Source organism: Ranitomeya variabilis, chromosome 1 (assembly GCF_051348905.1).
Source record: "Ranitomeya variabilis isolate aRanVar5 chromosome 1, aRanVar5.hap1, whole genome shotgun sequence".
NCBI classification, from domain to species: Eukaryota; Metazoa; Chordata; class Amphibia; order Anura; family Dendrobatidae; genus Ranitomeya; species Ranitomeya variabilis.
The window spans coordinates 1,046,506,490-1,046,578,578 of record NC_135232.1 but is presented as its reverse complement, the minus strand read 5'-3'; the positions used below and the strand labels follow the sequence as shown (position 1 = coordinate 1,046,578,578).

Genomic DNA, 72,089 nt, shown 5'->3' with positions numbered 1-72,089 from the left:
ACCCAGACAGTGAAAAGTATCAATTCATTTATTGTTATAGATAGATCAGGTAGGAAAGGTGTGCGAGATGGAGGAAAGATAATTAGTTCAGATTTGTCCATATTGAGTTTGAGGAAGAGAGAGGAGAAAAAGGAGGATATGGCTGATAGACACTCTGGGATTCTGGAGAGCAGAGAGGTGACATCTGGGCCAGAGAGATAGATCTGAGTGTCATCGGCATATGGTATGGTATGGTACTGGATGGTACTGGAAGCCATAGGACTTTATGAGTTGTCCCAGGGCAAGGGTATAGATTGAGATAGAGAAGGGATCCCAGGACAGAGCCTTGAGGGACACCAACAGAGAGGAGGTGAGATGAAAAGGTAGTATGGGAGTAGGAAACTCTAAACGTGTGGCTTGTAAGGTATGAGGAGATCCAGAATAGGGCAAGTTCTTTGACACCAAACGAAGAGAGGATCTGTAGTAGGAGGGAGTGGTCAACTGTGTCGAAGGCAGAGGAAAGGTCTAGAAGGAGGAGTATAGAGAATTGTCTGTTAGCTTTGGCTGTAAGTCATTCGTAAGTTTGGTAAGGGCAGTCTCATGAAGCCAGATTGTAGGTTGTCGAAGACAGAGTTAGATGCAAGATGAGAGGAAAGTTCAACGTGGACGTGCTGCTCAAGTAGTTTGGAAGCTTTGGGAGCAAAGATATGGGGCGGTAGCTGGACATAGCGCTCAGGTCAAGGGATGACTTTTTGAGGATGGGTGTGATTGTGACATGTTTGAAAGCAGTGGGGAAGGTACCAGAAGTTAGTGATAGATTGAAGAGATGGGTTAGGGATGGGATTAATGTAGTGGTAAGGTTGGGGAGGAGGTGGGATGGGATGGGGTCGAATGCACAAGTGGTGAGGTGTGATTTGGAGAGAAGATGAGCAATCTGCCCTTCAGTGATTTTGGAGAGGGAAGTTTTTTGGGTTAGGGCATTGGTCTGGCATACAAAGGGGTTGTGGTGGTAGGACAACAAAAACTTGCCTTGGTTGGTCTATCTTATTTTTGAAGTGTGTGGCAAAGTCCTTGGCAGAGATTAGGGAAATCGGAGGGGGCAGTGGTGGGCAAAGGAGGGAGTTAAAAACGTTGAACAACTGTTTGGGGTTGTGGGATAGAGAAGATACAGGGGATGTAAAGTAGGCCTGTTTAGCAGAGGTGAGAGCTGATTTGAATGTGAGTGTTGCTTGTTTGAGTGCAGTTAAAGGGTTAAAGGTACAGTTAGAAGAAAGGAGAAGGTCCACACCTCCACCATGTCTGTTGCCAGGGCGAGGAGTGTGGGTGCAGTGGAAGCCGCCATAACATAGCGCAGCAGGGGAGGCTGAGTCAGAGGGTGTCAGCCATGTTTTGGTGAGGCCCAGGAAGGAAAGATTATGAGAGGTAAAGAGGTCGTGAATCATGTGGAGTTTATTGCAGACGGAGCGGGCAGTGATCCAGAGAGAGGGACCAGGGTGGTGGGCATCAAGAGCACGGATTTGAGGTGGGCAAGATTTCGGGTGTTTATTTTTGGTTGGGAGCGATAGGAGGGGGTAATGGAAGGTATGAGATGTGAAGGTCCAGGATTGGGAGATATGTCACCAGCAGTGAGGAGAAGCAAAGAGAGACAGAGCAAGTGGGAGAAAGAAGGTGGGTGGCTTGTTTTTTGTTTTATTAGGAGAGATCTGAGGTTGAGGAGCAAGTCAGCGGAGGATGTCAGGTGGGGAGGCAGGAGGGAAGGAGAGATTATTACTTGGTTAGAGGGTGCTGGGATTTGAGGATAGCGAAGGAAAGTGAGGAGTAATGGAGCCAAAACTATTAGAGCGTATGTCAGCATGATTAGAGTAAGTGTGGTGGAAAGGGAAAGAAATATATTAGATTTATTAACAGTAGTTAGCCTTACCTTCTGTTCACTTCTGGCTCTTTTCTGGCATATTTCTGCTGTTATCCTTTTAGAGCCATCCTTATACAGAGAGACCATGGTCAAGACAGACCTGTGACTCGGAATTTATAACAGGCTATGTGCACATGAAATGGGCCAGGTGTGATCAGGAGGGAGGAGCAGCAGGGAGACTAATCACAGACACAGGAGGGGAGAAATTTGAAGTCAGAAGGGAAAATGCAAAAGGAGGAAATAGTCAGAATCAAATGGAAAGAAAGCCAACTGTGGTGGGAAAACATGCAGGAAGGAAAAAAACCCCGAAAAAAACAGTAATAGCAGCCAGTGGACATACCAGGAATAGTAGATGGATACAGGGTGAGAGGGATCAGGAAAGTTGGGTGATGGTGATGGGATTGGGATTGCAGCCAGAGGACATACCAGGAAGAGCAGATGGATACAGGATGAAAAGGATCAGGAAAGTTGGGTGATGGTGATGGGATTGGAGGCAGAGGACATACCTGAGGATGAAGCAGATCGATTGTCAGATTGATAGCAATAATGAAGCATAGTATTATTAATAATAATAATAATAATAATAATAATAATAATAATAAAGCATCTTATAGCAGGGGGTTATTTTTCTTGCCTATTTCTGCTGTTATCCTTTTAGAGCCATCGTTATAGAGACAGACCATGGTCAAGACTCAAGACAGACTATAAGTTTGGATTTATTTCTATTTTATATGTTGGACAGTAAATCCATTTAAGATCTACTGCCTGTGAGATTATCCTTCTGTTCTCATCTGCAAAATATTTAAAAAGGAAAAATGGCACATTTTTGGTTGGCCTTCAGAAATATATTATCTGAACATTTTAAATCTATTTTCCTTGTGATTTTAAGATATTTCTTTTTATTTAAACTAAACAAAATCAAATTAACTAAACTTTTGATCTGATATTGACTCAAAACCATGATCAATCAGTGCATCTAAGATGTGTAATCAATGAGGCATGACTAAATATGTGACCTATGTGTGATTCAATGATTACAGTGGAAATCTGAGCCAAAGGGCCAAGGAAGTAACCTCTGCAGTAAGTGACATTAACAATGTTTTATAGGCCCTGGCATTTTGAGGTCAACATTGTAGAAACAGATGTAGTGATGGATGCACTGAATGTCTCACTTGCTGGGCAGAGACTTATTTTTTGCTAAATATACTAATATTATTCACTGGTTGTCCATCTTTTTCTGCAATGCATGGATAAACTTAACTAATGGCCTGGTATGACTGCGAGAAAGGACCAACCTCCAATTTTGTTAAGGGTGCCCCAACATTGCATTTTGTCACACTTTCCTTATGTCCGAACTTCCCCGCAAAAGTGGATTCAGATGTAGGCGCAGACAGGGCTTTAGACTATAATAGTGTCAACAAAGTGAATGTGTGCTCTGTCGTGCACCATTTTCGGGCATCTACGCCTACTGGAGATGGACATTGAGACATAGTAGGCTGTATTTGGACGGTGCATAGCTGCCCAAACTTGTGAGGTGGCCAGAATGGTAGTCATGGCGAGGGGTTCCTCAGGTTGCAGGGTCCTGGTTCCTGATGTTACCACACATTGACTGACACACTCCTAGTACATTTTTAACATCAACTTTACTCCACAAGTTCAGTTCAGTCATAGATACTGCACAGAAATTCTCACTGACCACAGTTACTTCCAGCTATGTTATCCCTTGGTCTCCTGGTAATCTTTGTCCCTGAAACGTACCATCCAGTACCGCAGCTTCCTGACTTCCCGATATAGTTCCTGCTTGGAGAATACCACCCAGTTACTCCTCTGAAGGTGAAATAAAGGATGGCTCTTCCATACCTTTTCCAGACCGTAGGCCTCAGATGCTCCAGGATATCCCACTGAACCTAACCACTGCCATTCTCATGCTGCTCCTGTTTCCTCGTACCCTCGTGACTTTCAGCCCTATGGTCCTGAACTGGTTCTTCCTTGAACTCGTTTCTGGATCAACTTCATAGATCTCCATCTAACTCTCTAACTGCACTAAACTAGGAAGTGTCCCAACTATATCAATTCCTACCCCTCCTAACTGTGAAATTCTCTAAAGCCTTAACTATTTCTGCACTGAACTTACCTAAGTTCCTAAACTACAGTGCCCTCCACTGTACTAAACCCAATTCTAACCATTCTTACCACTCTAACTAAATCCTGCACTTATGCTACACTTACTTAACTTTGTCCCTAGCCTTATAAAAATACACAACTATGCATTACACAAATGTCATCACATAATGAACCAAGTTACACTTAAAATTCACCTGTTTTACTAGGAAGGGATGCAGGGTATGACATTACCCCAACACACCCTAGCAAACTAATAAAATATAATCTTATTAAAAAAGAAAATGATCTCACTGTACTGAAGTATTGCATGACTGTTAGATCCCACAGAGTGCCATATCCAAAAAGCTGCTGACCCACAGAGAAGTCCACGAATATGTAATATTTATTCCATATGGCGAATGCCTGAAAAAATCGAAATTTGAGGACCACTATTTTTTTTTAATCACTTCGCCATAAAAGGGATAAAAGGAAAGTCACATAGACTAAATAGTATGAAAACTCAGTATAAAATAACACTATAAATAGTAAAAAAAAACTCAGCCATGATACTAAGTGAGAGGCTGAAGGATGCATCATACAGAGTGATGGTTGTGGGGGCATCATGCTAAGTTGTTGTAAGTCAGGGTCATCATACAAAGTGAGAGGCTGTGGAGGCCATCATACTAAGTGAGGGGATGGGCTGTAGGGTCATCACACTGAATAGAGGACTTTGGGGGCCATCATACTAACTGAGAGACTTTGGGGTGCATCAGACTGAATGAGTGACTGTGAGGGCAACATAATAAGTGAGGGGCTTTGGGTACATAGAAGTAAATGGTAGGCTGCTGGTGCTATCATACTGAATTAGGGTTGTGGTGTCATTATAGTAAGAGGGGGCTGTGGGGTGCATCAAACTGAATGAGGAGTCGTGAAGGGTGGCTATGGTGGCCGTAACACTGGATGAGGGTTTGTGGAGGCTGGTTATAGGATGTTTCGCCCCCAGCAGTTCGTCCCGGGTACATCCTGTTCATGACGCCAAGTTGAGTCGCCCGCCAGGGCAGTGGGGTACTCGTACCGGGTCTGGTACTTGAAGGGGACGTCACGGTGGCTGCGACCCGGTCCGTGACACTGGGCACTCAAATAAAAGGGAAAAGTCTTTTAAGGGTTTGGTGAATAAAGTTTGTGTTCGTGATGCCACCTGTGGTATTCGGTCAGTAGGGACTGACGCTGCTTAAAGGGATCCTCTGGGGTGATGGTATGACAGCTGGATGGTATAAATTCCCACAGGTGAAGTAAATGTACCCGGGGGCGAACTGATGGGGGCGGACTGCTGGGGGCGAAACATTACAATCCCATGGAGGCTATCATACTAAATGGGAATTTTACTAAATGAGCTACTGTGGAGCATCATAGTTAGTGAAGGACTGTGGGGGCCATCATACTAAGTGTGGGGCTGTGGAGGGCTGCGAGCTAGACATTACATTTAAATAGCTTCCCATTTGCTGTGTGTCCATGTTCAGGACCTGGTCCTGCGCAGCCCTTATTCACACACAAGTCACTATGATGCGTTGTAAGGTTTTAATACTATAGGTTAGGACCATCTCGAATTTGGGTACACTATGATGCTGGTAGGATGGCTTTTACGCTTTTTTTTGTTTACTAAGTACTCACTGCTATTTAATTGCACTATTGCTTTTACTTATTTACTTGCAGTATTATATGTGTTTATTTTGTTTCTGTCTTAGATTTTTTTCATTGGGGGCTGTGGAGGCATCATATTGAGTGGAGTGCTGTGGATGCATCATACTGAAGGGACATCATACTGTGTAGGGGCCATGATACTTATGTGGAGGTCAGTGAGGCTACATATTCCACAGAACTTATAAATTCAGCATCATTCTCTATAATGGCCATGAAAGGGGTATGATGGGCTTCAATAGTGTCTGTGTATTACTGCAATTACTGCGCACAGTGTGTGCCATGCTCCTTTTTGTGTTTAGAAATGTTGGTAGATATGACTTTGACAAATATTTTTTGGGAGGAGGGTGGGGCAAATACAACTTTTTCAATGTGGCCCTGTGATTTCTAAGTAAGCGCCTAGCTGTGGATCATTTTTGAGTTGAGTCTGGCATATGCAGCTCAATATAAGCATTTAAACAATCTTTGAAGATATTCGCTGAGTCCCATTCTTTACACTTATTTTAGCACTTATACAGTGATGCTAGTACAGGACTGTTGGGCGGTTCTGAGTAACATCCACCAGATGCGCAATAAATCAGAAATCAGCTGCTTCAATGTGCACCTACCTAAGGGCAAAATGTGGTTAGTATTAACAGGGGCATTGTCACAGGGTTACCGCAACAGAAAGGAGCCAGAAGACTGCAGCATCTGATTGCTCCTACCCCTGCTCTGAAAAGAAGCTCTTCTTATTTTTAAATGGTGTTTATTTCTGTTGGCCAAACAGGGGTTAATAGGCCATATTGGAAACTCTGGGAGTATGAGCTCTCAGCTGAGCTTAGTTAGCCACTCCCATCCCCTTTATAATCTGGGTCCTGATTCAAACCCATGTCAGAGCTAACTTTTTCTGAATGGATTTGAGGAGAGGTGTTTATATGAGAAGGAGTTTGGAGGTGTTATCTGTGACTGTTGGTAAGTGGTTTGCAAGTATGATAATTCCCTTCCTTCATCTTACTTTGTTTTTTTCTCCATTCTCCACTCCCCGGTTCATTCCTCTGTTATATGTGAGTGAATATTTGTATGCTTGATATTTTCAGTTTACCCTTGCTTGTGTTGCCTTGTTCGTCAGGTTGGTGTACTGTGGTGCACAGTAGCGCCCCTCTTCCCTGGGTGGGGGAAGAGAACAGATGGAGGGTTAACATAGGAGATTAGGCAAGGGTGGCGGCCCTGGCATCTTCAGAAGTATCCTGGGTAGTGTTGAGCATTCCGATACTGCAAGTATCGGGTATCGGCCGATACTTGCTGTATCGGAATTCCGATACCGAGATCCGATATTTTTGTGATATCGGGTATCGGTATCGAAACAACATTAATGTAAAAATGTGTAAAAGAGAGAATTAAAATAAAAAATATTGCTATACTCACCTCTCCGACGCAGCCTGCACCTTACCGAGGGAAGCGGCAGCGTTCTTTGTTTAAAATTCGCGCTTTTCTTTCCTTTACGTGAGTCCCGGCTTGTGATTGGTTGCGTGCCGCCCATGTGACCGGGACGCAACCAATCACAGCAAGCCGTGACGTAATTTCAGGTCCTTCAGGATTTTAAAATTACGTTCCGGCGTTGTGATTGGTTGCGTCGCAGTCACATGGGCGACGCAACCAATCACAGCAAGCCGTGACGTAATTTCAGGTCCTTAAGGATTTTAAAATTACGTCCCGGCTTTGTGATTGGTTGCATCGCAGTCACATGGGAGACGCAACCAATCACAAGCCGTGACGTCACGGGAGGCTGGACACGCGCGCATTTTAAAATGGGCGCGTGTCCAGCCTCCCGTGACGTCCCGGCTTGTGATTGGTTGCGCCGCGATCAACCAATCACAAGCCGGGAGGCTGGACACGCGCGCATTTTAAAATTTTAAAATGCGTGCGTGTCCAGCCTCCCGGCTTGTGATTGGTTGACCGCGGCGCAACCAATCACAAGCCGGGACGTCACGGGAGGCTGGACACGCGCCCATTTTAAAATTTTAAAATGCGCGCGTGTCCAGCCTCCCGGCTTGTGATTGGTTGACCGCGGCGCACAAAATGAGTGAGGATGAACTAAACCAAACAAGGGGAAACTGCCAATGTTGTCAAAACATCAATTATTGCATAATAAGTTTGGTCGAATTTGCAGGATGTCTCACATTCCCATGTATCACGTCTCAGCTGATGTATTATACAAGCCTCCCGGCTTGTGATTGGTTGACTGCGGCGCAACCAATCACAAGCCGGACGTCACGGGAGGCTGGACACGCACCCATTTTAAAAAGCGCGCGTGTCCAGCCTCCCGTGACGTCACGGCTTGTGATTGGTTAATGGCGGCCATGTTGCCGGGACGCGGACCAATCACAGCAAGCCGTGACGTAATTTCGTCACGGCTTGCTGTGATTGGTCCGCGTCCCGGCAACATGGCGCCGTGACCAATCATAAGCCGGGACGTCACTGGAGGCTGGACACGCGCGCTTTTTAAAAAGCGCGCGTGTCCAGCCTCCCGTGACGTCACGGCTTGTGATTGGTTAATGGCGGCCATGTTGCCGGGACGCGGACCAATCACAGCAAGCCGTGACGTAATTTCGTCACGGCTTGCTGTGATTGGTCCGCGTCCCGGCAACATGGCCGCCCTGACCAATCACAAGCCGGGACTTCACGTAACCAAGTAAAAGCGCGAATTTTAAACAAACAACGCTGCCGGTTCCCTCGCTGAGGTCCAGGCTGCGTCGGACAGGTGAGTATAGCGATATTTTTTATTTTAATTCTTTCTTTTACACATTTATATGGATCCCAGGGCCTGAAGGAGAGTTTCCTCTCCTTCAGACCCTGGGAACCATCAGGAATACCGTCCGATACTTGAGTCCCATTGACTTGTATTGGTATCGGGTATCGGTATCGGATTGGATCCGATACTTTGCCGGTATCGGCCGATACTTTCCGATACCGATACTTTCAAGTATCGGACGGTATCGCTCAACACTAATCCTGGGGAATAAGGTAAGCTAGGGCACCCCTAGTGGTAGGGACAGGGAAGGTGTCCCTGGTCCCTGGTCACCCGACAGCTGAGTTGTGACAGGCATTATGATTAGCACATTTTGGCTAATGTGGCTGGGCCTTACGGGAGCAATAGAGCTTAAACTTAAGGGACAAAATGGCTTGCACCTATAGGGGCATGTTCTTAGTTTTCATGGATGGTGATCTGATTGACAATGACTGGGGTAATTAATATTAATAACCCAAATATGTAATTGCCTAGGTACCGTAGTTTGGCACTTCCAGTGAATAAACACATCAGACAAAGAGAACAAGGAAGTCATATGCCGTAAAAATTCAAAATGTTATCAATGTACATTAAAAAGATCATTAGATTAAAATCAATGGGGAAAAAAAGTGCAAAAGAAAAGTGCTGCAAGCAAACAGTGGCAGGTAAGTATATATGCTAATTGCACAAGATGACCCAAAATGTATAGCTCAAACGGGAGCCAAGAGAAAAGAGGGTGGACAGTTATAACATATGTATCATATCAATCAAAAGAAGCAAATGGAGTGCCCCCTAAGTAGGGCAGTGGGGTACTCTGTACCGGGTCCCTTCTGTCTCAGTTCTGGGGATGTCACGGGGGCCCGACCCGGTCAGTGGCCCTGCTAAGGGGTGCCCAATTAAAGGTGTAGGTAGTTGTTTGTACGGTGTTTGTGACGCCACCTGTGGTATTCGGTCAGGATGACCGACGCTGCTGAGGGGTCCGCTGGGGTGATGTTATGGCAGCTAGATGGTATACCTTCCCACAGGTGAATTATGTCCCCAGGGCTTCCCAGTAAGGTAGATGATGATGGTGTAGGTCGCAGTAAATAACGAGGACACAGGGTTGCAGTCTCTTTACCTTTTACTGTAGACTTCAGTGTCCACAATCCAGAGCACTGCTAACAGGGCTGACTGAATCCGGCCGGTCCGAAGGCACATCCAGAGTTCCCTTTGCAGGTGGAAATCTGTAGCCTTCCTACTTGTGCCTGTGTGTTGTAGTACCTCCCTGCTGAGCACCACGTGATAGTAGTCACAACTGTCGTGTATGTTTCTGATATTCTCTTTCTACGTCCCCCAGATGATATGGATAGGACGACCCGTATGATGGGGTAGGCCTGGAGCTATTTTATAGGGACCCTAGAGACGCCCCTCTCCCACAATTTGCCTCCGTTGTCTTCATTAGGTATTAAGGTCGGGCAGCCAACTTGGAATTAACTGTCCTGCCGTAGTTTGAAGTAATGTGTAGAGCCTATTACTCCCTCGGTGTTCTGGCCACCGGCTACGTGCCTCAGAAGGATGTTGCCGATCTTAAGGCAGAACTCCTCCCGGTGTTATCTCCTTGTGCTCTGCTCTCGTTTCTCACTTCTCCACAATATACTCCGCTTCTTTGTCCTTCCTTAAGATGCTGCCGCAATGAGGTGCAGGCGCAGCTCCGTAACATTCTATCTCTCGCTCAGTCTCTGCCAGGATCCCACCTCTGACAGGGACCTCTGTCTGCAGCTCAGATGTTCCTCCTTCTCTCCCTGTCTGCCTGACAGGTCTTTCCTGGGTCTCACCCAGTAGCGTTCTCTCTAACTTCCTATCCAACCCCCAGTTTTACCCAAGTGTGAGGAGTGGCCTAATACATAGAACCCTTTGCTCCCTCTGGTGGCCGGAGTGTGAAGTGTAGTGTGTGACTGTGATACCTGGTCAGGTGAACTCCTTTAGTGCCATCAGACGTACCATCACTCCCCCTGGTGGAAGAGCGACAATACTGCAACGACCAGGACTCTGGGGCGCTGCACAAAATCCATGCTTTCAAAGATTTGTTTGCTATAGCTGTGCCCCTAGTGTTTATATGGATAGCTGAGGGGCAAAAAGAAAAGTAGGTGTTTCAAAAAAAGCCCCCTTGGCCAAAGTAAGTATCATCAATAGTTTATGATGCAGATCACCATAATGGCAGAGAGAGTAACAAGCCTAAAGTAAATGTTAGTCTGGCAAATATCTGGGACCATGTACCTTTAAGCGGTGCTTTAACCCCTGAGTTGTGACAGGCATTATGATTAGCACATTTTGGCTAATGTGGCTGGCCCTTATGGGGGCAATAGAGCTTAAACTTAAGGGACACAATGGCTTGCACCTATAGGGGCATACATGCTCTTAGTTTTCATGGATGGTGATGTGATTGACACTGACTTGGGTAATTAGTACAAGTAAAACATATAGTGACACTTTTACTTTACACCAGCACTGCGATTGATACAATTCTGTTTCCTGATACAGTCCGTAAATGCCTGATGAAGGTCTGAGGAGGGCTAAAACATTAAAATTTAATGGTCTGTTTTAGATAATAAAATAATCACTTTTTTATCACGTATCCCTCTGAGTGGCGAGTTTTATTACTACTGCTGATTGGTACCCTACACAGGCACCTGTCCTATTATATCCCAGAGGGCAAAATATTTTCATTTACTCACCGAGGTAATGTGTCCTACATTTATAGAGTGATGCAGCTAGCATTCCTAGGATATACCTTGTGCCCCAATGGGGTACGTGGTAATGTTGGAGAGACATTTTGTGCCGTAACATAATTATTGTATTAAGGTATCTTCGACTGCACTTGGGCTTTTTGGGGGTTTTCCAAGGGGGTATTTTATGTCACATAGTAGTATTTGTTTAGTGCTGCTGGAGGGGAGTTCTGCGACACTGTTGTGTTTGTTTTGGCTCAGTTGGTGAATTAGAAGTTGGTCTATTCTGATCTTCACTTCAGTATTTGACTGCGCTTGGGAGGAGTCTTGTGCTGCTCTAAAGTATTTGCTTGGTGAACTGGACTTCAAAATGTCATGATCTATCATAATTAGAGATGATTTTTCCCACAAAATGTATTTTACAGTGACGGTGAGGAGCATATAGGCCTGAGAGGTGAGCGGTGACCATAAGGATTTCTTCTTATGATGACACTTTAAGGTTCAGAAAAATGGGAGAACTATGGATGCGATTTTGCTAAGTTTCCACCGGAGCAAATTAATTTTAAAAATCTGCATTTTTGCTAATGCCAAATATTGTAAAATTCTAGTAGAATGCAAGTTTACTCAAATATATTCACTCATCTTAAAAAGGCAGTTTCTATACATCTTAAGGCTATGTCTCCACGGTCCGTCTGGGGGCCGGTATCGGCGCAGCGGCGAAGCCGCTCGGCGATAAGCCCCGCCCCCTTAATGGGACGCGATGGTGCCGGATGTGTACAGTACACATCCGGGATCATCGCACCCCTCCCCATGGGGCCCTGTGATATGCCTTGCGGGGACGCTGCGTCCCCGCAAGGTGTACGGACATGCTGCGTTCTGAAAAGACGCGCAGCATGTCCGGAGTCGCAGGGCCGCCGCGTGCGGGTTTCCACGCATAGTGGAGACGGGATTTCATAAAATCCCCTCCACTATGCTGGAACATCTGGACGCTGCTTGTTTGACGCTGCAGCGTCAAACAAGCAGCGTTTACTGACCGTGGAAACATACCCTAAGGGTTTTCTGCGAGTCTTGCCGTTTGCTTTTCGGATATGATCTTACATTATAAATATAACATTCAAAATAATGCAAATGTATAGTATCTATAATTAGTATTCATTTTAACAGTTGTGTACATAAACTAAATAGGAATAATTTTGTTTAGATTATTTAAAATAAATATTGCAGAAAAAAACAACTGTTATCTTTCTCACTACGTGATATGAAGCCCCTTAATCTTAGGATTCTGCACTGTGCCACTCCTGTGTTATTCTTTTTTATCCCTTGTCTATGGGGCGCGTCCCTACATAGTCTGCCATTGTCTAATCAATACAAACAGTGAAATATTGTAGGTTGCTAGTAACACCCAGTTTACAATTTATTCATGTAATTCCAGGGAGAATTTCTAAGAGAATATTCCAAAACTGGTATTTTAAGGGGATTACTATACCAGTCCTATAAGTAGAGACATTAATGATTTATCAAATTAAAATGAACTCTGCTTTTTTGCATATAGCAACCAATCTCCTCATTATATTAATTTCTGATATTGTTTTTGAAAAATGAAAGTTGCCCAGTGATTTGCTGCTATTGACAACAGACATTTTTTTTGTAGAAGGTCTACATAGGCCGCCTCATTGTTTTTAAACTCTTTTTGTCGGCTCGCACTAAATATAGGAACTGCCCTTATTTACAGCATTGTAATATCATGTCTAGAGCTGTAAGTGCTCCAGAATAAATCAATAGCAGATTTGGAGACAAATGAAAACCCCAAAACAATAGACAAAAAGGTGCTAAATTCAAAAATAGATTGGGAGGATCTGATTTTTTATTAGACTTCCGTGTGAACCAAATACCGAGAATCCCTGGTAAAGCTTCACATCCCAAGTGACCGATCACTTCCTATTTTGTTGCATGGAGACCAGCATATCAGAGCATGACAGACTAGGAAATTCTGAAGATTAATGAGCTGCAGCCTGCAGTCATTGTTAGTTCAGAGGCATCCACCAAGTTCAGCTTTTCTCAGACTCACCTACAGGAATACCAAACCAAACAGTCTGTGAGATACCTTCCCCTCACTCATCCAGACCACCAACTAACATCAAACTGTTCAAATTGGGACAATATTAGTGTAGTTGAAAGTAATAAATTTATATGTGTTACATGATATACAGGATATAAAACAATATGACACAAGATGGATATTGTTGTGTGTAGGCGACGAGCGACCATAGAATATCCCATTTTTGCTTTTCTCTCCAAATACTTCTGAAAAAGTGCTTTAATGATTTCTGTGTAATTGGTGTTCTTTCGATTTTTTTTTTGTTGCTTTACCACCAATTTGCCTCTAGGATAGTTCAGAAGACCTTAGTGTCTCTTGACCTATTTCTTGAACAAAAAATGTAGTTGAATACATTGTAACAATCTCATACAGTGGGGGAAATAAGTATTTGATCCCTTGCTGATTTTGTAATTTTGCTCACTGACAAAGACATGAGCAGTCTATAATTTTAAAGGTAGGTTAATTTTAACATTGAGAGATAGAATATCAAAAATAAAATCCAGAAAATCACATTGTATAAATTATACAAATTTATTTGCATTTGCAGTGAGAAATAAGTATTTGATCCCTCTGGCAAGCAAGACTTAATACTTGGTGTAAAACCCTTGTTGGCAAGCGGAGCAGTCAGATGTTTTTTGTAGTTGCTGATAAGGTTTGCGCGCATATCAAGAGGAATTTTGGTCCACTCCTCTTTGCAGATCATCTCTAAATCATTAATATTTTGAGGCTGTTGCTTGGCAACTCGGAGTTTTAACTCTCTCCATAACTTTTCTATGGGATTAAGGTCTGGAGACTGGCTAGGCCACTCCATGACATTAATGTGCTTCTTTTTGAGCCACTCCTTTGTTGCCTTGGCTGTATGTTTTGGGTCATTGTCTTGCTGGAAGACAAAGCCATGACCCATTTTTAATGTCCTGGGAAGGAGGCTGTCGCTCAGGATTTTACGGTACATGGCTCCATCCATTCTCCCATTGATGCGGTGAAGTAGTCTTGTGCCCTTAGCAGAGAAACACCCCAAAACATAATGTTTCCACCTCCATGTTTGACAGTAGGGATGGTGTTCTTTGGGTCATACGCAGCATTTCTCTTCCTCCAAACATGGCGAGTTGAGTTAATGCCAAAGATACTTTTTTTTACATTTGAAATCCCTGCTTGTAGTTCAACTGGGCGATCATTTAGAGTCTTGTCTGGGGGCATGCGCTATCCAAATTGCCTCATAGGTGCTGCCAATCACAGCTCAGTAGCATCTTAGGGTGCTAGATTGCTAGATCAGCTGCTGAGCTATGATTGCCAGTGCATCGGAGGGAGGGGTGAAAGCACTTATCATGGAGATCTGTAGTGGAGAGGAAAGAAAGTATCTCAGGGAGCGCGCAGACTACAGATAAGGAGGAAAGTACATGGGGATGGACAAAAGAAAATAAGTAGAGTATTGGATTTGTGCTCATACAAAAAAAGCAAGTGAAGGCAACACCTCCCTGGATGCACACAAATTTCACATCTAGCCTTTATTGCTGTAAGAAACACTCCCAAAAGAGAGAAGTCTGAAACTTAGATCTGGATGCAAACTGCATATCAGAGTTCTGAAAATGAATGAAAGAAAGTTGATTGCAGACTGAAACTGAATTTTATTAGTTATGGGTAAGCACTAATAAATGTAACAATTATTTTCCATATCAAATGTGTCCATATATCGAAGAGAGATAACCTTTGGCACTCAAATAGTTCACAATAGGCTCACTTTGAAGAGGTACTTTTTATTCTTAACACTCAGCCGGTATTAATGAACAGCAGACATCGAAGTATTCCGACATTTCAGCAAGTTCTGCCTTTTTCAAGGAAGTCTGTACGAAGTACTAATGCGTAAGGTATATCAATAGCCTTCAGGCTAACAGGTGCAATAGTGCTGTAGCGGTGTAACCGACCGGCATGCGTCCAGTGGTCCCAGGAGGTAGTGTGTCCATAGTTTTCAAATAGTGATGAGCCGAACTTGACTCCAAACCCCATATAAGTCAATGGGGACTCAAATGTCAGTGCTGTAAAATGGCTGTAAAATGGTTGGTGTAAGGGCTAGCGGGCTGCAAAATGATGAAAAATGGTGGTAAGAGCAGGACAATTGCCCTGCAAACATATATGGATAGTGAAATGACTTCAAGGGGTTCAGTTACCATAGCAATCATGTTAAAATAGGAAGTAAATGAAAATTATAAACATTTTAACAGTGCCTTCACAAAGACTGAGGCTTGCTACCGCCAGTCTATTTAAAAACTTCCCCCACAGAGCATGTTTTTACATTTCCCCCACAGAAGCTGGTAACAAATTTTACTCACAGAGCATGTTTTCACATTTTCCCTACAGAAGCTGGTAACAAATTTCACCCACAGAGTACATTTTCACATTTCCCCCAGAAAAGCTGATTAAATAATTCTCACCCAGACAATGGGGCACAGTACACCCACAAGCAGAGTTGCAGAGTACACACAGTGGTTTCAAGGAACAGTATTTTCACATAATGGGTTAAAGAATACACAAAGCTGCTTTGGGCACAGTACCTTCACAGAAGCTGATGACAAATTTCATACACAGAGCATGTTTCCACATTTTTCCCACAGAAGCTGATAAAAAATTTCACCCACAGAGCATGGGGCACAGTACCGCCACAGGTAGGGTTGCAGAGTACACACAGCAGCTTTTGCCACAGTACTCCCACTGGCGGGGTTTTATTAATTTTCCATGCCCTGCTGAAACTTTGCCTGGTACAGTTCACAAAATATTTTTGTTTCAAAAATTGATTATTGGCATATAATGTAGAACTTGGCTTTGTATGAAATTTCATTGGTTTGAAGTAAAACCAATAATTGCTCTGCTACAGGTGTATAAATGTTCAAATCAAGGCGAACTATAGGAGTTTTTATAAGAATATAAAAAAATATTAATACAATCCAAATAACGTAAACAAAAGTTACAAAATGTGCAAAAAAGAACACCAAAAGTGATGTCACACTCTGTACTATGTATAAATATGATGTAAATTCCAATACAAATTACTTTAAAGTTAAAGTTAAAGACTACCATAAGGATTAACATGCCCCTATCTGTAACTAATAAAGTAATCTCCAGTCCTGTATAATGTTGCAATAACCCATGTGGACATGGTCAGCATAAGAAATCCATCCAATATACCGGTATCCCTACATATAAGGCCATCTCATAAGCCTGCCTAATATGGGACAAAAGGTAATCTTACCCAGTACTGCAGTACACCGCACAAATGTGGTTGTTCTAAAATTGACTATTGTCATATATACTGTTGAATTTGATTTGTGTGAAATCTCGTTGGTTTGAAACAAAAAACAAACATTGTCCTGCTACAGGTGTACAAATTTGGTCCCTCGGTGCTTGATCCCCAGCCTCCACTATTTCTCCCATTGTGCCGCTCCGATCTGTGATTGTTCATTTAGTGACAGGTGACTGACAGGTCTGGGCCTAAGGTTGTGAAACTGCTGATAAAAAGAGGGAAAGGGCACATACAACAAGAGAGGAAAAAGTGAGGTCGTGGTGGAAGGGGAAATAACCTTGGTGCCCGACGTGTAAGTGGGGTAGGTGTTATTATTATTAAAGCTCAGCTGATCAAACACCATCTCGTCCTATCCAAAAACCACTGACAACATCTGTTACTGGACTCTTTCTTTAGCAACCTTACAGCGGTGCGCCTTGTAGATGAGTGTCAGAAAGAGCATCTGCTCAAGTTGATGGCAAGTGCTGCATCAACTGGCCTTTCCTCCTGTTCCTTCACCTTAGCAACACACAAAGTACAATCCTCCGAGGTGGCACCAAAAAAATAACTCTTGTTTCCCCCGACGTCACAAATTTCCAACCTCCCAACCGACTTTGGGGAACCACAGATGAACCCGTCTGCAGAGCTGTTCACACATTCTATTCGATGAGCATCAGCGGTCTGCTCCGAAAAGTCACAGAATCCAGAGGAGAAAAGCATCTGCATTGATGCCCAAAATTTTTTCATGTTGGATTTGGGGCTGGACAAAGTAGAGTCCGAGCAGAATCCAGACCCTCGTCACCAGACATTAACCCCCAGAGGTGGAGGTGATCCTGATGAGACTCGGATAACAGAGGCGCACATGGACTGTACTGTGGTGTCAGGGCAGGAAGAGGAGGTGGATGTGCAGCGCCCCAGAATCCTGGTCATTGCAGTAACGTCGCTCCTCCACTAGGGGGAGTGATGGTACGTCTGATGGCACTAAAGGAGTTCACCTGACCAGGTATCACAGTCACACACTACACTTCACACTCCGGCCACCAGGCGGAGCAAAAGGTTCTATGTATTAGGCCACTCCTCACACTCTGGTAAAACTGGGAGTCAGATAGGAAGTTAGAGAGAAGCTGACTGGGTTTTGCCCAGGTAACATCTAGTGAGAGAGAGAGTTGCTTGGGAAGACTCAGGGAGGTCCCTGTCAAGGGTGGGATCCTGGCAGCGGCCTAGCACGAGACAGATCGTTACGGAGCCGTGCCTGCACCTCATTGCGGCGGCATCCTAAGAAAGGACACGAAGCGAAGTATATTGTGGAGAAGTGAGAAACGAGATCACAGCACAAAGGAGATAGAACCAGGAGGAGTCGTGCCCCAAGATCGGCAACATCCTTCTGAGGCGCGTAGCCGGCGGCCGGAACGCCGAGGAAGTAATAGGCTCTACGCATTACTTTGAACTACGGCAGGGCAGTTAACTCTAGGTTGGCTGTCTCACCTTTACACCTAATGAAGACAACGGAGGCAATTGTGGGAGAGGGGCGTCTCTAGGGTCCCTATAAAATAACTCCAGGCCTACCCCGTCATACGGGTGCGTCCTATCCAAACCATCTGGGGGACGGAGAAAGAGAACAGAAACATACACAACAGTTGTGAGGACTATCCCGTGGTGCTCAGCAGGGAGGTACTACAACACACAGGCGCTAGTAGGAAGGCTACTGATTTCCACCTGCAAAGGGAACTCTGGATGTGCCTTCAGACCGGCCGGTCTCAGCCAGCCCTGTTAGCAGTACTCTGGATTGTGGATGCCGAAGCCTTCAGTAAAAAGGTAAAGAAACTGCAACCCTGTGTCCTCGTCATTTACTGCGACCTACACCATTACCATCTACTCATCAAGGGAAGCCCTGGGGACATTCTTCACCTGTGGGAAGTTACACCATCTAGCTGCCATTCCATCACCCCAGCGGACCCCTAGTCACCCTGACCGAATACCACAGGTGGCGTCACGAACACTTGACAAACTCTCACCTACACCTTTATTTGGGCGCCCCTTAGCAGGGCCACGGACCGGGTCGGGCCACCGTGACATCCCTAGAACTGAGACCGAGGGACCCGGTACCGAGTACCCCGCTGCCCTGCATTTTGGGGGCCGCTCCAGATGACTCTCAGGGTGAAGAGTGGGAGAACAGCAGAGGAAGCGGAGGAGGAGGAAGATGAGGAACTTATGTTGTGGCTGGCCACACAGACAGTGAGTAATGCAACCACAACAAGCACTGCATCCTCAGCCACAATTGTGGCTGTGGCCAGCACTGGTTGTGAAACTGCAGTTTGCAAGAGTTGCCTAGACAGGGCCTTTTTTGAGACTGTAAAGAATCACATATTTACGCACAACACAGCACAGAAAAATGCCATGGACAAGACAGGTGACGTGAAGCAGAATTACCATTATGTGAGTGATAAACAGTTATGTCCATAAATATCGGAAGAGTTCATAGATAAGGAATGTTTTATTGTCCTCTGATTGGGGTCTGGTTCTGTTATGATGACCCCACATGGTCTGAGGAGCAAATTCCTTAGATAATGTAAAAAGACATAAATCCATGCGACACATTCATTCCTGCACTGAGAGCGTCAAAGGTCATCATCAGTTTATTTTCCCATACTCTTCTGTGTCTCTGAGATTTGAAGTTACCTTTTAATACAAGTAATTTCATGTACATAATGTTATGATTGGGGAGACATAAATGTATTGCCACATGTAGATCCATTCTTTTTTCTCTTATTGTGTTGCGATGAGAGTTCATCCTTGTTCTCAGTTTCTGCCCTGTCTCCCCTACATACAGACCCCCAGTTGGACATTTAGTACAAATAATTAAGTACACCACATTAGAAGTGATGCAGCTGAAAGTACCTGGTATCTTGTAGTCCTGATGTGAATTGGGGATCTTTATCTTGTCCGTGGTCATTATAAATGGACAGGTTTTACATTTTTTCTGGTTGCAAGGAAAGGTTCCTGCAGCTGTTGGAGAGGACAGCAAGCTTCTGACAATGATGCTTCTTAGATTTGTGATGGCATCCCCTGCCGTGCTAAACAAACGTACACTTGCTGCAGGGAAGGCCAGTGCCTCCAAGGCATAAAAAAGCAAACTCAGGCCATGTGTCCAATTTGGAGACCCAGAAGCTAAATGGAGCAGACCCATTTGTTGGTATGTGGAGACATATGGACACATACTCTTCAACTGTGATGTTGGGGGTGCAAAGTACACAGCAGCGTAAAGGCACAGTACTCCCACAGGTGGGTGGGCAGAGTCCACACTGAGGCTTAAAGGCACAGTACCACCACAGGTGGAGGGTGCAGAGTACAACACAGCAGCTTAAAGGCACAATACTCCCACAGATGGGGGTGCAGAGTGCACACTGTGACTTAAAGGCACAGAACTCCCACAGATATGGCTTGCAGAGTATACACAGTGGCTTTTTGGCACAGTACTCCCACACATATGGGTTGGAGAGTACACACAGCGGCTTTTGCACAGTACTCCCATGGATATGGGTTGCAGAGTACACACAGCGGCTTTTGGCACAGTACTCCCACAGGTATGGGAGTACAAATAGCATATATTTGGCAGAGTGTGGAGTCACTATCTGTCTGTCACTCCAACTGTGTCTTATCCCTACAATAATAAGAGCAGAATGACGGCGGCACTCGTGATCTGGCCTTTATACATGCCAATACATGGCATGGCTGTGTTGGCTTCAGAAATGCCCACAGTCTAAAAGATTGTTGATTTGCTGCACTGCAGCCTTTAAACAAGCTTTATTAGACTGGTGAAACCAAATTGAAAACCTTACGCACAGTTAAAAGTCTGTGTTCAGGGTTCATTACTGGACACTAGGTGTCCAGTACGGACCCTAAACTTTACCATTCAGGTTCACTCATCCTTACTTTTAGACTGTCTTACATAGTTAGTATTACCTCTTGCCACCCTGCAGATGTGTTGCTATCTTGTTCATAATGATGTGAAGTCTGGTTGATTTCATTTGGCAGACAGTTCTCCATTTCCTCTTCCTGTCAGGGCATAGCAGAGCATTCTTCTCCATTTCCTGTACAGTGAATTACTATACATACTTTATTATTTACTCACCTGCATATTTTTGTTTTGTCACAAGTACCGTACTTGTTTCAAGTTCCGGTGAATGTATTCGGAAATAGGCAGAGAAGCTCAAGGATGTTTGTTATTTATAACTTGTCAGTAGAATCGCTGCCTGTTATATCATAGATGAGTGTATAATTACAGTAAGATGACAATCATTACAGCACAGGGGAAATGCTAGGAAATATAACTATAGCTGTTTTCAGTAAAGATGCGTAAATCAATTCTCAAAGGATTGAGTTGAAATTTTAGATTTTATGTGAATTTTGAGCTTCAATTTGTGGTTTTCCCCCATTTTGTATTGTCGCATGAACTTGCTTGGTGGTCAGTACATGGACCATCAGAGATCAGAGGTTTTTAGAAAAGCACACTTTGTATGGCAGTGTCGTTTTCCATCTTCAGAGTCACTGGGTAAGTCTTTCTTTTCTATAGATTGTAAGTAGTGATGAGCGAGTATACTCGTTGCTCTAGTTTTCCCGAGCACGCTCGGGTGATCTCCGAGTATTTCTGACTGCTCCGAGATTTACTTTTCATTGCTGCAGCTGCATGATTTATGGCTGCTAGCCAGCTTGATCACATGTGGGGATTCCCTAGCAACCAGGCGACCCCCACATGTACTCAGCCTGGCTAGCAGCCGTAAATCATGCAGCTGAGTCAACAAAAATTGAATCTCCAAGCAGTTACAAATTTTCGGAGACTACTCAAGCGTGCTCGGGAAAACCCGAGCAACGAGTATATTCGCTCAATTGTAAGCTCTTATGGTCAGAGGGGTGCTCTTGCTCATCTCTAAAGTGTAAGCCCTTACAGTGTACAAGGTTCTTTTTCCTCTCCTCAAAGTGCATTTTACGAGAACTTACAAGTTTTCTAGTATTCAAATTTGTGCAAATTTAAACATAACAATTTGAAATTTGGGGAAAAATTCAGTGAAGTCTGCAACTTTTAATTTTTCTTAAAAATCTTTTGCTCATTTCCAGAGATTCCTTTTCATTCAGTGTGCCTAATATACTAATTATTATAGTCTCTACCAAGGGGGCATTGCTCACAGGTTAATTATGCAGAGCAGACTAAAGACATGACCCCAAATAATCCTGTGAGCCCAACCTCCTTGGTAAAGTCCATAAAAATTTGCATACAAAGCACACACGTAAAACAATTGGGATACTCAGGGGAGAAGCAAGAAAGAAATAAGAGCAAGAACTGGACAATTTTTAATTTTTTTTCAGCATTTCCTTATGGCTCAACATCTGCACAGACAGTCTACAGTAATCTGAAGAATAGCAAACTGTCTTATAGCAGTGCAACTACACTAAGATTGTATCTGTCAAAAAACTCGTTAACAGTTTCCAATAGTTACCAGCTGTGATTTAGCACTGGCTATAGTACAAGCTCCAAGTCTGAACCAGTCCCTAACAAATGCCATGAATTTGACAAGTAAAGAACTGATTATAATGTAAAGTAAAACAACAGAGCACACGCTATTACAAAACTTAACACTTTAATAATGCTAACAAGCACATTTTCCATTTTTTATGGTATATACAAATAAACAAATTTATAAATATAATATATTACATTTCTTTTATTACATTGCATTATAAATAAGTAAAACATTGATATTTATCTGCTTTGAAGTGTCACTGAAATGTGAACCCCACACATTTTGTATGGGGGTATAAAATCTTGTGCAGACAAAGACCCTTTGGGCAGGAATCCTGGCATTGAGAATTTACTAAATGGATGAATTGCCAGTCTTGAAAAATTAACCCCTCATTTCTTTTTTTCGTTTGTTTTAGTTTCGGTGGTAACTGAAGAACTTAAAATTAGTCTTTCTATCTCACATCTCTCATATGATCACTATTGGAACCGTTAAGGCCATTTTTACTGATGCCATTCTGTAAAATGTGATTATCAGGAGTCCGATAAGAGACGTGCAGTTCAGTAATCTCATTGCAAACTGCTGTGAATACTATACAATAGCTGACAATTTACAGTTAATGTAAATCTGGAGCAAAGCTGCAAAATATCCTGTGATTGTCTTTATAAAGTCCCCCCTCGTACATAAAGATTAAAGGGAAACTGTCATGATGAAAATGGTATCTGATCTGCAGGCAGGTTATACAGCAGGGGGAGCTGATCAGGCGAATATACATTTTTGTGGGAAAGTTTCAGAACAACTTGCTTTGATTCGTTGAAATCTCTGTATGTTATGAGTCCAGTGGGTGGTCCTAGTAATGATTAACTGTCTTCCGTGTATAACTGTATATTCAGACATACCTTTCAATCACTAGTAGGACCGCCCGTACAAACACCAGAGATTTCAGTTAATAAAATGCAAGGTATACTTATTTTTTTTCCAACAAACCTATATAATTTATCTGCTTTATACTATGTTGTCTACAGGTCGGACTGTATGACAACATGACGGGTTCCCTTTAAATATTACATATTTCACTATACAGCGCGCAGAAGATTTCACTATACAGCCACCAGGACCACAACGGAAATAGGACAGCGAAGTAGCTTCACTTTATGAACTATATTTTTTATACCACCGCGACTTGTGACTTCTGGACTCTGCTTCAATTGATTCAGCTGCAATATATAGCTATAAAAGCAGCTTACTATATTGGGGAATCCACTTACGCCTGTATATATGTTTGTCTTGCAACTATTTTATGTGCACATATATTTATTAAATATATACAGATCCCTTCTCTTTTTAGGTACATATCCAAAGCTCTTATCTCCACGCCAAAGACATGTTGGAATAGGCCACTCAGCCTTGCATCATATGACAACGATATGAATGTGTGTATACAGGTCCTTCTCAAAAAATTAGCATATAGTGTTAAATTTCATTATTTACCATAATGTAATGATTACAATTAAACTTTCATATATTATAGATTCATTATCCACCAACTGAAATTTGTCAGGTCTTTTATTGTTTTAATACTGATGATTTTGGCCTACAACTCCTGATAACCCAAAAAACCTGTCTCAATAAATTAGCATATTTCAACCGTCCAATCAAATAAAAGTGTTTTTTAATAACAAACAAAAAAACCATCAAATAATAATGTTCATTTATGCACTCAATACTTGGTCGGGAATCCTTTGGCAGAAATGACTGCTTCAATGCGGCGTGGCATGGAGGCAATCAGCCTGTGACACTGCTGAGATGTTATGGAGGCCCAGGATGCTTCAATAGCGGCCTTAAGCTCATCCAGAGTGTTGGGTCTTGCGTCTCTCAACTTTCTCTTCACAATATCCCACAGATTCTCTATGGGGTTCAGGTCAGGAGAGTTGGCAGGCCAATTGAGCACAGTAATACCATGGTCAGTAAACCATTTACCAGTGGTTTTGGCACTGTGAGCAGGTGCCAGGAAGCATGAAGTGCTCCAAAATCTCCTGATAGCTAGCTGCATTGACCCTGCCCTTGATGAAACACAGTGGACCAACACCAGCAGCTGACATGGCACCCCACACCATCACTGACTGGGTACTTGACACTGGACTTCAGGCATTTTGGCATTTCCTTCTCCCCAGTCTTCCTCCAGACTCTGGCACCTTGATTTCCGAATGACATGCAAAATTTGCTTTCATCAGAAAAAAGTACTTGGGACCACTTAGCAACAGTCCAGTGCTGCTTCTCTGTAGCCCAGGTCAGGCGCTTCTGCCGCTGTTTCTGGTTCAAAAGTGGCTTTACCTGGGGAATGCGGCACCTGTAGCCCATTTCCTGCACACGCCTGTGCACGGTGGCTCTGGATGTTTCCACACCAGACTCAGTCCACTGCTTCCTCAGGTTCCCCAAGGTCTGGAATCGGTCCTTCTCCACAATCTTCCTCAGGGTCCGGTCACCTCTTCTCGTTGTACAGCGTTTTCTGCCACATTGTTTCCTTCCAACAGACTTACCATTGAGGTGCCTTGATACAGCACTCTGGGAACAGCCTATTTGTTGAGAAATTTCTTTCTGGGTCTTACCCTCTTGCTTGAGGGTGTCAATGATGGCCTTCTTGACATCTGTCAGGTCGCTAGTCTTACCCATGATGCGGGTTTTGAGTAATGAACCAGGCAGGGAGTTTTTAAAAGCCTCAGGTATCTTTTGCATGTGTTTAGAGTTAATTAGTTGATTCAGAAGATTAGGGTAATAGGTCGTTTAGAGAACCTTTTCTTGATATGCTAATTTATTGAGACAGGTTTTTTGGGTTATCAGGAGTTGTAGGCCAAAATCATCAGTATTAAAACAATAAAAGACCTGACAAATTTCAGTTGGTGGATAATGAATCTATAATATATGAAAGTTTAATTGTAATCATTACATTATGGTAAATAATGAAATTTAACACTATATGCTAATTTTTTGAGAAGGACCTGTATATCCACGTACCCAAACATAACATTTGAACATATACTTAATATTTATTTTTGTCTCCTTCTTAGAAAAGTATATTCACACTACCTCTGATTTGACCCACGTTCCCATTAGAACAACCCGAGCACCTTATTCCATCGAGCAGGTAATATCTAACACAAATGGTGTTTTTACTATTAGCAACATAGGACGTAGCGCGGGTGTATACATAATTTGTGTATTTTCATTTTCTAGTTTCTTACACCCTAGTAGTGATATAGGGTCCACCCGCTGCAGTCCGCATCTACCATACGCAACAGCGCCGCTATTCTATACACTAATATTTCTGACATTTAAATTAACCAGATTCTCTTGAATTAGGCCAGGAAATTTGATTTGCAAATTTAATGTGCACTATTATGCTCTGAGGTTTTTCCAGACCCTAAAGCATAATAAAAGTAAGGAAAAAATGTTAAGAAAATTGTTTGGTTACCACTACAAAGAGCCGTGACAGGATATAACAAGATTACCAGGCCTAAGCAGGGCTGAACAGTGGGACAGATAAGAGCTGAGGGAATATATTATTTTTATAAATTTTTTTAACACTTTCCCAGCCTTCTATAGTCCAACAAAATGGCAGCCAGCCAGCAGCCTTATTGCTGGATTAAAAAAAAATTCAGATTCCGGAGAATTTGATTTTTTTATATATATGTACATATATATATATATATATATATACAGTATATATATATATATATATATATATATATATATATATATACACATACATGTATTTATATATTTTAGTCACAGTCATAAATGTAGCAAGGTGATGGAAGTAGCCGTCGCACCCAGGCCCTGATGCTATGGGTGACTCTCTCCCACATAAGAAGACAACAAGTATTTTAAATTAGTAAACAGCAAATAGTAGGTGGGACATCCTGTCATGTAAAGATTGTATAAGGTGGTGCTTTAGAGTTTTTAGAAATTTAGATAAATCATGTAAATTAATACATACTTGTAAACACGCATCTGTAAGGTGGACATGTTAACATGACTAGCTTTATAAACCTTTTGATAACACTTTTATCAACCCTCAGACTATAATTAGGCCAGCCACACACATTAGATGGCTGTGGTCCGATACCCCCATACATATTAGACTGTTGGCCGAACCCATCGATATCGTCTCATTCAGATGACGCTAGCCTAATGTGTATGGAGGACTCAAGATTAGATGATCTGGTATCTGTAGACCAGAATTTTAACATAAATTAAGTATTGAAATGTGATTCCAACTACTTCCGTAGCACATTCAATAAAGTTCTCCATTAGATTATTGCTGATTCTCTCAATGATCAGTAAAATAGTGGAATTCACTGTACCATTTCCTCTGCAGACCAGTGTGAATTCTATATTGCTTCATGTATAAAAATAACACAGAGAAACATGTACCCAGTGTATGAAAGCTGACTCCTGTTCGTGGACCTTCAGAGGAAGTCCTAAAAGGTAAGCCCATATTTCAGTCCCTTTAGGGAAGCAGTTAATACAGCACTACTTCTTTATCTCTAGATGGGAAAATTCATTTATCCATAATCAGGTATTTAAAAAAGATAAAAATAATGCATTATACAAAACCTTATATACATCACCACTATACGTGTGAGACAGCTTACTTAGTTCATAGTGTGGTCAACAGTCCAGGCTGTAAGTCTACTTTAGTCACTTCATTGATGGATTGAAGACATTGATGGACCTTACAGTTTTAGCAAACCTCACTGACAGACACTTGGTATCCAAATAGTAAATCTTTGCTCCCAGAAGTCCATATCCTGTTTATTCAACAGTATTTTGAGTGTTGTTAATGTGTATAAGTCTATCTCATACATGAAATGCAGACACATATCCAGGAATCTTCATCTTCAGTAGAACAATGACAGTCTCTTGGCATCATCGTCTCCTGCAGAATAGATCTCCAAAGTTTCTTCTCTATTAGTGCATTGTGGCAAGTTAAAAAAAAGTTCTGAGCTCCTAAACTTCTGTGGTCAACTGGATAACAGCTTGATGTGGAGCTTTTTCCACATAGAATATCTCTGATGAACTTTCCCTTTTGAGAAGCTGAGTTTTTTCATTGGTATCATTAGCAGTTTCAGTTTCATCTGAGTGGTAATCAGACTGGTAATCATTGGTTTGGTTGGAAGATCCTGATGTGACTGAATCTTTGCTTTTACTGGATTTTAAACAACTGAAATGAGAGAAGAATCAACATTAGTAAGCTAACTAGAATGAAGGTCAGTAGTATGATGATGAGCAATGAGTCAATGGCCTTTGAAAAGACATTACGTGGAATAGATAAATGCTACGTGTACATATTCCGCTAATGTGAGTTTGTTTGGGGGATTTTAGCAGGAGCTGGTGGTTAATAAATTGTAATCTTCCTACAATATGAATAATACAGCAACTAAATCCAATTTTCTTGTGCATGCTCTATCAATGTTTTTCTCACAACGAACACTGACTGTTCACATATGCTTTTTTTTTCAAACCAAGAATCGATAAATAAATGTAAGCCAAGTTCTTTTTTTATCCTACTCATGGATTAAATTCACCCATGAAAGTCTATAGGTCAGTGAAATACTCATAGAGCACGTTGATGGATCATAGTTACAACCTACTGCGGTTTTCACTGACTGTTTTATAGAAGTTTGAGAAACCGCTATCAGGTTTTTTCGAATACAAGAGAAATTTATAAAATACAGATGATATAAACACAGACACAAAGACTACACACTCTGATCCGCAACACTGATGGAAATAGTTCAATTTTTCATCTATGCAAAAAACCACAGATGTATGAAGTCTGCCTTAAGGACACATGTTGGTAATAGTATTTTAAAGACTTGAAGAAAGCATATACGATATTTTCATTTTAAACTAGTTTTTTCAACTAAACAAGGACATTTAGTAATTGAGAAATGGTCTACCTAAATAACAGAGCTTCAGCTTGTGTATTATCCAGAGTTTTCAGTTCTTCTGATGCAAGAATCATCCCACTATCTGTTTGATTGTCCTATAGTACGAACAAGAGCTTTAATAATTTGATATTAGCGATGAATAGTGGAATGAGAGACAAAGACTTTTTTTCCTACCTCTATGGGCACTTTCACTGCGACCTCTATAGGTATATCGTCAAATGTCTTGACACTAACAGGCCGGCTATTTCTCCTTGCATTTTGGACCTGCCTGAAGACAATTGAGAATTAAAGTTAGAGATATTGAACGCATTTTACATATCTCACTTAATCAAATTCAAATTTTAACGATTATTTTATAAACTATATAATTTTCCTTTCTACATAAAGAAGCACACAGGTTAAAAGCATTATCCTTGCCTATGTTTGTAAAGTACATCAAGTAGTGCCGGTAATTTATTTACCAGGTATTTTACTGGAAATTATCAGGTCGGTTCCTGGCTGCCGTTAAATGACTTGACCCACACATCTGAATAGTATAGGGTCTTCTTCGTGGACTTGGAGTCAGTCTCCCTATGCATGTCGAAACTCTTAGAAATTGAAAGAGGACTTAAACTCTAATGGCAGCAGTAGGCAGTAGCGATCCTAAAATTCAATTTCAACCCTTTAACCAGCTTTGCCAAATAATGTAGGATAAAATTAAAACCAAATACTTTATTTGCAGACAAATGTTTTGGGTTGTTTGCATTTCATCAGTGTAAAGCAAGAGATCTGATTTCACTGTACGAGAGTCTTTTGACTCATGTCTAAGGGATAATGCCTCTCCACAGGATTGCGGCTTCCAGTAGGTTGCACTAGAGTTCAAGTCCTCTTCTTCTAAAGGTACCGTTACACTAAACGACTTACCAATGATCACGACCAGCGATACGACCTGGCCGTGATCATTGGTAAGTCGTTGTGTGGTCGCTAGGGAGCTGTCACACAGACAGCTCTCTCCAGCGACCAACGATCAGGGGAACGACTTCGGCATCATTGAAACTGTCTTCAACGATGCCGAAGTCCCCCTGCAGCACCCGGGTAACCAGGGTAAACATCGGGTTACTAAGTGCAGGGCCGCGCTTAGTAACCCGATATTTACCCTGGTTACCATTGTAAAAGTAAAAAAAAAACAGTACATATTCACATTCCGATGTCTGTCACGTCCCCCGGCGTCAGCTTCCCGCAATGACTGTGTCAGCGCCGGCCGTAAAGCAGAGCACAGCGGTGACGTCACCGCTGTGCTTTGCTTTACGGCCGGCGCTGACAGTCAGTGCGGGAAGCTGACTGCGGGGGACGTGACAGACATCGGAATGTGAGTATGTACTGTTTTTTTTTTACTTTTACAATGGTAACCAGGGTAAATATCGGGTTACTAAGCGTGGCCCTGCGCTTAGTAACCCAATATTTACCCTGGTTACAAGTGAACACATCGCTGGATCGGCGTCACACACGCCGATCCAGCGATGACAGCGGGTGATCAGCAACCAAAAAAAGGTCCTGATCATTCCCTATGACCAACGATCTCCCAGCAGGGGCCTGATCGTTGGTCGCTGTCACACATAACGAGATCGTTAAGTGGGATCGTTGCTACGTCACCAAAAGCGTGACGTTGCAACGATATCGTTAACGAAATCGTTATGTGTGAAGGTACCTTAAGGGTCCTTATTGGGAAAGCTTTCCTGAATATCCTAGTCAGAGGCTTTCATACAGTAAAATCTCTTGCTTTGCATTGAAGAGGAGCAACACCCCAAGACACGTGTCTGCAAATACAGTATCTGATTTGGCTTTTATCCTAGGTCATGTGGCAAGGCTCGTTAGAGGGTTGATATTAACTTTTAGAATAGCTACTTTCAGTAGGCGGCCCTAAAATTCAAGTCCTCTTCCTCTCTGAAGAGACAATTTGCATATTAAATTTCCCAGAGGAGCACTGCATGGCCTATAAGTCTCCTCACACATGCATGTCACTCACCACAAGAAGAGATGTTACCTTTTAAACCCTAGACCTAGAAGAATGCACTTAGTGATTGGTTTCCAGTTCACACAAAGGATGCTGAAGGATTTTGAAAAAAAAAGCAATCACTGTAAACATTAACTGCACTATCTTTTACTTAAGTACTATATAAAAGGAGGCAAAGAGGGTGGAAAACTGAGTACTTTTTTAATTTCAATCATATGTAAAAATATATACAATTTATTTGGCGATCCGATATACCATTATTAGCTAATCTTTATATGACAATCAGTTTCTATCATAATTCACTATTGAAATGCATTGTCCAGTAATAATGTGGTTGAAGAGGATGACGCTTATAAATAGGTCATTACCGTATTCCAGCAGCGTTATCATAATGGAATTTTGCATCACATATTTCCTCTCCCTCCACACAGGAAGCAGGTGAGGTCGGCATAGATAGTCCAGAATCTTCTTCAACATTCAGAGTCACAGTAACAGGAATGTAATCTTTTCCATCCTTGAAAATGGGGGAAATAAACTTTATTAATGATCTATTTCATGAAATCCTCAGATCTATACTATTTTATCTATTACTAACCAGTTGGACATTAGCTTGTAAGACATTTCCAAGATGTTCGACCAGCTCAGAAAATGTGGGTCTATGCAGAGGATCTCCTTGCCAGCAGTCTATCATTGTCTGGTATCTAAAATGACAAAGCCATGTCAGTAAATAGTGACACACTAGGATAAAAACAATTCTCTGCCATATGAATCACACTTTCCAGCCGCTATCCTGGGGACTTACATTTCCACTGTTGCGTAATCCGGAGCTCTCATCCTTGTCCCATCTTTCAATCGCCTGCAAAAGTCTTCATCGATCTGTACTCCAGGATATGGAGATCCTCCTATAATCAGAAAGTCCAGTTTGCTATTATTATTGTACATTTGCTTCCTAAAGGCAAAATGAAGCAACTTTAGTACATTAAAATATCCAGAGCTTTACAGAAATGTTACAAAACAGTCAGAACTGGTCTTCTTGACGGCTCTCTAAATACTTCTCCTTTGCTTATCTCAGTGTGAGAGATAGAAGGAAGGAGGAGGTTGTATATAGATATTCAGAGGACAGGACGAAAGTGCCTTGGAGGGGTAAGAAAATATTTTAATAGACAAAAACAAAAGCACAGAGAGAGTAAAGTACAGTATCGGAGCCATGCGTATACATAATAATAAGTGAAGATAGCACCACCCTGGATAATATCAGACCTCACATCCAGCCTGTATTACATGGAGAGACACTCCCAAAATAGATCAGAACTTGTGTCAGGTTTCAAACTGCATACAAGAGGTACAGAATGCAGAATATGGTATCTGAGCTAAACAATTACATTGTTTATCCAGCCAAACCCAGTAGTTTAAGATCAGGCAGCATTTACCCTACTAAATCTTACATGTAAATCAGATCACTCACATGCCAAAATGTTGTATAATGTAACAGGATATGCTTGCAAAAACATACGTGGCCGATCACACCATAGTGTTGGTCAAAATCGCTCCCTTATGTCTCCTGTATGTTCAGTTTATGACAAGACTCTAGACCAAGTAGTGAATGTCTGTACTTCCAGGAACAGTGTCACATTTTAAACATCTATCCTGTGGAATGCTACCACTTAGATGCATGGTCTGAGTGTCCATGGAAATGATTCAATGATTAAATATGTTGGACACTGATTCACATAAAAAAGGAAATGTATAAAACTGACTCACCTAATGAGAATATTTCCCAGAGCAGGACCCCAAAGGACCAAACATCACTTTGTGTTGTATATACTCTATCAAAGATAGTCTCTGGTGCCATCCACTTAAGAGGAAGCCGAGCCTTGGGGAGGAAAAGTGATGAATAATAATTATAACTGTAGCCTGAAAATTAACACAAAAGAAAAATGAACTGCTGAGTCTTGGACTTTATTTTACTTACATCTCCTTTCCGGACATAATCAGGGTCTTTATACACGTCACGTGCCAAACCAAAGTCACAGATCTTAACCACATTGTTGTCACCCAGAAGTATATTACGAGCTGCCAGGTCTCGGTGAATACACTGCAAATGAAAGAAAATGGGATTAAATTGTCTGCCACCATGACTTGTCCATTTCTATCATACAGGCTGAATGTCTTTCAGTAACATGTAAATCAAGCATACCCTCCGTGAAGCCATGTATTCCATGCCTCGTGCCACTTGGAAGCTGTATGAGATGAGTTCTTCCATGGAAAGCTGATTCTTGCACATTTCTTCAACTGCACATTGTAAGATGTTATCATGTTAGATATGTGATAGCCTTTATCTTGCTACAGACTCAACAATGAAACATAATGATCCGATCACAAAAACGATTAAGGAATCACTCCCACTAACATTGTTATTGTTTTAATGTGTGTGTATGTGGGTGTAATGCAGTGCGAGTCTGTTAATATACTCATCTACCGCTGCTGTCTCCGGGAACTAGCGCTGTTCTTCTCCTCTTCTGAATGACGTCACTGCGCTCTGTGTGACCCAGAAGTGACTTTTATAATGTAAGTCTATGGAATGAGTCTCAGAATGAGGTGCCATAGGCTTTCATTATAACAGCAACTCCTGGCTCATACTTAGAGTATGGAGTGAGCCGGCAGGTCTTATTTGTGGTGACATCACTGATAAAAGTACAAGAACGGTGCTTAATAAGAGAGTAAGCAGCAGTAGGTGAGTATAGTAATACATTCACACTACATTACATGCACATATACAGTACAGACCAAAAGTTTGGACACACCTTCTCATTTAAGGATTTGTCTGTATTTTCATGACAATGAAAATTGTACATTTACACTGAAGGCATCAAAACTATGAATTAACACATGTGGAATTATATACTTAACAAAAAAGTGTGAAACAACCGAAATGATGTCTTATATTCTAGGTTCTTCAAAGTAGCCACCTTTTGCTTTGATGACTGCTTTGCACACTCTTGGCATTCTCTTGATGAGCTTCAAGAGGTAGTCACTGTGAATGTGTTTCACTTCACAGGTGTGCCTTGTCAGGTTTAATAAGTGGGATTTCTTGCCTTATAAGTGGGGTTGGGACCATCAGTGCTGTTGTGCAGAAGTCTGGTGGATATGCAGCTGATAGTCCTACTGAATAGATTGATAGAATTTGTATTATGGCAAGAAAAAAGCAGCTAAATAAAAAAAAAATGAGTGGCCATCATTACTTTGAGAAATGAAGGTCAGTCAGTCCGAAAAATTGGGAATACTTTGAAAGTGTCCCCAAGTGCAGTGGCAAAAACCATCAAGCGCTACAAAGAAACTGGCTCACATGAGGACCGCCCCAGGAAAGGAAGACCAAGAGTCACCTCTGCTTCTGAGGATAAGTTTATCCGAGTCACCAGCCTCAGAAACTGCAGGTTAACAGCAGCTCAGATTGGAGACCAGGTCAGTGCCACACAGAGTTCTAGAAGCAGACATATCTCTACAACAACTGTTAAGAGGAGGCTTCGTGCAGCAGGCCTTCATGGTAAAATAGCTGCTAGGAAACCACTGCTAAGGTCAGGCAACAAGCAGAAGAGACTTGTCTGAGCTAAAGAGCACAAGGAATGGACATTAGACCAGTGGAAATCTGTGCTTTGGTCTGATGAGTCCAAATTTGAGATCTTTGGTTCCAACCAACGTGTCTTTGTGCGATGCAGAAAAGGTGTACGGATGGACTCTACATGCCTGGTTCCCACCGTGAGGAGGAGGTGTGATGGTGTGAGGGTGCTTTGCTGGTGATACTGTTGGGGATTTATTGAAAATGGCTACCACAGCATCTTGCAGCGGCATGCTATTCCATCTGGTTTGCGTTTAGTTGGACAATCATTTATTTTTCAACAGGACAATGACCCCAAACACACCTCCAGGCTGAGTAAGGGCTATTTGGGGTGAGCTGGACCGCAGAGTGAAGGCAAAAGGGATAACAAGTGCTAAGCATCTCTGGGAACTCCTTCAAGATTGTTGGAAGACCATTCCCAGTGACTACCTCTTAAAGCTCATCAAGAGAATGCCAAGAGTGTGCAAAGCAGTCATCAAAGCAAAAGGTGGCTACTTTGAAGAACCTAGAATATAAGACATATTTTCAGTTGTTTCACACTTTTTTGTTAAGTATATAATTCCACATGTGTTAATTCATAGTTTTGATGCCTTCAGTGTGAATGTACAATTTTTATAGTCATGAAAATACAGAAAAATCTTTAAATGAGAAGGTGTGTCCAAACTTATGGTCTGTACTGTATATACACATTTAAACAATAAAAATGTTACTGGGAGAGCTCTTTTTTATTTACCCACTAATTGTTATGGTCTTTAGGGCTGCTGTCATTTTAAATGGGCAGATGTTCCGCCCAAAACAAAGCTCAGTGAGTGCCAATTTTCATAACTGTGCTAACTGTAACATTGTTACTATGATAATTCTCCCTCACTCATTTTGCTTCATTCTCTCCAGCATATCGTCTGTTTACAATAGGAGATGTGCAGCCAGCCAGCAATCAATATTCTTAAGCCCACATAAAACATGTGATCGTCCGACAAGTGATCATTTGTTTGATGAGCTGCTGATCGCTGGGCATGTCAAGATAGAATGTTCCTCTGAGCGTTCGTCAACCATCTGTTCATGTAGCTTGAGGCAACATTTTTCAATCTACTATAGATAAGTTGACTGATGCACAAAGGATAATATTGAAGTCAAATTTCCTAAAATTTGCAGGTTCATTCAAATTGGAACACTTATAATGCGCAGTGACCCCCAAGGCCTGGTCCCAACAGTGAAGAACAGGCAGATGAGGCGGTGAAGGCTGAAAGAAGAAACCCTAAGGAATGGGTGGCGATCAGTGAGGCAGCCGGAGAGGTGAGCGGTGAGTATTAGTTTTTTTTTTTTTCACATTTTATGTTTATAATTCTCTGGGGTCTCTCTAGACCACAGAGAATAAAAAGGAACATTCAATTTGCGATGAATAATTTACAGTGCTGAGCAAATTAATTGGGACAAAGCAAAAAATGAAATGTTATAATGCACTGTTACATACTAATTATGAAAATTACCTTTTTCCACTGGCTAGTTGACCAAGATTTATTTATTATATATTAAAACTGGTTTGAATCACTGACTGGTAACGCCTGTAGCTGTGAATTCATTTCCCAGGGAAAATCTGCGCGAACTGGTGAATTCGACTTTCAAGCAATCAGCTCATCACTACTATCTTTATCAGCATAACACATTAAAGTCTTAAGGTACCGTTACACTAAACGACTTACCAACGATCACGACCAGCGATGCGATCGTTGGTAAGTCGTTGTGTGGTCGCTGGGGAGCTGTCACACAGACAGCTCTCTCCAGCGACCAACGATCAGGGGAACGACTTCGGCATCGTTGAAACTGTCTTCAACGATGCCGAAGTCCCCCTGCAGCACCCGGGTAACCAGGGTAAACATCGGGTTACTAAGTGCAGGGCCGCGCTTAGTAACCCGATATTTACCCTGGTTACCATTGTAAAAGTAAAAAAAAACACAACATACTCACCTTCTGATGTCTGTCACGTCCCCCGGCGTCCACAGGGTTACGCGCTGCTGCCGAGAGCTTCCTGCACTGACTGAATGTGTCAGCGCCGGCAGCAGCGGTGACGTCACCGCTGTGCTCTGCTTTACGGCCGGCCGGCGCTGACACGTTCAGTGCAGGGAAGCCACCGGCGGGGGACGTGACAGACATCAGAAGGTGAGTATGTAGTGTTTTGTTTTACTTTTACAATGGTAACCAGGGTAAATATTGGGTTACTAAGCGCGGCCCTGCGCTTAGTAACCCGATATTTACCCTGGTTACAAGTGAACACATCGCTGGATCGGTGTCACACACACTGATCCAGCGATGACAGCGGGTGATCAGCGATTAAATAAACTTCTGGACTTCTAGCTCCGACCAGCGTTATCACAGCGGGATCCAGATCGCTGCTGCGTGTCAAACACAACGAGATCGCTATCCAGGACGCTGCAACGTCACGGATCGTCGTTGTTCTCGCTGCAAAGTCGCTTAGTGTGACGGTACCTTTACTTTCTTCTTCTTCGACATCACTAAGAGACTTTTCTTCAGCAAATCCCGAACTTGCTGAACTCTGGCTGCTTGCAATGCTGTCTAATCGTTTCTTCAAATCTCTGGGAGATTCTACGTAATGATGCTTGGCCTGTCTGTACCGAACTGATTTGGTCTGCAAGGAAAGGATCATACATTATTGTAAGTCTCATTAGTCACAGCCATACAGAGCTCAGTGATACAGACTACTATGAATCTGTCCCTGTTTGTGATCAGCTAAGCATATTATCACACTTTCATAAATGCAACATACGGTAATTTAAAAGAGACTATTTGTATTATCTGTATGGTTTATAGAAATCCATTTACCAAATTGTCATACTTTGTACAATACTGGAAAACTGACCGTAAGGCTTGCCTCTATATAGTATGTGCAAGACGTCTCCAAGCAGTGGATGTGCTGTGGTTTTTAACCTCACCATGCTATTTTTGTACAGTTTACAGGAAGGGAGGGTGTGGATGTGAACATTACAATGGAAAAGTGTATGAGGGATGCAAGATTTCAAGGAAGAACGCAGTGTGAGGAGGTCTTAGCGCAACCCAAGCAACACCAGGCATGGAAAACAAAATAAGTCTGGAAGTATGGAGAGAAAATACCTACAAAGGTGATTCCTTTTTTCCATGACCTTTGGGGTACAGTCTTCCCCTTGGGTTAACTTTATCAAGGTTTATAAATTATATAATGTCATAAAATAACAAATGCTAACAAGTTAGAAATACATTACTGGATAATATTTAGCTAAAGCAAGGAGCGAAGGGCTTTGTCACTTGGACACAGTGGGTAGGTCTGTGACATAGTAGACATGCCCAGAGAGTACACAATGCCGAAAATACCCTGGTGTAAAACTGAAAAAGTTTAATCACAGATGCCAAGTAGTCACTTAGGAGGTACAATATGTCAATGAGGATTCTAAAAAGAAAGGAATACCAGCGTGAAGCTTGCTGACTGTAGACTATAACCTTGTCTATATACCTTACATGTTGCGTAAAGCATTTCCTTTCTTACATATCAGAACAGACAGCAGAGACAGGAAGGCTGCACAGAGGCACTTAGATTATAACAAGGCAGCACAATGTGATTAAAAGGCCCTCAAGAATGTAAACAGGACTTGTATTTAGAAGATCTGATCAGACCATGGTACAATGGTGGGTACACATACCTTGTACAGAACAAAGTCATTTCTTCTACTTCTTAAATATGTTGATAGATTTCCAAATCGGCAGAATTCAACAATCACCATTAAGGGTCCTAGAACGAAAGCACTGAAGATTATATGGAGATCAAACTCACATTTAAGAATTTGATTTTTAATGCTGCATATACGTTTCTGATTTATGGCTGTGAAGATAACTGTGAAAAGGTGAAGCTGAAAACAGAATATAGAAATAACAATTTTTGTAGACTAAAAGTAGAATTCCATAAATGTGGTGAATGAACCCTGGACACTAACATTTTTTTCAATAAAAAACCTAAGTCCAGTAGTTCTAAAGCCCGTTGCCTAGTGTGAGAAAGAGGGTTACTCACCTCCTGGCTTGGTGCAGGCTCCAAGCAAGTTCACTACATTCAAGTGGTGACCGATATGACTAAGGATTTTTAGCTCTGACATCAAAGCCCTGTATTCACTGTCAGTTGCCCCCTCTGTGAAAAAAAATAAAAAAAAAATAAAAATAACATTCAATAAAACAAATCTGTCTATTATTTTGAGTGATCTACAATACCTTATTCTCTTACCTTTTAACATTTTCACTGCCACTGTTTTGCAAGTGGAGGTTGTATCAATTCCAAAAGCATCGGCTTCTACAACTTGCCCAAAAGCTCCTCGCCCAAGAGGTTTCCCTATGTAATGGAAGACATAAAACACTTGTGTATTATTTGGACCATCCTTCCATCACGCTCAAGAGATTAAACCTTAGTCTCTTATCCATGAGCTGTTGAATTGTTGGACTATGTTATGAACATAGGAGGTACCTAGTTTAAGCCGTTCCCTTGGGAACTCCCATTTCATTGTGTCATAGAGGAGTCTTTCGCATTGCTCATCAAGGGGAACCTCACTAGGATCCATAATGATTGACAAGTAGCCAGCCTTGAGTTCCTCTTCATTGGGCTGGAAAAATAAAAAGATAAAGTTCGTGACACTTTTATAACAAAAAAAACCACTCAAATGTTCTCCAATATAAAAGAGGGCCAGCAGTCTCCTACGGTTCAGATCTCCAGCCTTAAAGCTGTTCACACGGATCATAATTAATTTTCTGCTCATAACAAGCAAAGAATGCCCTGGAATGTTTTCCTTTATCGGCAATTGCAATTAAAATCAAATTAATACATACTTAGTAAACCATGCAAGAGTTTTATGGCTTTGAAAGGGAAAATGTGTCTGTTGACATTAGTACAATGGGAAGAAAGTGAAACAAAAGGTCCCCCATCAGTTTTCATTTGTCATGTCAGGCACATACAAATGGGACAGTAGAGAAACTTGATTCATTACCCTCTTTACGGTCCGAAGGATGATTACGAGAAGTAACCAAAAGAACAGGGCGATCACACCGGTGCCAACCAGAATAATGAGTTCCAGATTTGTTTTCTCTTCTGAGTCTGGAGGGAAACAATTGAACATTTGCCAGTTCATGTCAGCTCACAGTTTTAGGATAGCTGTAAAGTCATCAAGCACAGTCCATTAATCGCCAGCAAGTAGGATTACTGAGGAAAATTAGGCCCTCTGCTTTGTTGATTCAATAGAGCATGTATTCGGTAGGTGAAAAAAGTCTACTGCTGAGTTAAGCCTTAATAAAAAAGAGTTACTGGGGCAAAAAGTCCCAAGTTCATGGTACAACACCCAAAATGAACTGGATTCTCTACATTGAAGTTTTATATACATTCGATGTTTGCAGTCATTATCCAATACTTAAAGAAAGGAAAAATGATAACTGCATTTTTTGTCGAAATATTTAATGGAGTTTAAAATGATACTTGGATACACAGGATCAGAATTATCATTGCAGTTTTTTGGCTTGAATACCTCTTAATTAGTGACTTTTTCATTTGCAACAAATACATCAAACGATTTGCACCTTTTTCCAAGTTGTCATTGCTAGTTTAGCTAGTTTTAAGATTTTTATATCATGTGGGCTTTCCAGCTATTTTAGACAGATTCATGAATTAGACAGCATTGCCACCCCTTTTATTCTCAGTATTGCAGGGACTCTGTCCGTGTGATTCTCACCAATCAAAGTGGTGGCATATCCTTGTGATATTGTCACCTCTACTTTAGGAACACACCTTGGGAACATGCATGGAGAAGATGTCCTTATTAACTATCAGGCTCTACCATTCACTTTACAACCCACCATAGGAAAATAATTGCTTTTAGGGAACACATTTTTAGTTGCAGTTGTTTTTACAAGTCTCTTCATTTGGTGCTCATTAGAAATTTTTTTGCTCTTTTGGAGCTCTTCAAATGATGAGACCTTGAGAGGACAAGGGTGTATTATTCATTAACCCCTTCACGACATGCACCGTACTAGTACTGCGCATGTCGTGTCTCCCCCTTTAATGTCGGCTCCGGCGCTGAGCCCACATCAAAGTCGCGATATGTCAGCTGTTTTGTAAAGCTGACATGTGTGCACAATAGCGGCAGGTGGAATCGCGATCCACCCACCGCTATTAACTAGTTAAATGGCGCTGTCAAACGCTGATAGCGGCATTTAACTACCGCTTCCGGCCATCAGGCCAGAAATGCACGCATCACCGACCCCCGTCACATGATCAAGGGTCAACAATGCGTTGGCATAACAACCAGAGGTCTCCTTGAGACTTCTATGGTTGTTGATGCCTGCTTGCTGTGAGCGCCACCCTGTGGACGGCACTCATAGCAAGCCTGTAATTCTACTACATAGGGGCGATCTGAGGATCGCTCCTATGTAGCAGAGCCGAGCAGGCTATGCCAGCTTCTAGGCTCCCATGGAGGCTATTGAAGCACGACAAAAGTAAAAAAAAAAGTTTTAAAAAATGTGAAAAAAATAAAAAAAATATAAAAGTTTAAATCACCCCCCTTTCGCCCCATTCAAAATAAAACAATTAAAAAAAAGAAAATTAAACCTACACATATTTGGTATTGCCAAGTTCAGAATCGCCCGATCTATCAATAAAAAAAAGCATTAACCTGATCGCTAAACGTCGTAGTGAGAAAAAAATTCAAAACGCCAGAATTACGTTTTTTTGGTCGCCACGACATTGCATTGAAATGCAATAACGGGCGATCAAAAGAACGTATCTGCACCGAAATGGTATCATTAAAAACGTCATCTCGGCGTGCAAAAAAAACCCTCACCTGACCCCAGATCACAAAAAATAGAGACGCTACGGGTATCGGAAAATTGCGCAATTTTTTTCTCTTTTTTTAGCAAAGTTTGGAATTTTTTTTCACCACTTAGATAAAAAAAAACCTAGACATGTTTGATGTATCTGAACTCGTAATAACCTGGAGAATCACAATGCAAGGTCAGTTTTAGCATTTAGTGAACCTAGCAAAAAAGCCAAACAAAAAACAAGGGTGGGATTGCACTGTTTTTGCAATTTCACCGCACTTGGAATTTGTTTCTAGTACAAGACATGGTAAAACCAATGGTGTCGTTCAAAAGCACAACTCGTCCCGCAAAAGGTAAGCCCTCACATGGCCATATTGACGGAATAATAAAATAGTTATGGCTCTGGGAAGGAGGGGGAGCGAAAAACGAAAACACAAAAATGAAAAAGGGCTGTGTCTTGAAGGGGTTAAAAGAATATCAAGATTTTAAAGGATTATAAGAAAATGATGATAGAAATCTCAGCGCCATCTTCATCTTATTGGTTCTTTTAAATTAAAAAATAATACTCGATAGCTAAACATGTTCCCAATTAAGTAGAGGGATTACACTGGTTGTAATATTACATAAATGACATGTACTAGCAATGATCAAAATAGGCGATCAATATATGTGAGTGTAGAGGGTCACACAGCTAGGACCCACACTGATCAAAAGAATGCAGGACAAAAATAAACGCCACTCTGTGTGGATGGGTGCCCGGATAGGACACCACTCCATATATTCAAAATATCAAAGAATCCGGCACTCACTCACATTGATATTTTGATCAAAAGAATGGGAGTACTATGTCTCCTGTTTAAATTAAGCGGTAGTCATACACGTGTTCTACCTCTTGACTCCTTGTAAGATTGAGGTTGATAGGCAATAATAACATGTGAGTTAAACATATATGTAATTAACAGTAATTCCTTATTTTTGGGTGGGCATTGAGTGTAGTTACCATATACTGTAAAGTACATTCCAGCTTCTGCACAACCCAAATCATTGCAGGCTCGGCAGGAATAGAATCCTTCATCTTGCTTTCTAACTCGCTGTATGGTCAATGTTCTGTTGTGATCTTTTAGAATAATACCTGTGATGAAGAATGCAATCATGTGTGAGTGAACTGATGTATGATGAAACACATAGTGGCATGTAATTAATTGCAACAAGGAGTAAATACATAATTATACCAGTACTGTAGAATAGGTTAATGTAACACAAATAAATGGAGATAAATATGGAAAATACATTTTGTATTTCAAAGACAAAGGAAAATATCAATACCTGAATCCCCAATCAAAGCATCAGAATTTTTAAACCATAGAATTTGTGGCTCTGGTAATCCAGTGGCGAGGCAGCGCACCTCCATAGTCTCACTGACATTGGTGGTCTGGTTCTTCAGATCATCATGAATAATTGGATGCTTTTGAGCTGTTAAGATAATAAAATATTAAGAAAAAGAGAATGCCTATAACAATATATTTGTTATAAACTGATTCTAAAATGTTAGATGCTGAAAAGTGAAGTGCACCTATGTGCTTGGCACCATGTATCAGTATGTACACTCACTGGCCACTTTATTAGGTACACCTGTCCAACTTCTTGTTAACACTTAATTTCTAATCAGCCAATCACATGGCGGCAACTCAGTGCATTTAGGCATGTAGACATGGTCAAGACAATCTCCTGCAGTTCAAACCGAGCATCAGTATGGGGAAGAAAGGTGATTTGAGTGCCTTTGAACGTGGCATGGTTGTTGGTGCCAGAAGGGCTGGTCTGAGTATTTCAGAAACTGCTGATCTACTGGGATTTTCACGCACAACCATCTCTAGGGTTTACAGAGAATGGTCCGAAAAAGAAAAAAAATCCAGTGAGCGGCAGTTCTGTGGGCGGAAATGCCTTGTTGATGCTAGAGGTCAGAGGAGAATGGGCAGACTGGTTCGAGCTGATAGAACGGCAACAGTGACTCAAATCGCCACCCGTTACAACCAAGGTAGGCCTAAGAGCATCTCTGAACGCACAGTGCGTCGAACTTTGAGGCAGATGGGCTACAGCAGCAGAAGACCACACCGGGTACCACTCCTTTCAGCTAAGAACAGGAAACTGAGGCTACAATTTGTACAAGCTCATCGAAATTGGACAGTAGAAGATTGGAAAAACGTTGCTTGGTCTGATGAGTCTCGATTTCTGCTGCGACATTCGGATGGTAGGGTCAGAATTTGGCGTAAACAACATGAAAGCATGGATCCATCCTGCCTTGTATGGAGCATCTTTGGGATGTGCAGCCGACAAATCTGCGGCAACTGTGTGATGCCATCATGTCAATATGGACCAAAATCTCTGAGGAATGCTTCCAGCACCTTGTTGAATCTATGCCACGAAGAATTGAGGCAGTTCTGAAGGCAAAAGGGGGTCCAACCCGTTACTAGCATGGTGTACCTAATAAAGTGGCCAGTGAGTGTATATGGATGTGTTACACGTGTTTGTGTCCCACCTTCATATATTAGCATTTGAAATCCTCACTATATACAAAACCTCTGCTTGATGTCAGTAAATGTCATCAGTCCTGATAATGTGCACTGATTTACTTCTTTACATTTAGTTGTACACATGCTTAACAGGTAACGAGCTGAAAATGGTTTCTTTTAGTAAGCTGTATTGCCTTGTGTTTTGGAAACCATTTTGCTTCTTTTCTTTTTTTTAAACACTTGACATCTCAGTGTTGCTGCTTGTTCATGCCCTCAGGTGGCTATGACTTTGGGAAACATGAGGCAGACGCCCCATTGGGTGCTACCCTGCCTGCTGAAGCACTCTTAGGGCAGGTGCAGACGAGCGTGTATTTTCTCATCTGAGAGAATCGGGTCAATTATGCAATTGATACTCTGATCAAACTCTGCTTAGGCCTCTTTCACACGTCAGTGTCTCCGGTACATGTAGTGACAGTTTTCTCACGTACCGGAGACACTGACACACGTAGACACATTAGAATCTATGTGTTTCTGCACATGTGCATGTTTTCACACGGACCGTATGTCTGTGTGGAAAACACATAGACATGTCCATTTTTTTCCGGCAGCATGTACAGCAATACGTCCTGCACACGTGCACACGGAGAACAGTGTGCACTCTCCTCCGTGTGCACATACCGCCCGCAGGAGAGACAGCGCTACAGTAAGCGCTGTCCCCCCTGTGTGGTGCTGAAGGCGGCATTCATCTCTTCTCCCTGCAGGAGAGAAGAGATGAAAGATCACGTTTTTGTTATTTTTTTTGAAAAATAAAGCTTGCATGTGACCCCTGCCTCCCACCCCCAGTGCGCCGCCCAGCCCCTTGCAGAAGAAATACTCACCCAGCTCCCGTGATGTCTCCACTCTCCTCTCGGCGCCAGCAGCCTGTCCTGTGTGAGCGGTCACGTGGGACCGCTCATTACAGTGAGTAATATGCGCATATTCCTCACTGTAATGAGCGGTCCCACGTGACCGCTCACACAGGACAAGGGGCCAGCGCTGAGAGGAGAGAGGAGACATTGCAGGAGCTGGGTGAGTATTTCTTCTGCAAGGGGCCGGGCGGCGCACTGGGGGTGGGAGGCGGGGGTCACATGCACTGATGTGCCACGTGAGCACACGGACACACGGACACGGATAACTCCGGTACCAATTTCTCCAGTACCGGAATTATCTGGATGTGTGAAAAAGGCCTTAGGCTACTTTCACACTAGCGTCGGGCTCGGCCCGTCGCAGTGCGTCGGGCCGAGGTCCCCGACGCTAGCGTTGTCTCCGCCGCACAACGAGGGCAGCGGATGCATTTTTCCAGCGCATCCGCTGCCCCATTGTGAGGTGCGGGGAAGTGCAGGGAGGTGGGGGCAGAGTTCCGGCCGCGCATGCGCGGTCGGAAAAAGCGGACCGTCGGGAGCAAAAAACGTTACATGTAACGTTTTTTGGTCCCGACGGTGCCCCACAGCACGGCGCAACCGTCGCACGACGGTTGCGACGTGTGTCATTGCGTCGCAAATGCGTCGCTAATGTTAGTCAATGCAGAAAAAACGCATCCTGCAAGCACTTTTGCAGGATGCGTTTTTTCGGCAAAACGACGCATTTGCGACGTAATGCAGTTAACGCTAGTGTGAAAGTAGCCTTAGAGTGTGAACACAGTGCAATCCGATTCTGTTGGATGAGGAGAAGATGGAGAAAAAAAACTCCATTTTGTAAGTCCTTGGAAATCGGACTGCACTCAGATGTGATCCAAGTGCATGCAGCAATTTTTTTCTCTGACCGGAGTGTCTTGTCGGATCGCACTCGGACCGAAAATGCAGCCGTGAGCGTGAGCCACTAATAGAACTCATTGTCATCATAGTTTAACAAATGCCTGCAAACATTCTGTTTTTTTGTGCTTTTCTCTTCAGAAAATTGAACAAGCCTAATGCAAAGGAAAAAACAACAACATTTTTTTACATTTCTGAAAAAAGATCTGTGATCTGCTAGAATTACCGTATGTTTCCCTTACCATGAATAGTTAATACAGTAGTGAAACAGCCCTTCCGAATGGTTTTCTTCTCCTGAGCTACACAGTCATAGTGACCTTGGTCAACCAAGGAGATATTATGCAGAGTCAGCTCCAAGGTCATGTATTCTCCATTGACATCCAGTGTGGACTGATTCATTTTAATGAGGTTGGTGAGATTTCCACACGTGTGCAGTGACCAGCTCCTTGCTCCTGGAGACTTCCGCTTGAACCACGTTAAGCTTCCATAGGTGAACTTATCAGCAATACATTTTAAAGTCACATTGACATGCTCAGTGAGTCTGCCCCTTGGGTGCATGCGGACATCGATGCCCCCTAAAATCACAATGAGGTATGTTACTATGGTGTTGTTTCTCTCATTGTACAGCAAAACCTGAATTTGCAAACCATTGGTGATCTGATCTTCCCCAGAGGCCAATGTTTGCATCATAAAGCCATGAGTCGAAAACATCTAATAAACATCTAATCCTTGAGTAGTGATAAATTGTTCTTTCCGAACTTAAAAGGCTTTTCCAGTGAAAACAAATTATTACCTATCCACGGGATTTCCATAGCCATAGATTATGAAATGGAAAGAAGGTGGGCACCACTTAATAAAATACAATTACACCATACAGCCAGGTGCTACTCAATGCGCAACCAGAGTTAGAAATAGTAAAGAGAAAGAGCGCAAAATATAGTGCACACAAGGCAATAATAAATAGAAAGAGGCTTTATTACAACAACAATGCCAAGACAGACAAAGAATGCAATTAAAAACAATTAAAATCATGATGGAGCAACATGCAAGACAATGAAAGGCAAGTAAAAAAGGAAATGTGCAAAATTACAGAAATCTTCAAAAATTATTAAAAAGGCAGTCAATATTGTGAATACATGTTAGATCAGGTATAAAAGAGGCAATGAAAGGATTTCCAGGGAGAATGATGTCAAATGTCCATGGCTGGGAAAAAAAAAAATATTGGGTGTCTAACAGGCTATGTGATACAATAATGAAATGTTCAAATAACTATAGTCTAAGGGGTAACGTTTCTCCTTATGGAGAGTGACATACCAGCTGGCTTGTCAAGGTAAGGAGGCTTATTCGCCGTGCAATGCTCCTCTGGGAATTTAAATATGCAAATTGCCTCTTCTGAGAAAAAGAGGACTTAACTCTATAGCGCCACCTGATGGGAGTAGCGATCCTACAAGTCACAATTAACCCTTTAACGAGTCGTGCAATAGCAATTTGCAAATAACTGTAGTAAGCCAACTGATCAATCTCCCTGAGAACCAAATCATATATAAATAACCACCTAACAATTGTCATATATACAAAATATAAACATGCATGAATCAATGTATAAAGTCATAGATCTCCAGAGTGGAGATAGTCCATCAGAGGCTCAAACACACATGCAAACACTCAGAATGTGTTTGTAACAAAATACTAATGCAGAAATAAGCCAAATAAGGATCAGATGTGTGAACAAGCCCCCATGGTGAACTGACATATCCATAGATTACTCATAGGATAGGTAACAACTTCCTGATCACTGGAGGCCTGACCGCTGAGACCTGCACTGATCTGCTGAATGGGGAACTTTTATCCATGGAGTGGAAGTGCGCGTGTGTAACCAGCGCTTCATTCGTGCATTCCCTATAGTGTTGCTGAGCATTGAAATCAATTTTGTCAGCCCCATAGGGAACAATTGTAGCATAGGTCCGTCATCCAACCTTATGCTCCATTTTTTAACAGTGATAAAAGTTCCTCATTGGGAATTTAAGTTCTTGATCAACCGATTGGTCGGTGGGACACCAATCGTTCAGCAACAGCAAGTAATTGCCTATCCTTTGGATAGATGATAAACTGCTTTTACTGGACAACTCATTTAACCAGCAAGTTTCGTAAAACAGCTACGACTATAACTAGACTTAACTTTAAAAAAAATCAAGATGAGAAAATTATTTCAAGCAATATCAAGGTAAAAAAAAAAACTTCAATGTAAAAGTTTATTAAACTTACTTGTCACATGGAAAGGAATGATGTGTTCATCGCTCCCAGCCTGGTTAGTGGCGGTGCACTTGTAGACAGCAGATACATGAGCTAATGAAATAAGCATCTTGCTTATAGTCTAAAATGAAAAACAAAAGAATATTTAACGTGGTAAAAAGACGGCTTAAAGAAGTACTGTCAGAAAAAAATATTCTCTTAGTAATATGTAGGCAGTGTAATGTAGGAAGAAGAGCACACATCAGGGCATTGTACATTGGCACATGGAATCCCAGAAGCTCCAAATGCAGAGCCGTAAATAACCACATAACCTCCGAGCCATGTGCTTAAGGTCTACATAAGTATGAAGAAACATTGTCACTTTAACAATAGCTTCAAAGGTCTTTCTGAGATTACCTTAGGAAGTAATAGAAAGCTGTGTGTGATTTTAGTGATGAACAGAATTTTTATTTTTGAATTTAAGTGAAAATTCAAAAATGTAAAAAATATCTGTGCGTCAAAAATATTTAAAAAAATTGTATTATTCATTAACCGAATATTGACCACATTTCATTGCCTTTTAGTAAATGTTACAGTTGATTTCATGTAGATGAAAAATATAATCCCACCTTTAGTTTTCCTTCAATGATGTCAGTACGAATATCTGGTGTCTCAATTACATTCCCTCCGTTCTGGTCAGTAATATTTCTCCACTTGGAACAACTGTAGGGATTTTTCCCTGCATGATAAAGTCTAGAAGGAAGGAAACATAACTAGATGTTAATAAAATGTATGCCAATCTCCAGAAATATAATGACCCTTAAACAATGGGCTGAATTCAAGTTCTGTGGAGACTGAGAAGATCAATGATTGGTAAATAAATACAATTGTCCGGGTGAAAAGGTGAATTCTCTAGATCTTTTCCAAAATTAGCACTAATATTGAGGTCGTAGGAAGCAGGGGAGGGTGATGAGAAGGAAAGAAAACATTGAGGTGGGAGGAAGAGAGGGAGGGGCATAAGAAGAAAAAACAAATTCATTCATAAATTCATAATTCCTAGTTTATGTGGATGTGAGGAAGCAGCATGGTCACAAAACCAAAGCATCAACTTAGTGTTGTTCTATGGAATGGTAGGAAGCACTAGGGCTCCAGAGGAAGAAGTCAAAGGAAGTTATCTGGACAACAACAACAGGAAAGCGGAATACTCCAGCCTCTGATGCAGGAAGCCGAAAGCTATGCAGAGGTCTGATAAGGGAAACCATGTGGTCCCAGCGCAGGATCCCTGGCTATCACCCCGTACATCAATCAGCACATTTCCTCTTGGAGGGCCTTTCACACAGATAGTCTTAAAAAAAGCTTGCTGCAGACTTCATTTCGCTCAAGAACTACTGTATAAAAGAAGACATGATAGGACATTTGACTACAGAGGTCCACAGACATACTTAAGTGCCAATACAAAGAGCTCTTCGGAGTTGGTACTAAGAGTCATTGTGGACTTAGATAAGAAAGACTGAAACAGCAAAAAGATATCTGGTGAAACAATATACTGAGTCATCTTCTGGCCATGACGAATATAATTCCCACTGGGACTTTACTGGTAGAAAAGAGGGCAAACATAAGTCCTCTCATTAGGTATGCCATAACTGTTTCCCGAATTAAACAATTAAGAAGTCCAACGGAAATTTCGATTTGCTGAACATGCATTTTCCTACTATTGATAAGGTGGAGATGGGAGGCTGCCAGGAATCTCTGATATTTAGAAAAAAACAACAAATTTTATGTCCAGGGAAATTCTAATGCTTCACCCAAATTTTAGATGTCACATAAGTGATTGGCAGCTCCCTGCACATGACATTATAATAAAGTACCAAATGTATACAACTAACCTTAAAGGTAATAACACTTAAAGACATGAGTGTTTTCTTCTGGAAATAGTGTCACAACTATCCATGGATGTATTGCAATTCCATTTGATTAAATTGAATGGAGCTGAACTGCAATACCCCTTACGACCTGTGGACAGGTGTGGCACTATTTTTATGTAAAAAATGTAGCCTATTGAAAAATAATAATAACATATTCCATCTAGTATATGTGATAGCAATAATATTCTCTGGAGCACAAGACTTGTCAATATAAAAGTACTCACTGTGGTAGGTATGTGCACTCTTCTTCCAGCTGCCATGACCACTGAATGCTCAGAGGGGTTGGTACTCCATATGCGGTACATGTGAGAGAGAACGCTTTGCCATACTTGTATGATTCCAGGGTGGAGGATACCGCTTTTTCACCTATTTGCGGTGGTACTGCAGAACAACATAGGCACAACTTCATTGTCAACTCCTTCATATGACTAACAACATCTGTACTTCAGACAATACAAAACAACTGAAACTCACCATGTACAAAGACTTGAAATGTGTGTCTCTCAAAATCCTTTGTCGTTGGGTTAGTGAGAGTAACAGTATAATTCCCAATGGCATCTTCATCACAGTGACTGATAGACAGGAAATATCGGTACCTTTGATGCACCATTTTTCCATTCTTCATCCTTTAAAAAAAAATCATAGTTAAACCCAAAGGTGAATTAAAGAAAGTACCATGATAAAACTTTTTACAATGGATTTACCATGCCACATCAGGATCGGGAAACGCCGTAAATTTCACTGGTATCCTGATGTCGTTTCCAGTCTTACACACAATGACTTTTTCCATTTCTTCATCCATAGTTATAAATGGCTTTACTGTGAATAGAAATTAGATGCAAATTACATCTATGTTCAGATTTTCAAAACTGTAATCAGTTACTATATTTATTCATTTCAATTGCTTAACTAGCATCCACCTATTCTGCCACTGTACAGGGATTGTCATCCTTCTCACAGCAAAATGTCAGATACATATACAGTAAAGGTACTTTATTACTATTCTTAATCTATATGTAATTTGGAGAATGACAGAGAAAACAGAGAGCCCAGTGGAAACTTGGTAATTCGGTGGCAATTGATGAGGTGCCTGACTTAAGGAGAACCTGTCATCTGAATTTTATTCCCCAAACTAATAGTATGCATATAAAGGCACTTTAATGCTGAGTAAATCCTTACCTTGCTTGTAGACATCAGTTTTGCTGTTTTAGAGAAATCCATAGTTGAAATTGTATGCTAATGAGTCTCAAGTGTAGTGGGCGGGTACTGCGCTTACAGCTTTGTTGCGCCTCTGCCTATCCCCCGTTCACTGCCTGCCTCCTATCTCTGACTGAAAGGTTACTTAAACATGAGTGACCTGTAAGGCAGAGACAGGAGGTAGGCAGTGGGTGAGTAATAGGGAGGAAGCAGGAGAGCTGTAATGTCTTTCCCCACCCACTGCACTTGCAACTCATTAGCATACAATGTCAACTATGGATTTTTCTGAAACAGAAAAATGGATTTCTAAAAGTAAGGTAAGGATTTAACTTTTTAACAATCGCCGATACACATTAAAAAGACGCCTTATTCCCTTGTTGCCATTTTAAAACCAAGATTGGGAATAAGCTTATAGCATCCCCCAACGTCGGAAATTGCAAAAAAAAGTGCAACCCCACACTTGTTTTTTGTTTGGCTTTTTTGCTAGGTTCACTAAATGCTAAAACTGACCTGCCATTGTGATTCTCCAGGTCATTACGAGTTCAGATACATCAAACATGTCTAGGTTATTTTTTATCTAAGTGGTGAAAAAAAATTCCAAACTTTGCTAAAAAAAACAATTGCGCCATTTTCCAATACCCATAGCGTCTCCATTTTTCATGATCTGGGGTCGGTTGAGGGCTTACTTTTTGCGTTCCAAGCTGACGTTTTTATTGATATCACTTTTGTGCAGATACGTTCTTTTGATCGCCCGTTATTGCATTTTAATGCAATGTCGCGGCGACCAAAAAAACGTAATTCTGGCATTTCTAATTTTTTTCTTGCTACGCTTTTTAGCGATCAGGTTAATGCTTTTTTTATTGATAGATCGGGCGATTATGAACGCGGTAATACCAAATATGTGTAGGTTTGATTTTTTGAAATTGTTTTAACTTAAATGGGGCGAAAGGGGGTGATTTAAACTTTTATATTTTTTTCATTTTTTTTTCACATTTTTTTTTACTTTTTTTTTATTTTTGCCATGCTTCAATAGCCTCCATGGGAGGCTAGAAGCTGGCACCACTCGATTGGCTCAGCTACATAGCAGCGATTATCAGATCGCTGCTATGTAGCTGAATTGCAGGCTTGCTATGAGCGCCAACCACAGGGTGGCGCTCACAGCAAACCGGCATCAGTAACCATAGAGGTCTCAAGGACCTCTATGGTTACTATGCAGAAGCATCGCTGACCCCCGATCATGTGACGGGGTCAGTGATTTGCTAATTTCTGGCCCGATGGCCGGAAGCGCCGGTTAAAAGCCGCTGTCAGCGTTTGACAGCGGCATTTAATTAGTTAATAGCGGCGGGTGAATCGCGATTTCACTCGCCGCTATTGCGGGCACATGTCAGCTGTTCAAAACAGCTGACATGTCCCGGTTTTGATGCGGGCTCACCGCCGGAGCCCTGCATCAAAGTGGGGATTCTGACCTTGGACGTACTATCCCGTCCGAGGTCAGAAAGGGGTTAAGTACAATATGTCACAAAAAACAGTCTCAGAATCACTGGGATCTGTTGAAGCATTTCAGAATTATTACCACATAAAGGGACACTGGTCAGATTTTAAAAATTTTGGCCTGATCATTAAAGGGAATCTGTCACCTCACCTTTCGCATTTAAGCTGCAACCACCACCATTAGGGGCTTACCTACAGCATTCCGTAATGCTGTAGATAAGCCCCGATGTAACCTGAAAGATAAGAAAAACGAGTTAGATTATACTCACCCAGGGGCGGTCCGGTCCGATGGGCGTCGCAGGTCCAGGTCCAGCGCCTACCATCTTTATATGATGTCGTGATCCTCCTTGCTTTGTGTCCCGGCTTCTGAGTAGGCATACTGATTTGCCCTGTTGAGGGCAGCGTAAAGTACTGCAGTGCGCAGGCACTGGGCCTCTCTAACCTTTCCCGGTGCCTGCGCACTGCATGAAGATGGGAGGCGCCGGACCCGGACCTGCGACGCCCATCGGCCCCGGACTGCACCGGACCACCCCTAGGTGAATATAATCTAACTTGTTTTTCAGGTTACATCGGGGGCTTATCTACAGCATTATAGAATGCGGTAGATAAGCCACTAATGGCGGTGGCCGCAGCTTATATGCGAAAAATGAGGTGACAGATTCCCTTTAAGGTCAAAATTAGCTCCATCACTAAGGGGTTAATAAGCATTAAAGAGCTTTATATACTGTGCATGCCATTAGCTTGGAGAAGCTAATCCTGATGACAGGTTCCCTTTAAAGGGTAGCTATCATTTTCAATAGTAAATCTATAGGTCCTTACACCTCTCTCAGCAAAGTGGATTTCGAACATATAGACTTAATATTGAGCATTGAGCATTATCACTGCTCTGAGCACTCAGTTAGTGCAGGAAGAGTGTTTTTCTGAGTGATCGGTGGGGTATCAGCAGCACATAGAAGGCCATATAATACATATTGTTTTTTTGTAAATGATAAGTACCTGTCAATACAAGTCTCTACTTACCATATACAATGACCTTGGTAGTGTTAGTCTTACTCATGCCTCCAGTGTCTGCTGTGCAGCTATAATACCCTTCATCTTCCAAAGTTACCTCTTCTATAGTCAGTGATCCCGTGTAGTTCAGAACACTTGTTAACTGATATCTGGATAATTTTTCAATTGCTCTGTTATCCTAATATCACAAAAAAAGAAATGTATAATATAAAATCTGAGTATTCACTTCACATAAAGAACAGATTTCACTCTTGGTAAATTATACATTTATTACCATTTCTTTCACTGTCCATGTAATTGAGATTATAAAAACCGAAGTACAGCAATAACAATATTTATAGTGCTTTATACCTTAATTAACAATCGTATTTAATTTTCACAGGGTATCTACATATTGGTGGACATAGTGGCATGTAAAAGTTTGGGCACCTCTGGTCAAAATTATTGTTATTGTAGTTAAGGAAGTTGAAGATGAAATAATATCTAAAAGGGTTAAAGTTAAAGATTACACATTTCCTTTGTATTTTATGCAAAAAAAAAATTAAAAAAATAAATATATATATGTTTATTTTTTTTCATCTTTCACATTTCAAATATTACAAAAATGAAAAACGCTAATTCAAAAGTTTGGCCAGTCTGCATGGTTAGTACCTAGTAGAACCCCCTTTTACAAGTATCACAGCTTGTAAACGCTTTTTGTAGCCATTGAGAGTCTTTCAATTCTTGTTTGAGGGATTTTCATCCATTCTTTTTTGGAAAATTCTTCCAGTTCTGTGAGATTCCTGGGGCGTCTTACATGCACTGCTATTTTGATGGTGACTGTTCTTTGGCACAATGTTACAGGAGGCTGGATTTTTCTAAAGCTGTGAAATTTGCATTACCTGGCCTTTCCTAGTGATGATAGTGAACAAGCCACAACCCTAACAGCCTAATTATGGTCTGATACCTAAAGGCCCCGTCTCACATAGCGAGATTGCTAACGAGATCGCTGCTGAGTCACTAGTTTTGTGACGCAACAGCGACCTCAGTAGCGATCTCGCTATGTGTGACACGTACCAGCGACCAGGCCCCTGCTGCGAGATCGCTGGTCGTGTCGGAATGGCCTGGACGTTTTTTTGGTCGTTGAGGCCCCGCTGACATCGCTGAATCGGTGTGTGTGACACCGATCCAGCGATGTCTTCACTGGTAACCAGGGTAAACATCGGGTTACTAAGCGCAGGGCCGCGCTTAGTAACCCGATGTTTACCCTGGTTACCAGCGTAAATGTAAAAAAAAAAAAAACGTACATACTCACCATCTGATGTCCGTCAGGTCCCTTGCTGTCTGCTTCCCGCTCTGACTGACTGCCGGCCGTACAGTGAGAAGTGAGAGCACAGCAGTGACGTCACCGCTGCGCTCTGCTCTCACTCTACGGCGGCTCAGTCAGAGCAGGAAGTAGACGGCAAGGGACCTGACGGACACCGAAAGGCGAGTATGTAGTGTTTGTTTTTTTTGGTAACCAGGGTAAACATCGGGTTACTAAGCGCGGCCCTGCGCTTAGTAACCCGATGTTTACCCTGGTTACCCGGGTGCTGCAGGGGGACTTCGGCATCGTTGAAGACAGTTTCAACGATGCCGAAGTCGTTCCCCTGATCGTTGGTCGCTGGAGAGAGCGGTCTGTGTGACAGCTCCCCAGCGACCACACAACGACTTACCAACAATCACGGCCAGGTCGTATCGCTGGACGTGATCGTTGGTAAATCGCTATGTGAGACGGGGCCTTTAGTCAAAGTTATCTGAGCACACACATCTCCAAGGGTGCCCAGACTTTAGAATAGGCCCATTTTCCTGTTTGTAATTTATAAAATGTAAAAAATGACACCTAAAATACAAAGTAAAGAGTCATGTTTAACTTTAGGCCTTTTAGAGATAATGTCATCTTCAACTAGCTTAACTGTTCACAATGACAGTAATTTTGAGAAGGGGTGCCCAAACTTTTATATGCCACTGTAGATCCAAAAGCAGTCATGATGCCAATGTGTACTATGCACCATTCTTTTACTGTAAGATACTCTTCTATCTCTAAACCTGCTTCATGCTCTGTTTATAACAGCTCAGAATCTCTACACTCATGGCAAACTTATGAATCAATAAAGTAATTGGAGCTTTCACTGTTAATAAAGGGTCATCTACATCTTACAATGAGAGAAGCCGGAGAACATGTGAAGCTCGCCAAGGATACTGATCAGAACTCTTTAGTAGTTCGCTAAAAGCAAAAACATGATTGTGGGTTGGAGGACATTGTGTTCCTGAATGTGGGGCTTCCGATTTGAGAGCCAAAATTGCTAATTAAAGAACCAGAGTGTAGAGGGCAAAAACTGCAGAGGAAGTCACATGTTCATAAATACTGATTCTGACTCCAGTACATCCAATAGCTGATTCTTACAATTCCTCTGGAATAATTGAAACTCTTTAAACAAGCAACAAAAAAGCACAAATTACCCCCATTGAAGGAAAGTCCCATTTAAATTGAACTCTGACATTGAATTGCGTCTGTGCACTGCAAGATAGTGCCAGCTTCTGTCCAACAGCCAAATAGATCTGAGGGTGGGGGGTGATTGAAAGACTGAAGATTTTAAATTCTAAAAGAAAGAGAAAAAACACAATAAGACGCTATGTATCGTCTACAAGGAAGAGTAATTCTGTGAGATCTCACCATCTAAGCCACGTTCACATGTTTAATATTTGGTCAGTATTTTAGATCAGTTTTTGTAAGCCAAAACGAGGAGTGGGTGAAAAATTCAGAAATTATGACGTGTTTCTATTACATTTTTCCTCTAATTGTTCCACTCGTGGTTTTGGCCTACAAATACTGATGTAAAAAAACTCACAAAATACTCAACATGTGCACATGGCCTGACATGACTACACAACGATGATGATTATATTAAGCTATTTTGGTTTATTCATATTATATCACATTATAGTAGATTATTATTCCTGGAGAACTAATATCTGATGCTTACCTACAACGACAATAATGAAGTTGGAGGATTTGTATGTTTGTCCGTTCAAAATAGTTTCACAGAAGACCATATCGTAAAACCTCAGCAGTCCACTCGGAATGATGATGCCCTTTTTATAGTTCCAATGTATACTGTGCCCATTTGGAGCAAATGCATTTTCAGCATATTTCTGAATGAAAATATGTACAATTAAATCAGTTAATTTACACAAAGTAAAGGTGTAACTCATTTTTGAGTTAATAAGATTTGCAAGCTCCAGTAGATGCATTGTGGCTGTTGAACTCGAGCATTGTGAACCTTCTCTTGCCTACCAGCATCCCCAGTGCCTCTTCTGATTAGAAGGCATGGTGCCAGATCATGCGAGCGTTACGCCACAATGTAATACTGTCAAGGGTCTAATAATCAGAAGATTAAGAAGTTCATGGCTACCAAACTACAGCATGGCTACTAAACTAAAGCATGGCTGAAAGAAGGAGGTTCACAATGCTGTAGTTTGGTAGCTATGAACTAGCAATGTGGTTGTTGCACCAAGGGGATGTAAAAAATTTTTGCAACTCTAGTGACTGCATTATCTTACCAGTGTGAGACATGTAATGACTGACAGTCTGCTCTTCTGATCTACATGTCTCACACTGGTAACTCTTCCTTTCATTTAAAATAAGCTCTGGTGGTAGATTCCCAGGGAGATCTATGTCCAACCCATAGATCTTAGTAGCTCATTTTCATATTAAAAGAGTTGAAAATTTCTTCCCTATAGATGGCTTAGGATTGGTGATCATATTGAGTGATTCTCTTAAAGACAAAAATATTGAATTCATGCAATAATAACATGTATGTGACCCAATTGATCAGAATCCCATAAACAAGCAAATTATTAAACCAAAGCAATTAATAGCGATCTGTAGGATTGCCTCTAGAATTACCCTGGCCATTAAATGACACAGATTAACAATGACTATGTGCTTCACACATATAAATATACAGACATTATGGGAGTGTTCACACCCTGCAGATACCTTGGAAAAATTCCAGCTGGTGCAGATACCCACATGGAACTGCATATTCTACAGAATGCCAATCTTACTTGCAGATTTCCTTTCTCCATTCAGATGAAATGGGTAAAATATGAGACAGATGGGCCTATTATCAATTTGAAAATCCCGAGCAAATTCTAAAATCTGCTTGTAATTATAAGGTGTCACAGTATCTCACATCATTAAACAGAAAAGAGAAACGGGTGCAATATTCAAAATCAAAGGCGCATGGAAAACGTTCTAAAATGTAAGTATTCCTTACTGTGCGCAAGGTTACGTTGAGATCCTCTCGGGAAGCAACGCATGGGATTACCACAGTCTGATTTCCTGCAGAATCGCCACCAGGAATGCGCACAACAATAGGGGTGTCACTAGCTGATGACGCAAATGGAGAGCTCTGATCTAAAGATGAAATGAATGTTGAAAATATAGGCATCATACTCATCATAAAGCAGTAATAGAACCAGAGCTGGTCACAGGGTTCAGTTGTAAATGTGAAATATGTTTTATTTAAGCCTTTACCATCATGACAGATAATTAGTTCACTAAAACTTTATTAAAAGACTTTTTGGAACATTAATAGTCAATTAAATGGTCTTTATTCAGAAAGGAATCAGTTGGATATACCAATGTAATTAAAAGTCACTACTTTAAGAGGCATACATAGAGAGGAGGTCATTCTTTTACAATGCTAGTCCAGGACCATCCCACCAACCCTCCAGGTCTCCTTTGATCTCATGGCAAGAAGGTTGGCATCTGTCTGCCACCACTTTCCAACCTCTGTTGGGAGGAATATAGAAAATAATTCACTGATACATACTAAATATTAATTAATCTTGCCATATGCCTATTTCAAGGGTCAGAATCAATATCTTATGGACACTCCAAAAATCATAAATCCTACAAGACCTCACAGAGTCATTGTCCAAACACAATAAAGGACATAGATTACAAGGCTCATGTGTGAAGGACAACAGATGTTGGTTAAATTACAGGGACGGAAGACATGATGTCTTAGGTTGCTTCCTCCCCTTTTTTTCCCCTATCACTGGTTATGATGACTAGTTGAGCATTGTGTATGGTAAAGTGCAATAATACATCTCACTCAACTGTACATTAAATGGAAACATTATAAGACAGACACAAGATTTTAAGATTTATTCTGGTTGGTAGAAGTCATCACTTATGCACAACATAGGTGGTCACTTCTAGTGGGGGTATGACCACTGATAACCCAAATTAAGCATTTTTATTCCCGTTGCACATCCATGACAGCCACTCCATTCATTGTCCATGAAACTGCTGTAAAAAGCCCAATACAGCTCTTCGGCATTCACATGGAAAATGAATCGATTGGTGGTCAAGCATGCACACTGCTGTTCCATTATAGTGGTGATAAAAGTGCCTCATTCTGGCGATCAGTGGGGGTTTCGCCAGTCGGACCCCCACCATTCTAGAAATTATCACCTATCCAGAGCAATGGTAGAGCATTAGAGTATGTCCCTTTGGATAAGTGATGACTTCTTCCAATCAGAATGCCCATTCAAAGTCTATCTTCATGTACTCTAACAAAAGTAGAAAGAAGCCGGCCTTCGAATTCACAATCCTTTATTCACCAAATGCTTAATTTAATCACAAAGTGGAACTGAAGTTCTACTTCTCTTGCCATTTTTTTGTTCTTTGGATCAAACCATTGGCAGCTCTGCTCCAGGAGTTTATTTTAATCTGTGCTCCTTTTCTTTATTTTTTAAACTATATTAGTGACATGTATGCACTTACCACCAATGGACACGTGAACCCCGGAGACACTACTGCTGCCTTCATAGTAGCACTTGTACGTTCCTGTGTCATTAACAGTGAACTGGGATACAACAATTGTCTGGCAATAGACACTTTCATTGCACACAAAGAGTGACAGGCGGCTATCAACAGGACTGGGCAATGACCAAACCACTGGTTGCTCCCCACTGAAAAATAGAGAATTAATATTTACATAAAATCTTCTTCAAATTTTACAATTCCAGATCTCGATAATGACTTGATGTGTAATGGTGAAACACTAACACGTCTAACACCATGTATATGTATAATGGGGGTATGACTTATACATGACAGGGTCATTTCCACTTTCACAGGACATTGTCCAAGTACGCAGGGGAAACTAGTGCAACAAATCCAATGCTTTTTGGTAATATCTAGGATCACTACTTTCTGCAAATCTCTACTTTACTTTAAACATTGTCCTCTATTAAGACATGTTCAACTGATTAATAAAAATCTCTCATCTAGGGAACGGCAAGAGCTCAGTCCCCCCCCGTTCAGGAGTTCACTGATGCCCTGTAGTTTTCCCATCATTAACACCCGAGTGCTGAGGCTGCCAGCAGTAGGATCATCCACAATTAGCTGCTAGTCACACATATTAGGTATAAATCTGCTGAAGTAGCTGATTTCAACCATTTCGAACATCCACTGATCAAAAATGTCTTAAACCCAGCGTTGGAATTTTTCAGCTGTTGATTAATTTATCTATGTATCAAAAATAATAAAAACTATTAAGCTGTAACGACTCAGGACAGAGTGTAAAAAGTAACATAGAGATGAACACATCTTTCATGTCAATTTTCTGAACACAATGTAGCATACCTGCAAGTAATATTTAGTGTATGGTTTGAAGCTATGGAGAGATTGGCATTCTTAGTACTTAAAATGGGGGTATCTGGAAAGAAAAAACAACAACAACAACAACGTAATGTAATGTAAAATTATGTAAGGTAATGCTATAAAATAATCTTTAAATAATTAAAAAAACTTAATTGCATAGATCATTCAGTAGAAAATAATATATTTGTAACTATAACTATCATAACAGGAAGATAGTGCAGATGGCCCAGAGGTAAAACGCTAGCAAATCAATTCATAACCTTGGGTGGAGTTCCTGTTATTCTGCCAGGGCAGTTCCAAGGTCTTTATAAAAGGATTTGTGACATTAAAATGTGGTAGCCCTCATCTGACGATCTCACTCCCCCTCCGTCAGTGCTAAAATACTATCATAAGTCTTCTGCTCGCTATTTGGAAACTTATGGTGCCAACAAGCACTAATTAATCTAGTGTTAATGAGATATCAATGATGTTGTCTCCATGCAGTGTTCCAGTGTGCACTTCCTCTGTTCCATTGTATAAAGTCACAAGCGAACAACTTGCACATTTAAAGCGCAATATCCCATAAAGTTGCCTAATATTCCAGTAAGGGTGCGGTGATAACGGTGATACATGAGACATCGTTATTCATCATCAACCCAAATTACATACATGAGTGGTACTATATATTCATATACAGTATAATGGTGGTCTGCAAGTTGTCACATTACAGCTAATCAGGAACAACTGCTTTCAGCAAGTAAGCGCTAGGTAGAGTTGTACTTATTGGATGATGGGTGTTGTAGTTTCACAACGAAATAGCCACATGTTGCAGATCAATATTGTTTTCGGCCACTATATATTTTCACCATAACTTAATGATGCAGAGTAAGCAAGTTCTATAGACAATTTAACATTGTAACTGAAAAAAATTAAAAAAATAAAATGTAGCAATAAAAGAGAGAAATGAAGCAATTTTTACTTTAAAATGTCACATATACCTGCACCTGCATAAAACACCTCCATATATCTCTTCATGAATTTAGAGGCATAGAGAGGTACGGTAGAGTCCCCATGTAATATCAAACATGCTGAGAAAACGCTTTTTGGGATCTGCTATTTTGGACATAACACGCATAAAAGTAATTGTCAAATATACAAAAGTTTTGGAAACTTTTCCCATACAATGAGGCATTTTTACGAACACAGTTTGGCACCGCTTTTATCTGGCAAACTATAATTGAATAATATTTTCTGTGACTTAAGCAGATGGATGCACCTTATCTCATAATATACAGTCAGACATTTAATTTATTGCGTTTTCACTCGGTGTGACTATTAAAAAAACCACGTTTTTTTCTTACTACTAGCACTGATCATAGATTTAATAACTTTTCCTTGCAATAGATGCCATCTTATCAATAATTGTTCCCTTTTTGCCACAAAAGTAACCAGATGGAATCAACTGAAATCTTTTCGATCCATGGGAAGTTGCGTTCACATTTTTGGTGTTTTTATTGATCATGGATCATAGTTAGGAATATACTGGAGGGAAAGTGTTCCCATCACATAAAACTAATGACATCTTTATGGGACACTTGGCCAATGTGAAATCTCTGCGTAATAAACAGATATTCTCTGGCATCTGCAGTATTCCGACACAATGGGAAAAACTGATCTCAGGAGAATAACAAAGTAAAGTAATAATAATAAACATCCCAGAACTCCAGAGGGGGATCTCTTACCTGAAGCTGAAAGAACTCCCACCAAGCAGCAATTTATCAGGACAATCAGCATCACTTTACTCCTCATCTTCTTCTTCTTTGGGTCAATAATATCCCAAGTGAGAAGTTTGGGAGGAATCAGAGGAGATCTGCTGTCAGACACATGGACAGTTCTGCAGTGCAAGGTCCCACAATGGCTGGAAGGGTGTGTGTAGGCTAATCCAAGGCTGCGCTCAGGGCTCAGGATGCTCAGATGCAGATCCAGCAGCAGGCACAGAGACACTGACAGCAGAGCACTGGCAGCTCCTGTGCCTCTACTCCTAGGCCACGCCCCCTGCAGAACCACGCCCTCTTTCATTCATAAGGTTGGCAGTCTGACAAATGAGTTCTTCCCATTAGTACAGATCTGATTTCTGATGTTTGAAGTTTTACAACAATTCCACTAATATACCCACATACATATGTGTTGGGGAGACCAACAGACAATAAACCATAATAAAATTGCCATTCAGGATCCCAGGACAGCTGGGTACCAATTCTATGGAAGAGGACAACTCAAGGATTTTATTTACTGATGAAATATTATATCATACTCTATATATTTTATCATTCATATAATTTTAATTTAAATAAAATTCCTATGATATGATATGAGATGAAAAATAAATCTCCATCTTCTCCATTCAATCAGTCCATGAAAATCGGAAGGCACTCAATTTTTTTGATGGATCCATTGACTTGCATGCCTGAGTGAGATCCGATTTATAGATGCAAATCAAGCATGCTGCGATTTTTTCCTTGGATCGAGTTGGTCTGAGGAAAAACTCGGACATGTGCACGGCCCCACAGCATAACATTGGTCCGAGTGCGATCCAATGTTTTGTGGGATCGCATTCAGACTAAAAATACGAGCCCACATATGAATATAAATTGTCTAAGGGTCTGTTTGTCTGTAACCGAAATGCCTCGTCGCTGATTGGTCGCTCCCGGCCGGCCTCGACAAATCAGCGTTCATAAATAAACTACATACATATACTAGATCGAGAATAACATGAAGGACAGTCTGTGAGGGAGAGAATAACATGGAGAACAGTCTGTGAGGGAGAGAATAACATGGAGAACAGTCTGTGAGGGAGAGAATAACATGGAGGACAGTCTGTGAGGGAGAGAATAACATGGAGGACAGTCTGTGAGGGAGAGAATAACATGGAGGACAGTGTGTGAGGGAGAGAATAACATGGAGGACAGTCTGTGAGGGAGAGAATAACATGGAGAACAGTCTGTGAGGGAGAAAATAACATGTAGAACAGTCTGTGAGGGAGAGAATAACATGAAGGACAGTCTGTGAGGGAGAGAATAACATGGAGGACAGTCTGTGAGGGAGAGAATAACATGGAGAACAGTCTGTGAGGGAGAGAATAACATGGAGAACAGTCTGTGAGGGAGAGAATAACATGGAGGACAGTCTGTGAGGGAGAGAATAACATGGAGGACAGTCTGTGAGGGAGAGAATAACATGGAGGACAGTGTGTGAGGGAGAGAATAACATGGAGGACAGTCTGTGAGGGAGAGAATAACATGGAGAACAGTCTGTGAGGGAGAAAATAACATGTAAAACAGTCTGTGAGGGAGAGAATAACATGAAGGACAGTCTGTGAGGGAGAGAATAACATGGAGGACAGTCTGTGAGGGAGAGAATAAAATGGAGAACAGTCTGTGAGGGAGAGAATAACATGGAGAACAGTCTGTGAGGGAGAGAATAACATGGAGGACAGTCTGTGAGGGAGAGAATAACATGGAGGACAGTCTGTGAGGGAGAGAATAACATGGAGGACAGTCTGTGAGGGAGAGAATAACATGGAGGACAGTCTGTGAGGGAGAGAATAACATGGAGGACAGTGTGTGAGGGAGAGAATAACATGGAGGACAGTCTGTGAGGGAGAGAATAACATGGAGGACAGTCTGTGAGGGAGAGAATAACATGGAGGACAGTCTGTGAGGGAGAGAATAACATGGAGGACAGTGTGTGAGGGAGAGAATAACATGGAGGACAGTCTGTGAGGGAGAGAATAACATGGAGAACAGTCTGTGAGGGAGAAAATAACATGTAGAACAGTCTGTGAGGGAGAGAATAACATGAAGGACAGTCTGTGAGGGAGAGAATAACATGGAGGACAGTCTGTGAGGGAGAGAATAACATGGAGAACAGTCTGTGAGGGAGAGAATAACATGGAGAACAGTCTGTGAGGGAGAGAATAACATGGAGGACAGTCTGTGAGGGAGAGAATAACATGGAGGACAGTCTGTGAGGGAGAGAATAACATGGAGAACAGTCTGTGAGGGAGAGAATAACATGGAGGACAGTCTGTGAGGGAGAGAATAACATGGAGGACAGTCTGTGAGGGAGAGAATAACATGGAAGACAGGTTAAAACATAAATGTAAGCACCAATGTTTATATGAATACTAGATGGTGGCCCGATTCTAACGCTGATTGGTCTCGCCAGCTGCCTGCGACCAACCAGCGACAGGCGCAGTCCGGCCGCGACCAATCAGCGATATTGGCTTGGGATTTAAACCTCGCTGCGCTGATTGGTCGCGCCTGGCCAGCCGATAGGCGATATTGGCTCGAGATTTAAACCCCGCTGCGCTGATTGGTCACGCCCGGCCAGCATGCCAATCAGCGACAGGTGCAGACCGGCCGCGAATTGGCACGGGATTTGAACCACGTTTCGCTGATTGGTCGCGCCCGGCCGGCCACGACCAATCAGCGATATTGGTTCGAGATTTAAACCCCGCTGCGCTGATTGGTCACGCCCGGCCGGCCGTGACCAATCAGTTATGTTGGCGTGGGATTTAAACACCGCTTCACTGATAATGTATATATTTTACCCGGAAAATCCTGTGTATTCATTGCATTATTCTTAAATCTTCATAAATAAACTACATACATATTCTAGAATACCCGATGCGTTAGAATCGGGCCACCATCTAGTATGAATATATCAGCGTATTTCTGTGATTGGACATTTGCTCCATTCATGCGACTGGGTTTGTTTCTAAATAATGTGCTAACAATCAAGATTACAAAATATTACTGAGATTTCTACAACTAAATTAAAAGGTATGTGTGCTCTTTAGACGCAGTGTACCCTTAAGAAACAGACATGATCTACAGCAAGCTGCACCTTCCAAGATCTGACAAATGACCCAAACACAAATACTCCGTTCCAGTAGCCCAAGGTTACATGCCTCCCCTTAATGAGCTCACGTGGGGGCAGATTGTGGCATGTGCTGGGTCTGTTAGAATTGTATGAGATCCCCAACTTACATGATATCTTCACCCCTGAAGCTTCTGGGAGGTAGATATTGATGTCATATTTCTTTTCAAGATTTTACCGTTACATAGAGATCAAACATGTAGTGTCGGTATTTCTGTCTGCGTTCCCTCTTCCCCTGGATAGATGCCAGCGTACTCACCACCGTGTCCCCCGACCTGCTCCGTCTCCTCCTTCTGGATCTACAGGTGCCCAGAGTGCGTGCACCACATGCAAGTCACTGGGCTCTCTTCTTAGGTCACCGCCACGCACACTTTTCTTTTCTTAAAGGGGCCATGCGCATTCCCCTAAAGTGTCCCCAGCCAATAGCTGGAGGACACTTACTATTTAAGGCACACCCTCCAACATGGATGTGCCTGTGCAATGTTGTTTGTTGTTATTTCCTAACACTCTTGTGAGGTCTGAGGTCCCTGTACGCTGCACCTGCCATTGCCTATCTCAACATCAGCTGGTCTCACTGCACCTGCCAGTACTCATCTCAACATCAGCCGGTCCCGCTGCACCTGCCAGAGTATACCTCAATTGCATCTGGTCCAGCTGCACTTGCTAGTGCCGATCTCTCCATCAACCGGTCCAGTCTGCATCCGTGATTCCTGGTGTCTTATTCTATCTTCCTGCGACTGTTGGGACATTCCCTCGGGCCACCTCAGCTACCCGTTCCTAGGGAGTCAGCTGCCACCTAACCAAGGTCAGTCCTGGAGTCGCACCTGGACCACCTCCCTTGTCTCTCCTCAGATCTCGGTATCGTATGCTGCTGCATATCCATGGTCGAATTAGAGGAGGCTCCTATTAATGCCCCTCCAGGTTTTCCTTGGGCTTCGGCACAGTGGTTCCACCACCCAGCCCATTAGAAAACATAAGTTGCGTAGCTTCATCTATTGGATTGTTATTAAGTTGGAGGGATTGGAATGGCTCCACAGTGATGTAAGTGAATGTGGTATGTTCGTCCCTTCACTACTACACTGATCATATACCTACCATAATTATCGGATCAATGCAAAACCCAATATTCCTATCTGGACTGCAGAGATGTGTAGCTGCTATTGTTCAGTTTTTCTTTGCAGAGAACAAGAGTTACATCTCCAGGTGTTACATTTTCCACTTTTGTGCCCCTTGAATATACTAATCTTAGATTCTGTCTTTTTCCCATGATAGTCCTTTGTGGTAATTACCTGGTCACTGCATGAGGTCTCTGCTTCAAAGGAGGTTAGAGTGTCAGCTCTTCTATAGTTATATTTAGTTTATATTCCCAAGTGTCCAATCTGAGGGGGGGGGGGGTTGTCCTCTCCCTGGAGATGTCTTATGCATTTCAATTTTCCTCTATGACTCGTTATGGTGTTTTTATTGTCTGTATATTTCCCCGCTTAATTGTAAAGTGCTGTGGAATATGTTGGCACTAAATAAATATAATTGATAGTATTACTTGCACATCAGTATTTTGTCAGTTTTTTTTTACATCAGTGTATGACAAAGCCAGGAGTTCAACTTACAGAGAAAAGCTATATATAATTGAAAGATTGACACTTGCTCTGTGTTTTGGAGACGCTTCTGGTTTGGACTGACTGCAAATACTGATCAAAAAATACTGACGTGAATGAGGCCTTAAAGAGATTTTGTAGCTATAGCAAAACAGGGGGAATCTTTAAAACATAACTTTTAATATGCTGGTTTAAAAGATTAAAAAGACACACATAACCTATAACATAAACGTTCTTGGTCCAGTCACCAGACTAGTTACCACTACATGACAATCAGGGGAAGGGATCTGTATTAATGTCCTTCATCTTCAGATCGCACCTGATCTATGACATATGAGGTATAGTGAGAAATTATGTACCACTGACTTCCCTTAGCCAGATATTGCCACAAACACTCAGAGGTCTCTCAGACCCCGTTATATTAGCTTTTCAGCTCAAATAAGACTCACTGAGTTCCAGCAAATTTCTCCACAAAAACGTATATTAGAGACCCACAGCTTCACATAAGTGGTATATGGCTAATAGTTAAACATAGGTGAGTGTCACATTAATCAGAAAAAAAACAGAACAATCTCACCCGTGTTTTGATTGAAGTCCTGCTTCAGAATATATAACGGCCCCTATTACCAGCCCATCAGGGTGCCAACGCCAACCATTATCTGTTCTTATGCATCCATTCTTAAGGTCAGTATAGGGGTAATGTTATGACCCCAATGGCAGAGGGTCTCAAAAATACATACCAAGTCTGCAAACACAAAAACCAACTCATAGGGCAGTGGTAACTGGGCTGACCATATATCTAATCCTAGCACCACAAATAGCAGCAGCCGGGGAACGTGCCTACGTTGGTTCTAGACGTCTCGCGCCAGCCGGAGAACTAACTAACCCTAGAAAGGAAAAGATAGACCTTTCTTGCCTCCAGAGAAAAGACCCCAAAAGTTGGATACAAGCCCCCAACAAATAATAACGGTGAGGTAAGGAGAAAAGACAAACGTAAGAATGAACTAGATATTTAGCAAAGAGAGGCCCACTGACTAATAGCAGAATATAGTAAGATGACTTATATGGTCAGCAAAAACCCTATAAAAATTTCCACGCTGGATATTCAAGAACCCCCGAACCGTCTAACGGCCCGGGGGGAGAACACCAGCCCCCTAGAGCTTCCAGCAAAATCAGGAATCACATTTAGTACAAGCTGGACAAAAAATATGAGCAAAGCAAATAACCAAAAAACAAGAAAGCAGGACTTAGCTTAATTTTGCAAGATCCAAGACCAGCAGACAGGAGCAAACAGAAAGGAACTGATTACAACGATGCCAGGCACTGGACTGAGAAACCAGGAAGTTTATATAGCAACACCCCTGGACTAACGACCCAGGTGGGTGCCAAACTGAGGAAAGACAATCCCAGAGTCATATCACTAGTGACCACAAGATGTAGCCAAAATAGTCTAATTCACAACAGGGTAAGTTATTTTACAGGACAAGCGACCACCTCCCAACGCGTTTCTTCCTCTTAAAGATTCATCAGGGGATATAGTAGCCTCATGGAGGGATTTATACCCTCCCCTCCCTTATTTATCTATTCACCTGGGTTCCTTTTTAAAATTTTCTTCACCATCTTTTTTCTTCTTCTAGTTTTAATGGATTAGTAATAAAATTGAATAATTTTTTACCAACAGATGGTTGTGCTGGAACTCCCTTCTTACCTGCATGTGTACTTTGCTTACAGTATATCTAATATATAAAGCTGAATGTGTGTATGTGTGTATGTATGTATGTATGTATGTATGTCCGGGATTGGCATCTGAACCGTCGCAGCTACAGCCACAAAATTTTGCACAGTCACACGTCTGGACCCCGAGAGCGTCATAGGCTATGTTGTGAGGTGAAATTTTAACCCCGCGCTTTCCTATTCACCAAACAATTTTGCCCCTATCTACATAATGGGGAAAAAGTGAAAGGAAAAGTGTTGGAGGCGTCGCAGCTACAGGCACAAAATTTTGCACAGTCACACGTCTGGACCCCGAGAGCGTCAAAGCTATGTTGTGAGGTGAAATTTTAACCCCGCGCTTTCCAATTCACCAAACAATTTTGCCCCTATCTACATAATGGGGAAAAAATGAAAGGAAAAGTGTTGGAGGCAAATTAACAGCTGCCAGATGTGAACAAGGGGGACTTAAAGAATGAGAGCGATGGCACCAAAGAGTATATACTGTACAGTTGCTAAGGTGGGGCCCCGACATGGGATAATCACCACACCACCACGGGGATATGAACACACACACAAAATGCGCCACACACTAGCACGTGCTCGAACACATATACCACCCTCAGCGCACATTTCACCACACATACACCAACCTCGCCACATAAAGTCGAAACACAAAAGTCGCCGCTCAAAACTCGCCACGCGCAAAACTCTCCACATACAAAACTCGCCACACGTGCAAAACTCGCCACACGCAAAACTTGCACACGCGGAAAAATTGCCACATGCACAAAAGTTGCAACACATGCAAAAGTTGCCTCACACAAAACTTGCACATACTCAAAAGGCACCACACATAAAACTCGCCACGCGCAAAACTCGCCATGCGCAAAACTTGCTGCACACAACTTGCTACACTAACCTGTCACATGCAACTCGACACACAAAAAGTTGCTACACGCATGTCGCCACACAAAACTCATCTCACAAAAGTCGCTACATGCATGTCGCCACACGCAACTCAACACACACAACTTGACACACGAAACTCGCCCTAAAACACACACAAGTCTGGTATTATCCTTCAAAAATAAAAATCTGATTAATAAGCTGACAAACTACAAGAGCAACAAATGTACCATATAGGAATCCGGCAGCTGTCAGTCACATGACCAGTCTATTATGTGTATGTGTGAGCTAATATATACTGCCAGGGGGTGGGCTTACTGTTGGCTGGGGATTTATCAGGCTGCCAATTTAGCTTACAAATACTGAGGTAAAAATACTGACCAAATAACGTGTGAACGAGGTCTAATACAGGAGGAGATGACATACAGATATATACTATATACAGGAGGAGATGACACACAGGTATATACTATTTACAGGGGAGATGACACACAGGTATATACTATATACAGGAGGAGATGACACACAGATATATACTATATACAGGAGAGATGACACACAGGTATATACTATATAGAGGAGGAGATGACATACAGGTACATACTACATACAGGAGGAGATGACATACAGGTATATACTATATACAGGAGGAGATGACACACAGGTATATACTATATACAGGAGCAGATTACCTACAGGTATATAGTATATACAGGAGGAGATGACATACAGGTATATGCTATGTATAGGAGGAGATGACATACAGGTATATACTATATACAGGAGGAGATGACACACAGATATATACTATATATAGGTGAGATGACACACAGGTATATACTATATACAGGAGGAGATTACATACAGGTATATACTATATATAGGAGGAGATGACATACAGGTATATACTATATACAGGGGAGATGACACACAGCAGGTATATACTATATACAGGGGAGATGACATACAGGTATATACTATATACAGGAGATGACATACAGGTGTATACTATATATAAGGGAGATGACAAACATGTATATACTGATGTGAAAATGAGAGGTGTGAGGTGAAAATGAAAAGGTGTGAGTGCAAAATGAGAGGAGTGAGGGAAAATAGTGGAGTGATCGGAAAATGACAGATGTGAGGTTGAAATGACAAGTGTAAGGGGGGAATGAGAGGAGTGAGGGGGAAAATAAGAGGAGTGAGGGGGAAAATGAGAGGTGTGAGGGAGAAAATGAGAGATGTGAGGGGGAAAATGAAAGATGTGATGGGGAAAATGAGAGGCGTGATGGGAAAATAAGAGAAGTGAGGTGCTATAACTAACCACAGATATTTACTATGCCCAGGCAACGCCGGGCTCTTCAGCTAGTGTTTAATAAAGTTAGTTTCATTCAACAAAAATTCTTTAAAAATGCTGAGAAAAACATCTTTGCAGCTTTTCTTTTCATTTTCTCATTGCTTTCTTTTGGTGAAAAAAAAATGTTTCAAAAACGCTGAAAGAGCTGACATGCTGTGGATTTCAAAAACGCTGTAGTTCTCAAATTCACTCAGGAAAAAAAAAACAAGCGTGAGCATGAGATTTCTGAAATCTCTTAGCTTTTACTGGTATTGTAAAAAAACAGATTTTTATTTGCATAAAGAAAAAACACAGAAAAAAAACAGCCTAGTGAACAGTGGTGTGAGCCAACAAGAAAAAACTGCAGTTACAGAGTGCAGGAGATGGACTGGAGCAGCGCAGGACACAGCAGAAGATGGCAACTGGTAAGTATTTAATGCACATATTGAACATACTTTACTGATAGTTAACAAATGCTGAAATTAAAAAAATATATTTCTGAAATGGGACTTTCAGGTTTTACTAAAATGAAAACTGCAGTAAGTGAAAATATAGATACTGTGCTGAATCTGCAGTAGGAAAAAGAGCAGAAAATGAACATATGAATTAGTTTGGATAAATGAGGTCCATAACGTACTTCATTCTAACTTAGTATATACAGCTAGTTCACAGGAGACTGCATGTAATATAGTGAACTGTATGTGTGTATATTATACATGGAGTCCTATTACCACAATTCTAATGGAGTATTTAGTATTATTATTATTACATTTGCATTACCACATAATAAAAAAAACAGCTCCCCAATAGAAAAAGTCTGAATAAGGCAAAATAATATGTTACTTAAAACTGTTCCAGTGAAAACATACTCAGAGTGGGTGTGTGGGGAGACAGAGAGCCGCAGAATATGTTAAGGCTCGATTCATCACATCTTTTTTTAAAGTCAAATTTTGTTTTGTCTTATGGTATTCTTTGCTGATTTGTCACCCAAATTGTTCATACATTTTGCACAAAGTAAAAAAAATGGTCTTTATTTAACATTTTTTCCAAATCTTTAGCATAAAAAGGTCACGTTTCACAAAAATGGCGACAAATTTCCTGCCTTTTCGAAAAGTCACAAACAATGTATCAGGCAAAAACATCTGGAAACTGCTCACAGTGACAAATGACTAAAAAACAAAACAAAAAAACACAAGCAAACACAAAAAATTGACACAAAATACTTGAAACTCAACAAAAAATAGGAGCAGATGCAATAATGATTTGGGCCCAGTATATTTCTTTTGACTAAACTAGCAGTTATGGTTCGCTAGTGGAGGACAATGTTTTATTGCATTTCCTTACATTTACACTGATTCATTACTGCATTTGTGCCTTTTTTTTAAATTTTTAAAGCTTTGCACATTTTTTGTTTGTGTCATATTCATCTTTCCATTTGCGCCTTTATTAAAATCTATGTTATATTGGGTAGCCTCATTTTTTTTAGTTTGCTACTGGTTAGTTTGGCACAGTTTAGTGTTTCTATATGTGTTCTTTTGAATCATTATTTGTGATTTTTCAAAACGATGCAAAACTTGTTGCAAATTTACTCCAGTCCATCACCCCTAGGGCTCTTAATCATCTGCGAGAAAAACAGACAAAACAGATAAAAGATCAGATTGCACTCTGACCAATGCTAATCTAAGATTCCCTGCTCATTTGCAATTTTTTTCTCAGTTCAGATCTGGATGAGAAAAAAATCACTGCATGCTGCGATTGTCCTCATATCTCGGACGAGACTCGCCAATACAAGGCAATGGGTGTGATTAAACAATCGCACGGCACTCGGACCATGCGAGTGCCATACAATCTTTACACACTCATGTCCTTCAAAACCCGACATTTCAGCAGCCACGTACAGTAAAATCACAACGTGACCCGTCAAAATAAAATAGAAAGAATAGATATATACACATAGAATAGATAGATATAAAGATGTCAGTGACATATATAACTAGTACAAAAAAATGGCATGGGATCCCCCGACATGTTATTAACCAGCAGAAGGAAAGCTTACAGCTGGGTGCAGATGTTTATAGCCTGGGAAGGCAGTAATACCCATGGAGCTTTCCAGGCTATTAATATCAGCTCACAGCTGAATACTAGCCTTTTCTGGTTATTTAAATGGGAGAACCCAAAAAAAATGACATAGGGTCCCCTTTTAATTAATAACCAGCAAAGCCTAGGCAGACAGCTGTGGGCTGATATTAATAGCCTATGACAGGGCCATGGATATTCGCACCCTCCCAGACTAAAAACATAAGCTCTCAGCTGC

At 41.6% G+C, this 72,089-nt stretch overlaps 1 protein-coding gene across 1 annotated transcript; it reads right to left on the bottom strand.

The window, feature by feature from the left end:
- Positions 1-25,824: 25,824 nt before the first annotated feature.
- On the bottom strand, positions 25,825-61,265 carry KDR (kinase insert domain receptor). Its single transcript, XM_077279746.1, has 30 exons — positions 61,027-61,265; positions 59,288-59,360; positions 58,424-58,611; positions 56,907-57,046; positions 55,611-55,779; positions 55,087-55,226; positions 52,615-52,783; positions 49,611-49,725; positions 49,381-49,532; positions 49,131-49,287; positions 47,611-47,734; positions 47,015-47,123; positions 44,992-45,324; positions 41,776-41,922; positions 41,450-41,581; positions 38,631-38,737; positions 38,114-38,249; positions 37,877-37,981; positions 37,670-37,783; positions 37,305-37,393; positions 36,100-36,259; positions 32,197-32,291; positions 31,972-32,094; positions 31,761-31,872; positions 30,802-30,901; positions 30,595-30,700; positions 30,368-30,513; positions 28,181-28,274; positions 28,016-28,101; positions 25,825-27,276 (listed from the first exon to the last, which is right to left on the bottom strand). The coding sequence occupies exons 1-30, from the start codon at positions 61,091-61,093 to the stop codon at positions 27,063-27,065; spliced, it is 4,002 nt and encodes a 1,333-aa protein (XP_077135861.1). The 5' UTR covers positions 61,094-61,265; the 3' UTR covers positions 25,825-27,062.
- Between the last annotated feature and the right edge of the window lie 10,824 nt (positions 61,266-72,089).

Coding starts and splice junctions, on each gene's coding strand:
- KDR (XM_077279746.1), bottom strand. CDS start 61,093: ATGAGGAGTAAAGTGATGCTGATTGTCCTGATAAATTGCTGCTTGGTG. Junction 47,735..49,130: donor GAGTGCACATACCTACCACA/GTGAGTACTTTT, acceptor CCTTCCTTCTAG/ACTTTATCATGCAGGGAAAA. Junction 47,124..47,610: donor TCATTGAAGGAAAACTAAAG/GTGGGATTATAT, acceptor TTTTCATTTTAG/ACTATAAGCAAGATGCTTAT.